Below are 72,089 nucleotides of genomic sequence, written 5' to 3'. Positions count from 1 at the left end.
ACTAGATATAATCCCCAGGGCTATACAGCAGGATCTCATTGCTTATCCACTGAGCCACATTCTCAACCTAAGCCACAGCTTCGGCAGCACTGGACCCTTAACCCACTGTGCCTCTGGGAGGAGGATCCAACCTCTATCCCATTGCTCCCAAGACGCCGCTGATCCCGTAGCGCCACAGCGGGAATTCCTGTGGCTTACAGCTTTATGAGTTGGCACCAAGTGAAATTTTAGGACCTGATTCCTGTGGGTCCCTCGAAGGGAAAGAGGAGGCAGTTAAAGCGGCTAGTGGTTGAAGTTCTCCCATTTGTACCCTGAGGGGATGCTGACAGCGACAACAGCAGCTTCGCCCTCCTTGGCCCAAGACCGTGACTTGGTGCCCAGGGAACCCCAGCCAGCCTGCCTCAGGCCTGCTTCTCCCCACCCTCCACTCAAGACGGCCCAGGGGCCCCTCAGTTCTCACCCTCTCCTTCCATCCCTCGCTGGAGGCTGGTGCCTGCTCTTCTTTCTCAGCTGGGCCTGTTCCCCAGATGACCCTACAGCTGCATCTTTCTAAAATTAGCGGGATCCTGCATTTGACTCTGATAATTAATTACCCAAATGGAGAAAATTGAATAGTTAACTGGTTCACAGGAAGATAATTAGCTTTGCTGAGCCCCTGTTACAGGCAAATAAAGAGGAGGATTGTTTCTCAATTGCCTTCATTAAAGGGAGTCCCTCTCACCCAGGGACCCGGCCCCCAGGGCCTCAGGGCCCCGGGTTCCTTGTGCTCCTGGTGCTCCATCCTAAAATAGAGAGGCAGATGGCACAGTGTAGCCCTTTGCAGGCTTCTGACTCTAACAGGCTGGGGTTGAAGTCCCAGCTCCACCACTTACTTGTGTGACCTTGGACAAGCGATATAACCTTTCTGAGCCTCACTTTCCTTATCTGAAAGTGGGAATAGTGGTGTGTACCTCACAGGGCTATTGTAAGCATTGAATGATATAACGTAAGTAAAAGGCTGGGTTCTTCACTCATTGATGGATTTTTCATTGATAACGTCCTTCGTGAAGTTCGTTATTCATTGATGGAGTGTTCATTAACTGGGAGATATTCTACCCTGTCATCATCATTATTGCTACCACCACAGGACCATGCCCCCTGTCACGGAAACAGAACAGATTCTGTCAGTCAGTGAAACCCATGTGGAGACCAGGGAACGTTAAATCAAGCATTACCTGCGGATGGATGCTGAGCTTACACAGGATGAGAAGACATGAGGGTTCCTCCAGCCTATTCGGCTTGTCCCTGTCCTCCTGATTTCAGCTCTGCCTTTTGGTCCCAGGCTCCCTGGGTCAACATGCGACCACTCATCTCTCAGCCTCCTCCTAAGCACAGCATCTTAGCCACACCCACCAGCCCCTTGACCTTTTAAAATTTCATCTGTTCCTCCCAAGCCCAGTCCTCTCTAGTGTTTGTTGCTCTCTGACCCCTCTAGTATGTATGCATCTACTCGTAGAAGTCAAGAGCAAGGGTCCGGGAGCCAGATCGCCTGAATTGGAATTCAGTTTGGGCATCCACTGTATGACTTACTTTGTGCCCTTATGAAATGGGGCGGATAATAGTAATAGCAACTTCATAGAGTTAGTTACGACTAAATATATGGGAAGTAATTAGATCAGTGCTTGGAACTTGTAAATACTCAAGAGCTGTCTATGATTATCATCTGGTTCTGACGCTGTATTGGAGCATGGCAAGGTCTGCAGAGTGGAGAAAGGCAGGCCAGGACTTTCACCTGGATGTGGACTCAGAATGGAATATCTCAGAGACAACTGACTGGACCATCTCCAATGGGAAGATTAACTTCTGGGTATCTTTTCTCTTATCCTAGGTGACTATGTTGTACCACCTCGTTTTTGCTCAAACCCCAGACAGTCCATCCTCCAGGCTCAGTCTCAGCTGATAATTGTGCTCCTTGATTCACTGAGAATAGACAAGTGATTGGAAAAGAACCTCAAAAAGCGCATTCGCTCTCCACCTGGACTGTGGACTCCACCTGCTTTCCTCACTGTTTCTAGAGATGAACTGCCTGTGTTCTCTTCCAAGGCCATAACCTCTGACTTATCCCTAGATCCCATCTTTCTTGCTTACTCAGAGACATTACTCCAGCAATTCTCCCTCTGTTTCCTGCATCATCATTTTCTTCTCTACTGGAACATTCCTATCAGCATAAAAAATTGCTTTTATTTCTCACTGTAAAAAACAAAGCAAGACCCTCTTAATGTTACAACACTTCTGGCTATTACCTTATGGCTTTGCCTCCCTTTACAGCAAAACTTGTTGACAGAAGCCATCATTGTTAGTAATCACTGCCTCCAATTCTTCTCCTCCCATTCTCTCTCTTTTGTTTGTTTTTTTCTTTTTAGGGCCACATCCGCAGCACACGGAAGTTCCCAGGATAGTGGTCGAATCAGAGCTAAGCGGCAGGCCTATCCCACATGGACCCACATTGCCAGATCTGATTTGCATCTGTGACTACACCACAGCTCATGGCAACAGGGATCAATCACCCACATCCTCATGGATACTAGTCAAATTCTTAAACTGCTGAGCCATGGTGGGAACTCCCTTTCCATTCTCTCTCTCTCTCTCTTTTTTTTTTTTTTTTTTGGTCTTTTGGCTATTTCTTGGGCCACTCCCGCAGCATATGGAGGTTCCCAGGCTGGGGGTCCAGTTGGAGCTGTAGCCGCCGGTCTATGCCAGAGCCACAGCAATGCGGGATCCAAGCCAAGTCTGCAACCTACACCACAGCTCACGGCAACGCCGAGTCCTCAACCCACTGAGCAAGGCCAGAGATCGAACCCACAACCTCATGGTTCCTAGTTGGATTCGTTAACCACTGCTCCACGACGGGAACTCCTCCATTCTCTCTTGAATCCGCTCCACTTAGGTTTTCACACCCACATCTCTACCAAGACTGGATTATCACAATCACCAGTTTCCTCCATATTGCTAAATCCAATGGCCAATGGATAAGTCATCTTGCTTGACTTTGGAGAGAGGTTATCTGTTCACCAAATCTCTCTCTTCCTCTTGGGCACTAGCGGGACCATATTTCCCAAACTTATTTGTAGTTACATGTGACCATATGACTGGGTTCTGGCAATGGAATGTGGGTGGAAGGGAGTTATGCAACTTCCAAGCTGACTCATAGAAACATTTTGTACTGGATATTTGCTCCCCCAGATCCACTCCTTACCTTTCTCCAAGCTGTTATGTGCCTTGGGAGCCTAACCACTAGGGACTTTATCAGTGAGTCTTCGGGTTTCTGGTTGGGTTGGGTCAATGGGCGGGGGGGGTGGTAACCTGCAGGAGACTGGAGGGAGGGAGGAGAGCCAGGTCAGGATATGTGTTCCCCTGGCTCCCTCCTGTGGGCTTGAGTTGGCTGGTTTTCTTTACCAAAGCTTCAGTCTGGCATCTCTCCCCATACAGTTCTTTCTCTTTCACATTTCCATGAACCATTACTTTCTCTTGTCTCTTCAGACCTGGGCTGGTAATAGCTCTTACCATCAACCGTATCAGTATTATAGGAATCCTTTGATAGTTTTCCTGCCCCTGCATACACCTTTATAGGTAGGCTCCTTGTTAAACCTTTCTCAAGTTACCCAGCTTAAATGTGCCCTCTGCTTTCTTGCCAGGCTCTTACCAACAGACAGCCTGTGCACCACTCTCATCTTTTACCCTCAATTACTGGCTGACATTGACACTCTTCATGACCTCGAAAACCACCAGTTGATGACTCAGACTCTGGTCGGCATGGGACCTTCATTATCATCATAGAGCAGATAACTGCTTCTCCTTTCCTTTTATCCTTCCCCTCTGCTGCTGAAAATATTTCACACAAGCAAGGAATAAACATATTGCCATTGCCACTGAGCTGTGGGGATGTCTCTATTATGGCAGCTATTCCCCTGAGATGAAAACAGCCTACCTGCACTTTTGGCACAGTTGATGAGGTCTGCTCTGGAATCATTTCCTGTGCTTGCCTTCCATGACATTGCATTCTTCTAGTTTTCCTTCTACTTCAGTAACTGCTCTTCCTTAGTCTTCTCTGTTGCTTCTTCTGCATCTCTCCATCCAAATGCCGGGTTTCCCCAGACTCAGTCCTTGATCCTCTTCTTTATCTCCACTTGCTTCCTGGTGCCCTCATCCAGTCTCAGGGCTCTAAACAGTCCCAAATTTATATTGCCAACCCAGGTTTCTCCCAAGAACTTCAGGCTTGTGTATCCAATGACCTGCTTCATATCCTTCTTTGGACGTCTAATAGCATCTCAAATATAATACATCCAAAATTAAACTTCAGACCTCTTCAGTATGTCCTCATCCTATAGCTTTTGCCATGTCAGGAAACAGCAACTCCTTGCTTCAAATTGCTCAGGCTAAAAACCTTGGAGTCATCCTTGATCCATCTCTTTTTCTTTCATTCCATGTTCAATTTGTCAGCAAGTCCTATCAGCTGACATATATATCTTCAACATAGATTCAGAATCTAACTAAATTTCACCACCGGTTGTATCTTGGTCTCAGGAGATGCCACGCTTTGAGGAGCAGGGAAACAATCCTGCCACATCATTGTCACCATCATGTATTACCTTGAACTAGTCTGATTGTGAATTCTTCCAGGAACTCTTTCCCAAGCCCCATCCAAATCTTCCCGGTTCTCTCCTCAGACACAGAGCTACAGACCAGATTGTTTCCAGAGAATTCATTCTCCCAGCCCAGCAGATGTAAGGGCACCAAGATCTCCTGTAAGGAACATTCAACAGAGGAAGCGAATAAGCACCATTAACAGCTTTTAGCACAATTTCAGCTGGCTCCAGGATGGAAGAATAAAGAGTTTTGAGGAGATCTTAACCCCTAAAACCTTCTAGAATGCTCACTGGTTCCTCACTGATCTCTGCTTCTCAGAGTAGAAATGGACTTTCCCCCTAGAATTCACAAGAATATGTCATCCCCAGATAAATATAGGTAGGTATAAAAGATAAGTCATTCCTATCAACCAAAAGATGGATGGTGACATGGTCAGGAGCTCACTTGGGATGCTTGGATCCCATAGAAGCCAGAGTGATGCTTTGCTGACTCCTATTAGTGTTTTGTTTTTTTCTCATTTTTGGCCACCTGGTGGGGCATATGGAGCTCCCAGTCTAGGGATCAGATCTGAGCTGCAGTCTTGACCCAAGCCACAGCTGTGGAAACACAGGATCCTTAAACCACTGTGCCAGGCGGGGATCAAACCTGTGTCCTAGTGCTCCCAAGACTCCACAATGGGAGCTCCCCAACAGTGTATTTTAAGCATTCTTTAGAAGAATGGCATGATTAGATTTGTAATCTAGGCAAGATTACTTTGAAAAACAAAAAAAAACAAAAACAAAATAAAAGGATCATCTTGGAAGTTGATGTGAAGAATGAATTGAGGAGGGACAAAAATGGATGGAAAGAGGAGTTCCTGCTGTGGTGCAACAGATTGGCAGCATCTCTGCAGCACTAGGATGCAGGTTTGACCCTCAGCCTGGCACAGTGGGTTAAGGATCTGGCGTTGCCATAGTTGTGACATAGGTTGCAATTGTGGCTCAGATCTGATCCCTGGCCCAGGTATTCCATATGAAGCCAGGCGGCTGAAGAAAAAAAAAAAGAATGGTTGGAAAGAGATCAGGAATTTGTTGCAACAATGCACATGTGGAGGTGGGTAAGTAGGGGTGATCTGAGGAAAGAAGATGCAAAGAAGGATGGGAGAAATGGGTGAATTCAAGAGACAGTACTCTCTTTTCTTTAGAAGGAGTGATCTTTCTAAAAAGCACCTTGAATGGCATGACTCTGAAAGTTTTTCCATTAGCTGCCCATGGCCTCCAAGCTGGAGCACATCCTCAGCCAGGCTCTTGCTCATCTCAGCTCCTGTACACCACAAGCTCTGCCATCCTGGGATGTTGTCAGTGTCCCATTAGCACTAGGGGAGCTCAGGCACCCAAAGGTTTGCACAAAAAGTTCCTTCATGTCTGGTGTGCCTTGTTCCCCAAATGTCTGTCCTGTGGCTCCTGCCTCCACCACTAAAATACTATCACTAAGTTCATCAATGACCTTCCTCTTGTTAAATCTAAAATACATTCTGAACTCTTATCTTATTTGATCTCAGTGAACACCACATTCAGCTGCTTCCTTCTTCTTAAAAAAAATACACCCCCCATTTTTATAGTTTGTGATCATCCCTATCACGCGTTCAAGGGAAAGAATGTTAAAAAAAAATCAGATGTTAGTCTTGGCCTCAAATAAGATGTGAAGTGGTCCAACTGGGGATAAAAATGGAGGAACACTAGCAATTGAAGGAAAGGAATAAAAAACCAAGCAACTTGGCTTGTTATTATTGATCATGGTCTTGGAGGTTCTAGAAAATGCCAAAAAGGAAATGAAATGACTAACATAAGCCCTGGAACATGCTAAAGAGCTAAGATAATCTTATTTCCTAATGTTATTGTTTAACAACAAAATGCAAGAAGGTCCAGTAAAATTAAATATATGAATAAGATAATTTGATAAGATGTCTTGTTACAAGGTAGGTTGATAGGCGTGACCTATCCTTTATACCTACTTGTATTTATCTGGGGAATGATCTATTCTTGGAAATCCTAGGGAGAAAATCAGTTTCTACTCTAGGGAAACAGAGCTCAATGAAGTTCCAGTGACTAAAAAATCTACAACATTTCTCTATTTTTACCAATAATTGCCTAGAAATGGGGAAATATTCAAAACTTCAAAATATTTAAGAATAAATTTAATAAGAAATGCTATATATAGGAAAGCTATATAAGAACTATACAGTTTATGGAGTTCCCGTCATGGCACAGTGGTTAACGAATCCGACTAGGAACCATGGGGTTGCGGGTTCCATCCCTGGCCTCCCTCAGTGGGTTAAGGATCTGGCGTTGCCGTGAGCTGTGGATCCCACATTGCTGTGGCTCTGGCGTAGGCTGGCAGCTACAGCTCCGATTCGACCTGTAGCCTTGGAATCTCCATATGCCGTGGGAGCGACCCTAGAAATGGCAAAAAGACAAAAACCAAAAAAAATCCAAAAAACAAAAAAACAAAACTATACAGTTTATTGGAAGACATAAAAGAATTCATCAATAAAAAGTCATGGGGGAGTTCCTGTCATGGCTCAGTGGTTAACGAATCCGACAAGGAACCATGAGGTTGCGGGTTCGATCCCTGGCCTCGCTCAGTGGGTTAAGGATCCGGTGTTGCTGTGGCTGTGGTGTAGGCCAGTGACTATAGCTTCGATTTGACCCCTTGCCTGGGAACCTCCATACGCCGCAAGTGTGGCCTTAAAAAGACCAAAAAAAAAAAAAAAATTAAAATACAGTAGTTTCTGTTGTGGCTCAGCAGTAACGAACCTGACTAGTATCCACGAGGATTCAGGTTTTGATCCCTGGTCTTGCTCAGCGGGTTAAGTATCTGGCATTGCCATGAGCTATGGTGTAGGTTGCAGACGTGGCTTGGATCCAGAGTTACTGAGGCTGTGGCTTAGGCCAGCAGCCGCAGCTCCGAATCAACACCTAGCCTGGGAACTTCCATATGCCTTGGGTGCAGCCCTAAAAAGAGAAAAAGAAAATTTTAATACATAACACTCCTGTGCGTTTAGGAGAAAGACAAATGCCTTATGACTTACATGTAGAATCTAAAATATGGCACAAATAAGGAACCTATCTACAAAACAGAAACAGACTCACAGACATAGAGAAAAGACTGGTGGTTGCCAAGGGGGAAGGGGGAGGGAGTGAGATGGACTGGGAGTTTGGGGTTAGCAGATGTAAACCATTACATTTTGAAGGGATAAACAATAAGGTCCTACTGTATAGCACAGGGAACTATATCCAGTCTCTTGGATAGAACATAATGGAAGATAATATAAGAAAGGGAATGTATGTACTACTGGGTCACTTTGCTGTACAGTAGAAATTGACACAACATTGTAAATCAATGATAATTTAAAAAATGTAAAACATTTGTAAATAAAAAATAAATAAACAAACAAACAAAAAATTCATACACCAGGAGTTCCCATTGTGGCTCATCTGGTTAAGAACCTGACATAATCTCCATGAGGATGCAAGTTCGATCCCTGGCCTCATTCAATGGGTCAAGGATCCGGTATTGCTGCAAGCTGTGGCACAGGTTGCAGATGTGGCTTGGATCTGGTGTTGCTGTGGCTGTGGTGTAGGCTGGCAGCTGCAGCTCCTATTTGACCCCTAGCCTAGGGAACTTCCATATGCCTTAAATGCAGCCATGGAAAACAAAACAAAACCAAACCACATACACCCTTCATCCAGTTAGCTTACTTCTAGGATTCTATCCCTTAGAAAGAGAAGCACCAGTGCGCAAGAACATGTTTCCTACTTCATTGTGTTAATAGTGAGAGAAAAATTGGAAATAAAGCAAATGTTCAATAACGGGAGGATTGAGGAATAAGTTTCGGTACTTCTTTGAAGCCATCAAAAAATATGAATTAGAGCTTTACTAGTTGACATGGATAAAACTTCACAAAGTTGGAGTTCCCACTGTGGCGCAGAGGAAACGAATCTGACTAGTAGCCGTGAGGTTGCGGGGTTCGATCCTTGGCCTCGCTCAGTGGGTTATGGATCCTGCGTTTCCGTGAGCTGTGGTGTAGGTCGCACATGTGGCTCGGATTCTGAGTTGCTGTGGCGGTGGCGTAGACCACAGGCTAGCTAGCTACAGCTCCAATTTGACCCCTAGCCTGGGAACCTCCATATGGTGTGGGTGTGGCCCTAAAAAAAGCAAAACCAAACCAAAACAAACAAATGAAATAACTTCACAAGGTTGTATTGCCTGAGGAAAATAAGATGATGAAAGTATTTTCTCCTTCTCTAAAGTTAATGGCAAAAACCTATACAATACTTGTGTACGTGTGGTAAATAAGTCTGAATATAACTGTATAAGCATGGGGGGAAATATGAAAAGTTATCATAATAGGATGAGATTCACTTGTGAACGAAGAAAACCAGACTAACAATGGCTTAAATAAGACGATCTCATTCTCCCTCATGTTAAGATCCAGATTTAGGCAATCTGGAGCTGATGCGGTTTTTCTCTTTCCTAAAACCCTCTGGAACCCGGGCTCCTTCCAGCCTCTGCTCTGCCTTTACTAGAATGTGACCTTCATTCTCAAAGTCCAGGCTAACCTGCTTCATCCTGACTTCATGTTCCAAGCAGCACGATAGGCAAAGAAGGGATGCAGGTAAGCCTTCTCTCCAGAAAGGGTCAAAACTTAGTCTCGTGATCGCATCTAGCTGCAAGGGAGTCTTAATTCTGTGTGGCCATGAGCGCCTCCAGAATTTCTTGGCTTTATGCCTACCTTCTTCCAGACAACTTTAGGATTGATCTTTCAAGTTCCACATATAATGCCATAGCTGTTTTCATTGAAACTGTATTACAGTCATAAAATAATTCAGTGAAAAACTAATATCTTTATACCATGAAGTGTGGTAACTCCAACTTTTTTTTTTCCTTTCAGGGCCACATCTGCAGCATATGGAAGTTCCCGGGCTGGGGGATGAATCCGAGCAGCAGTTGCCAGCCTATGCCAAAATCACAGCAACACCTGATCTGAGCCACATCTGTAACTATGCCACAGCTTTTGGCAATGCCAGATCCTTAACCTGCTGAACGAAGCCGGGATCGAACCTGCATCCTGATGGAGATTGTGTCGGGTCATTAACCTTCTGAGCCAAAATGGGAACTTCCTCCAGCTTTTTAATTTATTTTTTTCTCCAGCAGTATTTTATCATTTTCCTCACGTAAGTCATATCTTTTTGACCCTAGTCATATATATAGGTATTCTGCAGTTGTTGTTTTAATTATGAATGGAACTGTTTTCATTACCTTTACTCACTGGTTATTGGTAGCATAGAAGAAAGTGATAGATTTGTCTATTTCTTATATTGCACAACTTTATTGACTTCTCTTATTAGTTTCAATAATACTTTCAGTTAGTTTTCATGGATTTTCCAGAACGAAAACAAATATAGTCTGAACATAAAGATAATTTGCTGTTTATTTTAATATCAATCCCTTTTAGCTTCTTAATAGTGTTGTTCTGAGACTTCAGAAACATTTTGACTAGTAGCAATAATAGCATCTCATTTAATGGCAACAAAATTAAATATTTTATCATTAAGTTTTCTGGTTATGGTTTCCGATTTAAAAAAAAAGTATTCTGGAGTTCCCCAGTGGCACAGCAGGTTAAGGACCCAGCATGGTCACTGCTGTGGCTCGGTTTGATCCCTGGCCCCAGAACGCATGCCTCAGGAGCAGCCAAAAGAAAAAAAGTATTCTTGGCCCTCCTGTTCTTGCTTACTAAGGTATTTATCATCATTGCTATCATTACTGTCATTATCGTCACTATCTGAGATAGATGACACATTTCAATTAATGCATTTTGGCATATATCGAGATGATCATACGCTTTTTTCCTTCCATCATCTGATGTATTACAGAATGCTTGATTCAACACAAATTGTTTAATGTTGAACCAGTTATTCTTCCTGGAATAAGTACCACATGATCATTGTGCACAATTCTTTTAATATACTGCTGGGTATAACTTAGTAATATCTTAAGACTTTCATGTCTGTAAATGCCTAGTTAGACTTATGCATTATAAAATGCACTGCATTTTTTATTATAAATCGAAGCTTTTCCTATGCTAGTCTAAATACCTAGTTAACATAGAAATGGTATTTTATTTTATTTAAAAATTAAAAAAAAAATTGGGGGGGCTAGACCTGAAGCATACGGAAGTTCCCAGGCCAGAGACTGAATCGGAGTGGCACCTGTGACCCATGACACTCTTGTGGCAATGCCAGATTCTTAACCCACTGTGCCACAGTGGGAAATCCAAAAATGGTATTTTAAAATAAGATTTCCTAGAACTCATTCATAAAACTTTCTGGGGGCTCTGCTGCTTATAGGCTTAGATTATTTGCTACCTTTTACATTTTATCTATGAGTTTTGGTACATTCTGGTATATAGTTTCTTTAAAGTTTAGGAATTTGTATTTTCAAGGAAAATAATTTCAGATAAATTTTTAGGTATAAACATAAATTTTAATATAGATTTTTCTAATAATTTTAGTTTTTTACATGTGGGCATAAAGACCCTATTTCTTATATTTGGCATTGTGTTTTTTGTGTTTTATCTTTTATTTATTTGCACATGCTGGATAGTTTTTAAATTTTATTCTTCTGTTTTACTTCCTCCTTTTTAAAAGAACCAGCTCTCAGAGTTCCCGTTGTGGCTCAGTGGTTAACGAATCTGACTAGGAACCATGAGGTTGCGGATTCGATCCCTGTCCTCGCTCAGTGGGTTAAGGATCTGGCATTGCCGTGAGCTGTGGTGTAGGTCGCAGACGCGGCTTGGATCTGGTGTTGCTGTGGCTCTGGCTTAGGTCAGCAGCAAGAGCTCCAATTAGACCCCTAGCCTGGGAACCTCCATATGCCGTGGGAGCAGCCCTAGAAAAGACAAAAATAAAAATAAAAGAACCAGCTCTCAGTTTTATTTATTGTCTACTTTGCTTTCTAATTTATTCATTTCTATTTCTATCTTTAATAATTCCTCTTTCCTAAAATATTTGTGATTTACCCTCACATTTGTTGATAGCTCTCTCTGCTGGAAGAATTCTAGCTCAAAAAAAATTTTTTGTGGGCGGTTCCTACTGTGGTGCAGTGGGTTAAGGATCTGGCCTTGTCTCCGCAGCAGCATGGGTTTGATCCCTGGCCCAGCATAGTGGGTTAAGGATCTGGTATTTCCACAGCTGTGGCATAGGTTGCAGCTGTGGCTCAGGTTCGATCCCTAGCCAGGGAACTTCCACATGCCCTGGGGTGGCCAAAAAAAAACCAAAAAAACAAAAAAACAAAAAAAACCTGTTTATGTTAGAAATGTGTATAATACCCAGTGACATCAAGTGGGTAAGGAAAAGCCACTTCCTGACATCAAGAATAGGAATGCATATTGATGCAACAATTCTGGCAGGCATTTTGGTAATACATATGAGAAGTTTAAGTGGGTATGCATTGAACAAACTATTCTACTTCTAGTAGTTTATGCTTAGACAAATAAGAAGACCAGTAGATATTTATTTACTTATTTATTTGGCTGCCCCTGCAGCATGCAGAAGCCCCTGAGCCAGGGGTCAAACCTGTACCACAGCAGCAACTTGAGCCACAGCAGTGACAATGCTGGGTCCTTAACCCCCTGTGCCAATATTTAAAAGTATATTCTTCAGAGCATTATTTCTAGTGATGAAAGTTAAGAGATTGAATAAATGATGGTATAGCCATAAAATAAAATACAATGCAGCCATTAAAAAGGATGTGATAGGTTTATGTTTTGCATTGATATAAAAACGCTGGTTAGGGAGTTTCTATCATGGCTCAGGGGAAACGAATCTGACTAGTATCCATGACAACGAAGGTTCCATCCCTGGTCTCGCTCAGTGGGTTAAGGATCCTGTGTTGCCATGAGCTGTAGTGCAGGTCGCAGACTCAGCTCTGATCCTGAACTGCTGTGGCTGTGGTGTAGGCCAGCAGCTACAGCTCTGATTCGACCTCTAGCCTGGGAACTTCCATATGCTGTGGGTGCGGCCCTTAAAAGTGGCTCAGCAGGCTAAGGATCCCTTGTTGTCACTGCTGTGGCGCAAGTTTGATCCCTGGCCTGAGAACTTCCATATGCACGAACATGGTCAAAAATAAATAAATAAGTAAGTAAGTAAAAATACTTTGTTCAAAAGAAGATGGTTAAAGATAGTAGTATATGGGAGTTCCTCTCTGGCTCAATGGGTTAAGGACCTGGCGTTGTCACTGTGGCAGCTTGGGTCACTGCTGTGGCATAAGTTTGATCCCTGGTCAGGGAATGACCACATGCTATGGTGAAGTAAAAAAAAAAATAAAATAAAAGATAACAACATATGATTTTAGTTATGTCATTACACTGCATATAATCTGCAAGGCTATTGATCAAGGTGTGAAGGGTGGTCATTTCTGTTGACAGGCTGTGGATCTTTCCTACTCACCATTTTGTGTCATTCTCTCAGTAAGTATGCCTTGTCAGAAAAAAAAATGTTTTAGGAAAAAGAATTTACAGTTGTTCACACATTCTGAGGTATACAATAAACATTTACTAGATGCTATGCTGGGAATGCCAAGATACCACTTGGGTGGTAAAGAGAAGGTGGTATTAGTTGTCTAGAGAGCACAGAGAGGGGATGGAAGGTTTTTCCCCCATAGGAAGTAGAGATGTCAAGAGATGGGTTAGGAGTCCTCTGAAAGTCCCAAAGGGAGGGCAGGCCTCTTACCTTGTCCTCAATCTAGACAGATCGTTCAGGTTTCCTCCAGCCCTGAAATACTGGCTGCTGAACTGAGAACTTTCTTGACTCAGCTTCCTGCACATATTCAACATCTCTCACGAGTGTCCTGGGCTTCTGTCCTTCAAAACACCCACAATTCCCCAAATGTGTCACACATCCTTGTGTCGTCCTGCCTTTCCTGATACAGTTCCTCTCTATGGACCACTCATTCCTGCCTCTGTTCCCTAGAACAACATTGCTTGGTTCTCTAAGATCCTGCTTGTCATAGATTAAATGATAATTCAGTCAATATTTTTTGCTTTTCACTATACCTGCATAGGAGGAATGTGTTTTATTGCACCTTGATTGTTACCTTCCTCGTAGGACCTACTTTGGCCAATGAGATAGTATTAGTACACATGATATGAGCAGAGGCTTGAAATGTGCTTGCATGTTGGGCTTGGTCTCTTGAATGCTTCTATTTTGCCATAATAACCAGATAGCCACTGGTGCAAGGAGGTCAAAAGTGAACCACCAGAGTCTAGCCCAGGATCGTGCACTTGACACATGCCTCATATGGGTGTGTGATGAACAAATCAACAAGTGAACCTTTAAGTCTGAAAAAGGAGATTAGGCATGTCCTCTACGGACCAACCAAGTCAAAGAGATATTCCAAAACCTGAGTGTCTTCAGGCACCCTGGAAAAACATGTGTGACCTCCATCTTAAATCTGAGGTTGGCATTAGCTTAAAGAAGTCCACTTACATGTGTGATATTGCTGAAAAAAGAAAAATTTTAATTATCTCACAAGCTTTAAAAATTCCAGAGTTCTTGTCGTGGCTCAGCAATTAATGGACCCGACTAGTATCCATGAGGACTCTGGTTTGATCCCTGGCCTTGCTCAGTGGGTTAAGGATCTGGCATTGTGGTGTAGGTTGTTGTGGTGTAAGGATCCAAGCTGTGGTGTAGGTCACAGATGCAACTTAGATCCTGCGTTGCTGTGGCTGTGGTGTAGGCCAGCAGCTACAGCTCCAATTTGACCCCTAGCCTGGAAACGTCCATGCCACGGGTGTGGCCCTAAAAGACAAAAAAAAAAAAAAAAATTCCTGTACCCTTTGACCTAAAAGTACCCTACCTAGGGAGTGCTCTTGAAGGAATTAATCAGAGATATAGATAAAGATCTAAAATCACATTCATTACACGGTTATTCCTAAAGGGGGGAAAAAAAAAAAGAAAAAGAAAAAGAAAGGAAAGAAAGAAACAAAGAAAAAAAGGACTTGCTGGCACATACTGCTTTGTGACTTGCCAGTGACTGCGGGCACTGTTAAATTTGCTGCGTCATCTGTCTTCAGAGATACAGGCTAATGTAATTCAAAGAGACCTGGACTGGGAGGAGGGATAGAGAGAGGGAGGGCGAGAAAGGTGGAGAGAGAAAGAGGGCCAAGGAGGGGAAAAAAGAGGCAGGAATGGAGTCAGGGAGAGAGAGAAAAAAACAGGGGCCGGGATGGAGGCAGAACAAAGACAGCGGTTCCTGGTGCGTTGCATGTGGTGATAAATGTTTGTGGAATAGACTTGAAAGGGGAAAGAGTCAGAGACAGGAGTGGATTGAGAGGCGGGTCCTCAGCTTCCTGCCCACATTAGACCTCATTCACTCCGGAGCGCCCTCTGCTAAGACCCTGGTACCCAGGAGAGGGAGCTGGCAGCAGGGCAGACAAGGGGAGGCAGGGCTGGCGGCACATGCTGCTGGGCCCCTGGACAAGCAGGACCCAGGGAGCAGGGCTGCCTGGTGTCCAGGGCCCAGCAAGGAGGGAAAGCCCTCAGATCGGAAGGGGCAGGGGGTGCCACGTTGTAAGACCCTTGGAGTGGGTTTGGATGATACCACTTCCCGCACCTTCCGTGACTCCTGGCTGTCGTGGGAGTCAACGATTTTAACTGGGAAATGCTGATCCAATGTCGTAGAGGCTTTTGGATATTCCTGGAATGATTTTAGAATTTATCCTTCAATTACTTCAAGCTTGTCCTTTCATGCAGAATTTAGATCTCAGAGGAGGAGGTATTTATCCCTTTCCACCTCTTGGTGGACTGTGTGTGTATGTGGACTGGGTGTGTTTGTGTGTATGTGGACTGGGTGTGTGTGTGTGTGTGGACTGTGTGTGTGTATGTGGACTGGGTGTGTGTGTGTGGACTGTGTGTGTGTATGTGGACTGGGTGTGTGGACTGTGTGTGTGTGTATGTGGACTGTGTGTATGTGTATGTGGAGTGTGTGTGTGTTTGGACTGGGTGTGTGTGTGTGTATGTGGAGTGTGTGTGTGTGTGTGTGGACTGTGTGTATGTGTGTGTGTGTGGACTGGGTGTGTGTGTGTGGAGTGTGTGTGTGTGTGTGGACTGGGTGTGTGTGTGTGTGGACTGTGTGTGTGTGGAGTGTGTGTGTGTGTGTGTGTGTGGAGTGTGTGTGTGTGTGTGGACTGGGTGTGTGTATGTGGACTGGGTGTGTGTGTGTGGACTGGGTGTGTGTATGTGGACTGGGTGTGTGGACTGTGTGTGTGTGTATGTGGAGTGTGTGTGTTTGTGGGCTGGGTGTGTGTGTGTATGTGGAGTGTGTGTGAACTGTGTGTGTGTGTGTGGACTGTGTGTGTGTGTGTATGTGGAGTGTGTGTGTGTGTGTGTGGACTGGGTGTGTGTGTGTGGACTGTGTGTGTGTGTATGTGGAGTGTGTGTGTGTGTGGACTGTGTGTGTGTGTATGTGGACTGTGTGTGTGTGTATGTGGACTGGGTGTGGGTGTGGACTGGGTGTGGGTGTGTGTGGACTGGGTGTGTGTGGAGTGTGTGTGTGTGGACTGGGTGTGTGTGTGGACTGTGTGTGTGTGGAGTGTGGTGTGTGTGTGTGTGGACTGGGTGTGTGTGTGTATGTGGAGTGTGTGTGTGTGGACTGTGTGTGTGTGTGTGTGGACTGGGTGTGTGTGGACTCTGTGTGTGTGTGTGCTGCATGTATGGTGGGTTATGTTTTCCCTGGTCTTCTCTGGCTCAGAATTCCTGTTTCCACTGAATGAGCTCTTGCTTTGTCATCCTGTCTTTCTGGTCCACGTGGCGGCATCATCACATCCCAAGCAGCCTTCCCGTTTGATTCCCCTTACCCCAAACATCACACCCACACAGTGTCTGCATGAGCAGCAGTCCCTACTGAAGGTTTGGAGCAATAGAGACGTTTCACACTGCCCAGAGGCTCGGCCCCTTCCCACCTCAAACTCCCAGCTTCTGCCTCCTCTTACCCTTCCAGATTCCCCTGTAGAAGCCCAAATCTCTTCCCTTTTTCTTTTTTTTTTCTGGCCATGCCTGCGGCATGCAGAATTTCTCAGGCCAGGGATCGAACCCATGCCATACAGGTGACAATGTCGATAGGCCACCAAGGAACTCCTCTTCTTTTGATTTGAAGAGACCATATTTTTTTCCGGCCCTGCTCACGGCACGTGGAAGTTCCTGGACCAGGGATCAAACCCGCACCACAGCAGGGACCCAAAGCACCGCCATGACAACACCAGGTCCTTAACCTGATGAGCCACCAGGGAACTCCTGAAGAGAAGATTTAAGTTCCCAAGGTTTACTCATTTCAGGGTCTCCTTTCACACCTGCAGAATCCTTATTGGGTTTTATAAACAAAGGAAACCCATTTTTTCCTTTTCTTTTTTGTCTTTTTAGGGCCACAGCCATGGCACGTGGAGGTTCCTGGGCTAGGGGTTGAATTGGAGCTGTAGCTGCTGGCCTACACCACAGCCAGAGCAATGCAGAAGCCAAGCCACATCTGTGATCTACACCACAGCTCACAGCAATGCCGGATCCTTAACCCCCTGAGTGAGGCCAGGGATCAAACTTGCAACCTCATCGTTACTAGTTGGGTTCGTTAACCACTGAGCCATGATGGGAAGTCCCACTTTTTTCATTTTTTTAGTAGCAAAGAACCAGTAAGGTCTCTGAAAGATGAGACTGTCTTAGGTTGAGTTTCCAGAAGCAGACCTGAAAAGGAGGATTCATGTATAAATTATTCGGAAGCATTCCCAGAAAGAAACTGGTTGGGGGTGGAGGTGAGTAGGGACGTGAGACCTGGAAGGAAAGGAGGCTGAGGAAACATGACAGCAAGCAGAGTCTCAAGGAGGACAGCTCTGGCTCAGTCCCTCACAGGAACTCTGGAAACACCTTAAACTCTGGAAACACCTGTCATGGCGCAGTGGACACAAATCTGACTAGCATCCATGAAGATGTAGGTTCCATCCCTGGCCCCACTCAGTGGGTTAAGTATCCGGCGTTGCTGTGAACTGTGGTGTGGGTTGCAGAAGTGGCTGGGATCCCCCGTTGCTGTGGCTGTGGTGTAGGCCAGTGGCTACAGCTCCGATTAGACCCCTAGCCTGGAAACCTCCATATGCTGTGGATACGGCCCTAAAAAGACAAAAAAAATAAATAAATAAAAATAAAATTGCTCCCCCCGCCCCCGAAAGGGGGAGAGAGCTGGAAGACTCTACCCCCTTGTTCTCAGTCATCTGTTAAGGGTTGGTCTCGGGGGCCGTGCATTTCCAGACTCTCTATCAAGAGCTGTGGGTGCAGGAGTGGGATCACGGGGAGGGCTCGTGTGTACACACGCAGTCCAGGGACCCTGGGGCTCTGGGCACAGCACCAACACTTCAGAGCCTCTCCCTTCCCCTCTCCTGCCCATCTCTGCGAGGGCAAGGGAGCTGCGTGGAGATTAATCTCCTCCCTGATGTGAGTAACGCCACCCCTTCGAAAGCAGAAACAGCTGTCACTGAGGACATGGTGTCAGCCTGTGCAGTATAAAGAGAAATATATTTGGCTCCTATCCCTGGTTCCTGGCACCGAGCTCCTAAAACCCTTGTTTCCTAAGTGACAGGAGTATCCTTTGTTACTCACAACAAGCCCATCCTCTCACATCTGAGTTAATGAGGGGACAGAGTGGGACCCCAACACAATCTCAGGAGGGGGGCTGCTTGCTAGAAAGACCAACTGATTTATAGGATTGGAACTTTCAGCTCCACTTGCCCATCTCAGGGAAGGGGTTAGGGGCTGCAGATTAAGTTCCATAAAACCCTTTTTCTTTTTCTTTTTGTCTTTTTGCCTTTTCTAGGGCTGCTCCCACGGCATATGGAGGTTCCTAGGCTAGGAGTCTAATCGGAGCTGTAGCTGCCGGCCTACACCAGAGCCACAGCAACGTGGGATCCAAGCCAAGTCTGCGACCTACACCACAGCTCACAGCCACACCGGATCCTTAACCCACTGAGCAAGGCCAGGGATCGAACCCACAACCTCATGGTTCCTACTCGGATTCGTTAACCACTGAGCCATAATGGGAACTCCCCCCCCCCATTTTTTTTTTTTTTTTGATTTTTAAGGCTGTATGTGTGGCACATGGAAGTTCCCCGGGCCAAGGGTCGAATCGGAGTTGCAGCTGCCAGCCTACGCCACAGCCACAGCCACACCAGATCTGAGCTACATCTGTGACCTACACTGCAGCTCACGGCAACAATGATCCCTTAACCCCCTGAGAGAGGCCGGGGATCGAATCACATCCTCATGGATACTCGTCGGGTTTTTAACCCTCTGAGCCACAACAGGAACTCCCCCATAAAAACTCTTGAACAAGGAGACCTGATGAGCTTCCGGGTTGGTGAACACACCCACTTGCTGGGAGGGCAGTGCACCCTAGGTCCACAGGGGCAGAAGCTCCCTAGCTCGAGAGCCTTCCTGACTTCCCCCCGCGGATTTCTTCCTCTGCATCCTTTGTGACATCCGTTTTAATAAACTGGTAAATGTAAGCAAATGTTTCTCTGAGCTTTGCAAGCTGTTCTAACCAATTTATAGCCAGTCCGGTCAGAAACAGAGGCGACAACCCCGACTTACATCTGAAGCTGAGGCAGTTTTGTGGGACTGAGCCCTTAACCTGTGGGATCTGGTGCTGTTAGGGAGACAGTGTCAGGACTGAGCTCAACTGTAGGACACCCAGTCAGGATCTCCTGAGAGCTGGAGAGTTGCCTGGTGGTGCTGAAAATACTCCAGTGCATACTTCTTCCTTCTCCCATTTTCCCGGCCCCTCCTCAGGCATGGCTTAGCTTCTCAGATGGCTGCAGGGTGCCCACAGTCAGAAGGCAAGGGCGGGCACTCACACCACCCCTCAGAAACTGCATGTGGAACTACTCAGCCCCCCTTCTAGATGGGGCGTGTCAGGCCATCTCTGAGACATTAACGCTCTTGGAGCCCTGGCAGCACAGGTGGCTACCGCTCTGTTCTCTTTTCAGAACCTGCCCGTACATACCCTGACTGGTTATGCCACAGGGAAGTCGGCATCCTGCTGGAGACGCAGATCTCCTGTTTGTGGCTCTCTAGCCCAAGCCAGGTAGCTGGTGCTGCCGTTAACCCAGTCCGGCCTTCGGGGACAGCCTTCTCCACTTCCTGACGTCAGCCTCAGGGGCTGGAGTCCCCATGGACTCCTGGGGTGTGAGCAGGGGCTGCGGGTGAGCTCTTCGACCCTGGGCTGTTCCCCAAGAGCACCCATTATGGCCTCCCAGGGTGGGGGGTGGGGGGAACACTTCTAACAGAGAGAATGGGTGGGTGAGACGCATCGGGATCCTGGCCCTCAGTGCTTTTCCTGTAGATCGTTGCTTGCACCAGCCCAGCCTCATTCTCTTTCCTCACTTCAGCAGTGCCTTCCTCTGCTGCTCTGTGCACAAGCATCACTGGTCTCAACACACACGCAGAGAATTCCTGTCCACTCGCCACATGACAGAAAACCGTGCCAGGGATCCGGCTCTGAAACCAGAGGCTGCTGCAGACTTCTGAGCAAGGCCCTGCAGACTTCCTGCAGTTTCCTAGGCTCCTCCCCTCCGCTATTTTCCACATTCCAACAGCTCTGCGTTGGGGGTGGGGGGTGGGGCAGAGTGACATTGAAAACACGTGCACTTCTTTCCACTCATCCCCAGAGCCTCAGAATGATAGTGGAGACATTACAACAGAAAAAGCACATATCCACAAGCACAAAGAGAAATGGAGAGGATGCGGGAACAGACGACAGATGCTAAGAAAATTTTGGAAGCTGGAAAAAGTCAGTGGTAACTGATTTAGAAGAGTCGAGAAGGCTGAAATTTAAAACTGAGAAGGGAGGTGGTGCAGAAGAAGAAGCATTAGGTGGATTTCTTGCCATTGGAATAGCCCTGAAGATGGGGATGAGAAGTGGGGCTGAAAATTGGAGATGCTTCTTGGCTGTGTTGGAGGAGCAGCGAGCCCCCCCCACGCCCACCCCGACCCCACTCCCCCCCACACAACCAGGAGACCGCCCTCCCCCACAGCGGAAGTGCCCTGCCCCATGCACCCAGGACTCAAAATCGGCGTTATGTCCGAGACAACAGCTAAGCATCCCTGGACTTGAGAGGGCAGTTTCTTTTCTTTTCTTCTTAAAATTTTTGGCTGCCCTGCGGCCTATGGAGCTCCCGGGCCAGGGATCAGATCTGAGCCGCAGTCTCGACCTAAGCTGCAGTGGCAGCAACGCCAGATTTTTGACCCACTGTGCCCACTTTAATCCACTGTGCTGGGCCGAGGCTCAAACCGGTGTCCCAGCGCTCCTAAGACACTGCCTATCCTGTTGTGTCACAGTGGGAGCTCTGAGAGCACAGTTTCTACGGTGAAAGATAGAGACATAAATCTATTAAACACCCAACTGACCATCCTAGCGGGAGACAGGGAATACAGAAAGCCAACGAAAATCTCAAGAAAATTCTAAACCATTTTTGTGTTGGAACCCAGGGCAGGTTGTCCCGAAATATGCTTCCACGGCATATTGGTTATTTTGAATTAAGGTTACTTGAGAAACGGCTGGTGGAAAGAATGATATTAAAACACAACACTCGGAGTTCCCTTCATGGCTCAGCAGTTAACGAACCTGACTAGGATCCATGAGGATTCGGGTTCCTTGCTCAGTGGGTTAAGGATCCGGTGTTGCTGTGAACTGTGGGGTAGGTCGCGGATGCGGCTCGGATCCCCCATTGCTGTGGCTGTGGTGTAGGCTGGCAGCTGCAGCTAGCCTGGGAATGTCCATATGCCCGTGAGTGCAGTCCTAGAGTAGCAAATAAATAAATAAAATAAAAAATAAAACAACACTTGACTCCCCTCTTTCTCCCTAAAAGCAGGAAATAGTCTCTCACATGATGGTATCCTATACCCTGTACCCAGAGGAGAGGAAGCATCCTTATCACCAGAGTCAGGGAATGTGAGGCTAAGAAAGCTGTATAAACAAACTGTTACTTCTTCCTTAGTCTGTTACCTCAAGCACAAGCTCCTTTGATTTGTTCGTTGGTTTTTCTGGGGCCCTGCCCATGGTGTGCAGAAGTTCCCAAGCAGGGGACTGAACACACCGCAGAGCAGGGACCCGAGCCGCAGCAGTGACAACACTGAGTCCTCAACCCCCTGAGCCACTAGGGAACTCCCCCTGATTTGTTAAATCTTCAAAATAATTCCTTATCTAAAAATGATATATAAATAGCCTGCTTTGGTCACTTTGTGGGGGGGGGGGTCCCCCATTTCTATAAGACCTTTGTACTCAAAATTAAATTTTTTTTTCCTCCTGTTAATCTGTCTTGTGTTGGCATTTCTGTTGTAGGGCGTTGGGATTGGAGGCCTCTTGGTAGTGCTGGGATGCAGGTTCGATCCCCGGCCTGGCACAGGAGGTTAAGGATCCAGCACTGCTGCAACTGTGGCTCGGATCTGATCCCTGGCCTGGAACTCTGTGTGTTTCAGGGCGGCCAAAAAAAAAAAAAAAAAAAAAAAAAAGAAAAAAAAAGAAAAAGAAAAATCTGTCTTGTGTCAATTTAACTATTAGAGCAGCCAAAAGAACTCAAGAGGGGAAAGGGGGACGTCTCCTTCCCCAACATTTGTATCTATGAAAACTACGAAAACAGCAGTAAGCGATAAAAAGGAACATCCAGAGAAATGAGAGCTTTGAAAAATTCAAAACATGATAGCAGAAATAAAAAAAAAAAAGTCAATAGATGGTTTAGAGCATAGTTTGAGAAATTCTCAAAGTAGAAGAAAACTAACTACAAAGAAACAGCAAGCAGGGAAGAAGAGGTAAGCAAATTCAAAGGTTAGCCCACAAGATTCAACAACTGGCTGATGGAAGTTTCAGAGAAGAGAGAAAATGAGGGACATAAATGAACGCACTAGTGTCATGATGGGGGAAAAAGGAAATGACTTCATGCCTGTCTTTGGGAGAATAGTTAAATAAACTGTAGTATCTCCACAAAGTGGAATGCCACACTGCAATGAAATATTAACAAGCTATAGCCATGTGCACAGATGACTCCTAGGAACAATGTGGAATGAGATGCAAGCCACAGAAGAATGCCATTTCTCTGTGGGATGCCATTCCAATGGTGTTCAGAAGCAAGCAAACAAGGTGTGGTTTAGCAACAGACACGTGTGCAGTAGAACAAGAAAGCAAAGCAAGCGCATTAGAAGAAAAGTCATGAGCGTGGGTGTATGGCTGGTGGAGGGTGAGGGCATGAAGCGTGGCCTGGGCACGCAGGGCATGGGATTAGAAAAGATCATTCAGAGAAGTTCCAGGTGTTGATAATACCCTTTTACCTAAGTTGGGCGAAGGGTTCACAGGTGTTTATTTTACTATGATGCTTCTATAACTTATATCACTCATATTCTTGTATATATCTCGTGTTTCCCTTTCTCTTTCTCTATTCTGTCCATCTGTCTCTCCTACACACACACACACCCACACACCCACCCCCTAATATAAGAAAATTTCTGTGAACTGTGGATATTAATTTCTGCACTAATAGAGCCTTAGAATCCAATGTAATAAGGGGAAAAAACCCTACACGAAAGTGGATCTTAATGAAATTTCAGAACATCAGACATAAAGAAAATACCATAAAACCAACAAGAGGGGGAAAATAGCTCATATACAAAAACTGAGACTCAGAGTGGCATTGGTCTTCTCATCAGCAAGACTGGAAATAGAAGACAACAGACCTTCTCGATTTGGAAGAAGATTCCCATCTGGAATTCTGGCCCATTTGATGAGAGAGCAGAATTAAGATAAACTCTGACAAGTGAGGCCTCAGAGAATTTATCTTCCATGTGTCCCTTCTCAGAAGGAGAGGATTGTGCTCCACCAAAAATGAGCCAGTTAATCAAGAAAGCAGAACCCATGGAAACCAGGACCCAGGGATTCCAAGACAGAAAAGAGACAAAAGGAATAAAAAGGATGCTAGTTGAGAGAAATTCCCCCCAAACAGCAGGAAATAGGCATAGCCCAAGCCAGTTTGGAGCAAGAGAACAAGAAAACTCCAGGAAAGGTTTGTCCATGGAAAACAGACAACTGACCATTGCCTAATATTGAAATGAGTTGAGAGATTTACAATTCTGTGCAAGTTTCAGGAAGAATTACTCATTTGCACCTAGAAAATGAAGCCAAAACAAACAAATAACAAAGATTCTATTTATTTACTCCAGGGAAAACCAAAAGTTGGACAGGAAAGGCTAGGTAAATATATACAAAGTACAATTTGGCTCATGAGTATGTAATATTTACATAATCCTGAGAGTGCTGAATATTGAAGGAACCAAAAATTACACCCTAACTACACACAGGGAGAATGAAGGCAGTGGAAGTGTGTTTGTGGGTAAGAGTGTGTGGAATGTAAGAGAATCAAATTCTTCTTCTGTAGTTGTAAGGAAATGCTTAATTTCTAAAATTAAAAGAATCAACCAAAACAGCAGGATAGGAAACACTCCTCAATTCAATTTTTTTTTGTCTTTTTTTTTAGGGCCGCACCCTGGGCATATGAAGTTCCCAGGCTAGGGGTCGAATTAGAGTTGTAGCTGTGGGCCTACACCACAGGCACAGCAGTGGAGGATCTGAGCCTCATCTGCGACCTACACCACAGCTCATGGCAACGCAAGATCCTTAACCCACCGAGCAAAGCCAGGGATTGGACCTGCAACCTCATGGATGCTAGTTGGGTTTGTTACTGCTGAGCCACGACGGGAACACCCCCAATTCAATTTGTGAGGCTATCAAACCTTGAACCAAAACTAGACCTGGACAGAAGTTAGCCATGTATAGCCAGTTCGACTCAGAAGCATAGATGCGAAAGTTTTAATTAATATTTAGCAAGGTGAATCTTGCAGAAACAAGCTGGTCTTACTTCATTAACTCAAAGTTGATCCAACTTAAAAAAAGCATTACTAGAAAATCATCACAATAGCTTAATGGAGAAAATCTACATGATTATCTTGATAGGTACAATAAAGGTATTTGATAAAATTCAGCCCTCACTTATGCTAAAAATACTCTTAGTCAAAGAGAAGAAAGAAATTTCTTTAACTCGATGAAAACTTTCTACCAATAATTTATAGCAAATAAAATACTTAAATCAAGTATTACACTTATTTCCTTGAAAATCAGGAAGATGATATATCAAATCAACAGGCTGTACACCTTAAACTTACACAATGTTTTATGTCAAATATATTTCGATTAAAAAAAATCAGGATATGGCAGTTCCTTTGTGGTTTAGCAGGTTAAGGATCCAGTGTGGTCACTGCAGTGGCTTAGGTTGCTGTTGTGGCACAGATTTGATCACTGGCCTGGGAACTTCCACATGCTGCAGGAAGGGCAAAAAAAAAAAAAAAAATTAGGATATAATCTTTTTGTTTGTTTGTTTTTTAGGGCCAAACCTGAGGCATATGGAAGGTCCCAGGCTCGGGGTCAAATCAGAGCTACAGCTGCTGGTCCACGCCATAGCCACAGCAACATGGGATCTGAACCTCTTCTGTGACCTACACCACACAGCTCACAGCAACTCCAGATCCCAGACCCACTGAGTGAGTCCAGGGACTGAACCCACATCCTCACGGGTGCTAGTCGGATTTGTTTCTGCTGCGCCACAACAGGAACTCCCAAATCTTAAAAAAAAAAATCAGGAAGATGACACGGGTCACGGGTGTTCTCCAACATCTTTCTATTCCACATTGTATTTGGACAGTCTGGCTAGCACAGTAAGACAAGAAAAAGAAACGATATAAAGATTATAAAGGGAAAAAAACCTCTATCTTGTTTTGAGGGAACAAGACTCCAGCCTAGAATTCTAGAGCCAAACTTGCAAATGAGAATTAAGATAAGTTCAGGTGCAAAAAGTGCATCTTCCATGCATCCTGTGTTAGCTTCTTACTGGTGTTATAACAAATTATCACAAGCTTAGTGGTTTAAAACAACACAGATTTATTCTCTTACATTTCTGGAGGTCTTAAATTAGTCTTATGGGACTAAAATCAAGGTGTCAGCTGGGCTGTGTTCCTTCTAGAGGCTCTAGGGAAGGATCTGTTTTTTTTTGCCTTTTCTAGCTTCCAAAGATGGTACACATTCTGCCCTCATCCAAGGACATGGCCCCAACCTTTGCTAGCATCATCATATCATCTCCCTCTGCTTCTGCTGTCACATAGCCTTCACTGCCTATGACGCATCTGTCTTCCCTAAAAGGACCCTTGTGATGACATGGGGCCCACATGGATAGTCCAGAAAAACCTCCCCATCTCAAGACCCTGAATTTAGTTACATCTACAAAAGTGACTTTGACATGTAAGGTAACATACACAACAGGTTCAGGAGGCTGAGATGTGGACATTCAGTCTACTGCCCATCATTTCCATGCAGTCATTCACAGGTTATGTGAATGTTTACATAGAAAAAGCCAGGGCAATTTACAAACAGATTATTAGAAATAATATGAGAGTTTAGCAACATGATTCAATTGCTTTGCTATAGATCAGACACAAAGACTTGGAAAATATAATTTTAAAAAAACATGCTATTTACAGCATTAAAAAATTATAAAGTACTTTTGCAATAAATCTAACAAAGATGTTTAAGACCTTTACGAAGAATTATTTAGGAGTTCCCGTCGTGGCACAGTGGTTAACGAGTCCAACTAGGAACCATGAGGTTGCAGGTTCGATCCCTGGCCTTGCTCAGTGGGTTAACGATCCGGCGTTACTGTGAGCTGTGGTGTAGGTTGCAGACGCAGCTCAGATCCCGCGTTGCTGTGGCTCTGGCATAGGCTGGCAGCTGTAGCTCCAACTGGACCCCTAGCCTGGGAACCTCCACATGCTGCGGGAGTGGCCCAAGAAATGGCAAAAGACAAAAAGACCAAAAAAAAAAAATTATTTAAAAAATAGAAAAATCTTGGAGTTCCTGTCATGGCTCAGCAGAAATGAATCTGACTAGGAACCATGAGGTGGCAAGTTCGATCCCTGGCCTTGCTCAGTGAGTTAAGGATCCAGCATTGCCGTGTGCTGTGGTATAGGTCGCAGATGAGGCTCATATCTGGTGTTGCTGGCTCTGGTGTAGGCCGGCGGCTACAGCTCCGATTAGACCCCTAGCCCGGGAACCTCCATAAGCCTCAGGTGCAGCCCTAGAAAAAGACAAAAAAAAAAATCTTTAAAATAAAGAGAAAAACATACTATGAACATGGAGAGAAAAACTTAGTATTATAGGTTGTCAATTCCCCAAGGGAATACATAGATTTTATTGCAATTACAATAAAAATCCTGTTTTTTTTTTTTTTTGCATCTCAACAAGCTGAATCTAAAATGGAAAATGAAATATACAAGAACTGGTAAGAAACACATGAAAAAAAAGCAGAGGATGCTGGATTCACCCTAGCATACAATAAGACTTATTATAAAGTATGGTAATTAAGACATTGTGACACTGGAACAGGGGTAGATATTAATACCACTGGAACAGAATACAGAGCCCAGAAACACAGCCAGAGATGGACATCTGATACCTTTGACAAAGTGGTAATGTAGAATGGTAAAGGAGGGACATATTTTCTCCAAAATGGTGATGAGTAATTGGTTATTCACGTAGGAAACAATAAAATAAAATCAAAACTCTTTTTTTTTGGATCAGGTACAAAAATCCAAGTGGAATTCAAGAAACCAGGAAGAAAAAACCTGGAAGGAAATATGAGAGCATGTCTTATGATCCTTGTTTAGAACAAAGGTTTAATAAATTACAAAAAGCACAACCCACAAAGAAAAAAGCTGATAAAACCAATATCATCAAAATTAAAAATGCCCAAGTATCAAAAACACATCATTACAAAGATGAAAGGACAAACTGCAGGCTGGGAAAAAATATTTGCAACACACATTGTTGACCAAAGACTTGAATCCAGAATACATAAATAACCCATAAATCAAAAATTAAAAACATGCAATAGAAAGATGAGTAAAAGACAGATAAATCATAGACTAAGAAGCCACAATGGCTAATCAATGTATAAAAAGATACTCAACTTCACTAACTAGGGAAATGCCAACTAAACCATAATGAGGTACCATTTCTTATCCAGCAGATTGGGGAAATTAAAAAGTCTGACAATTTCAAATGTTTGTGATCAAGTGGAGAACTGGGAACTCTTCCACACTGTTGGGGTGTCAATTGGTATAAGCACTTTGGAGACCATGCAACACCTAAAAGCAAAGATGCCTACATCCTCCAACCCAGCATTTTCACTTATGTGAATCACAAAGGTCTTGCACTTGTGCATGAAGAGGCAGTTACAAGAATGTTCGTTGCAATATTGTTTGTAATAATAAAAAGGGGGGAAAAAATCCAAATGTCTATTATCAGGACAATGGGTAAATGAATTGTAGCATATTCATATGTTGACAATACAAGCCCATATTACAAAAATAACGAAAGTTTGAGCCAGGGAGTAATATGTGATTTGCTTCTGAAAGATCTCCATTTTAAGATTAAACATAGAATTGAGTCTGAGTGCTTGGAAACTTTTATAGCAATTTTAAGGTGATTTTAATGCATGTTCAACCTAATCATTAAAAAATGGGGCTAGGAGTTCCCATCGTGGCGCAGCAGTTAACGAATCCGATTAGGAACCATGAGGTTGCGGGTTCGGTCCCTGCCCTTGCTCAGTGGGTTAACGATCCGGCGTTGCCGTGAGCTGTGGTGTAGGTTGCAGACGCGGCTCGGATCCCGAGTTGCTGTGGCTCTGGCGTAGGCCGGTGGCTACAGCTCCGATTCAACCCCTAGCCTGGGAACCTCCATATGCCGTGGGAGCGGCCCAAGAAATAGCAACAACAACAACAACAAAAGACAAAAGACAAAAGACAAAAAAAAAGGGGGGGGGGCTAGAACTTGGTATTTTATAGTTCATTATAATTCCATTTTTTTCTAGAAATAAACTCTTACTTACAAAAGTACTGGTGTACAATGAATTGAAACCAACCAACCACACTAGGCCTGAATAAATAGTCTGAGATGCATTGCTCTACCTTAATGACAATTGATATGTGAACTGGAGATCATCACTTGCCACCTGCCTCTACAGGGATTGAATCATGAACCACTGCAGCTGTTGACAACTCAATACGCCCTGAAAGTTCAGGGTGGAGATCAGAAGTGAGGCTTTGGAAAACTGGCAAAACAGGTCTTCAGATAGTTAGATATTTTCAGGTGGAGATTTTATGAGCCCAATTCTTGCACCTCCTCATATCTAGAAAAGCACAAAAATCTCTCACAATGACGTCTGCCCCTTGTGACTAGCAGTAAACTTTACAAGACCAGCAGAAATCTTCTGCAAAATGTATGTGCTTGAGTGCACGTACCTCCCCCTTCACCAAAATCACATCTATACTGACCTTCCCCCCTACCTCTTTGGAGTGGTTTTTCAGAGCTATCTGAAATACTGCCTCCCAAGCTATAGTCTTCATTTTGCCCCAAATACAACTTAATTCTTGACTTTTATATTGTGCATATTTTTTTAAGTCAACAGATATCTATGTGATTTTTTTTCTACAATGTATAAGTTTTCTTGTTCATTGGAGATCTTGTACTTCACTCCTAAAATATTAATGTCCAGCTTGGGTTCTCCAGAATTGTTTTATTTGGTTCGGATATTTACCTTGCATATAAAGATGTGGCTATTCTCTGCAGGCATTTCTCCTAGAGACACATGCAAATGTAGCTGAAATTTCCTGTTGGTAAACAGCAAGTCTTTAAATCTAGAATCAGGTAATTGACATACAGACGCCTAATAAGTTGGATTGCTTTCAGAGCAATATCCTTTCCAGTTAACTGTTAATTGACCAGTTTGGTGCTTTTCTTTATCAAAAATATCATATGGTATGTAAACAGACTAGATAGGGCTTAAGGTATTTCATAGACCTTTTATAGGACAAATGAACCTTATGCTGTAGGAGATGAGAAAGATGTAAATTAAAAAAACATCATGACGGTAAGAGAACACAATCAAACCAAATCTCCCCTTCAGTGTCTGGCAGCACACTCCCCGAGAAGTTTCAGGCTGTGTGTGGTCTCCACCTAGGGCTCCAAAGTCTTCTTAATGGACTTTGTGACAGCGGGTTCCCAGTTTACCTGGGATTGTCTCTAAGCTACAGCACTACTATTAGAGGCCCACATATGTGTTTTGGGATTTCCTTTCCCCCTCATGAAAAATACTCCTTTTTAAAAATGCCATTTTTGAAACCAAATTACTTACTGATTTCCAGGATCCTCTTACACCTGCCACTTCTTAAGGGACTTTTGGTGGTATAATCTTTTAATTTTTCTGGAAGCCTAGCAAAACACAGCCAATGGCTGCTTTTCTATCAGAAACACGTACTCTTTCCAACAGCATGCTTTTTAAAAAACTTTAACTTGCTGAGTTCCTTTAAAACTTTTATCTTACACCAATTTAGCGTCTTTGCCACGCTTTTTTCTATTTCCTATTTCATTCCTTATGTGTTACTTAACATTCATTTGAGTCTTTGAGGTATATGAAATTAGAGGGGGCCGATATCGAAAAAGAGATGGGTTCCGGGACTTAAGTTTTTGAGGCGGCAAGGTGGTGGATGAAGACAAAGTAGCCAAATGAGAACGGAGCGTGAAAAAGGTCCCTAAAGATGAGGCGCACCAACAACTGATGAAAGATTTATCCAGCAAAACTTTGAAGCAAGTCGAGCTCCTCAATTTGGCTGCTGCAGAGGCCAAGGTAGGAGAAAAGGATGGCGAGGTCCTGCAAAGCCAAGTTCAAATATATGCAAATATAGGTCGGTGCTGTGATTGGCCAGCAAGGGCTGCTCAGGGAAAGAGAAGACCAGTTGAGGAGTTGAGGCGGCGGCAGCAGCTCTGACCACAGCAGGGCACACCACCTTCCCGCAGCGCAGGCGAAGCCAAAGCCGGAGCTGAAGCCCCAGGGCAGCGGACTGCACAGGTCACGTGACAACCCCCGAGTCCGGCCCTAATTGGCTAGCAAACCTTGCAGCTTCCCTTCCACTATTTCCCAGAAATATTTTTGGAAACTACTTTTCCCATAGGGTCTTGCGGACCTGATTACTTCGCCCTGATTTCTTCCCGGTGATTTCTGGAGGCAGTGTTGGGCTTGTCCAGTATTCACGTGGACCTCAGCAGGCGCCAGGAGGACAGATACCTCCAGGATTAAAACATCCCGCTCTGTGGAGGCGGGGAAAGCAAGACGCCGCGGCCCCTCCTTTTGCGCAGAGGTCTCTGGGAAATGCAGTAACTCGAGGGCCTCCGCGTCCGGCCGCGTCTCTCCCAGTCCTGCGGGTTGGAGTGCGGCGGGAACTAGTGGGAAGAGGAGGGGCGCGGCAGATCACTGGCTCCTCCCCGCCAGCAGGTGGCGCTGCGTCAGAGCATCCACTCATCTACTTCCGAGTTGTCCCAAACGGGAATTTCCCTTCAATCCCGTAGTCCTGGAGTTCTCCAAGTATAGACTTTGATTAAGCAATTTTAGAGAGATTTGTTGAGAAATGGGGCACCCTATTGCAAAAGAAACGAACGATAACGGCCCTAAATTACCCCCCAGCTCTTGCTGCTCATCGGACGCATTGTGAGGGTGCAAAGAATCATGGCGCTGCGTATACGGGGGATCCATTTTATGCCAGGACTTGCATCGGGCAGTGACTTCCGCCCCTAGGGAGCGACAGCTGTTCTTCCAGCTCTTTTCAGTGGGTGGCTGGTCTTCGGGGCTGTCACGGCTGTCCCCTAACCCTATTGTTTCTGCCTTGGCGGGACATTTGTTCTGCTTAGCTGCAGGGGTATTGCCCTCATTTTACGGATTGGAAAACTGAGGGTGGATTAAGGTTGTTGACCTGTCCGGACTATATAGCTAGTAGTGTAGTCGGAACTCAGTACAATCGAAACTAAATCTGATTTTTGTCTCAAACGTGATATCCACGTCGTGTGATGGTAGTCTCCTTTTCTTAGTTTCTCTTCTACTCCCTTAACCACCGTCATTCTGGCTATTTGGACAGTCTCATCTATCCTGCATTTATTGAGAGTGTGCTGAGTGCCAGACATTGTGCTGGGTGCTGCGTGCTGGGGATGCAGTGTTGAATGGGCCAGACATAACTCCACCCTCGTGGAGTTTACAGTCCAATAGGGGAGGGGTCAGGAGACAGACATTGATTATATAACATAAATAAGAATAAAATTTCAAATTGTAGTGAATAGAAAAGAGAAACAGATTGTTAAAGATAGAATAATGGGGGGAGCCATAAGTGAAATGGAGAGATTAGGGAAAGGAAGAAATGTTTGGTCTAAGACCTGAAAGCTGATAAAAAAGCTCCAGGAGAAGAATAATCCAGGCAGAGGCAACAGCAAGTGCAAAGGCCCTGAGTGGGAAACAAGTTAGTATTTTATTAGTCAAGGAACTGAGAATTTCCTGTGACTGGAGGATAGTGAGGTAGGGAGAGACTGGAGCAAATTGAGGCTGGCCTTCCTTTCTCCAGTTATCTTTCTTCTAGGCCATCCCATACTGGTTATCTTTTCGTAGCTCAAATATTATTTTACTCCCTTTAGAGGCTTGGCGTCCCCCACAAGTCAGACTCCTTAGGCCTAGTGCTCAAGGACCTTCAGAACTAGACTTTGCTTCCTAGTCTCCCTTTTTGGCAAATGCTGTTTCCTCTGCTTCTCATGCCTTCTTCAGTATGCTTGCTGAACAGACAAAATTCTATTCATCTTCCCTGGCTTGGCCAGAATATCACCTCCTCTGTGCTGTCCCCTCTGTACACTCTCAACTCACTTCTGGTCCCCTGGCTTTTTAATTATGGATTTGCCTACCAAGCTCTACCATGAGACAGGGAATGCATCCTCTCGGGAACTTGTTTTCTCTCTCTCTGTGATGCAGAACATGAGGCCAGGCAGTATTTTCAGATTAAATATCTATTGAGAGAATGAGTGAAAGAGCTAGCCATCGCTAGCCTCCACCTGGTACCTGATGAGAAGATGACCCGTGGCTCCTATTCATGGCAGAGGAGATTAGCATCTCAAAGGGCCAGAAGGCATGGGTAAGAAATCTGCCCTTTTCTTGGCCAGGCGTTGTCTCATCCACTGTCTCATCTAGTCCTCATAACAATTGTGGGTCTTGGCTTCTCTTTTGCCGGCAGGAAAACTGGTACCCAAAGACTTGTTTAAGGATCACCCCACTAGTCATGGGGAATCTGGAATAGGAACCTAGATCTTTCTGACCTCGAAAGCTGAGCCCTCTGATACTTCCTCTACTTCCCTGGGCCCTATTCTGACACCATTTACTGGCATAGACATCTGAAAAGATTAAGCAACTGATCTTCAAATGTCCTCTGTCTCAGATGGGCCATTTGTACCTCTGAGGATATCAGATCTGGAAGAGCCAGGGAGCTCTGCCCCTTCCAGAAACCAGTGACTCATACCTCTCCTTGCTTATGTCCGTTTTCAAAGGGCCTAGAAGAACTGGTAAGATGCAGAAAATCCAGGCAAGGATGCTCTTGGCCAATGCTGTCCAATAGAACTCTCTGAGATGCTGAAGCTCTTCTGTCTCTGCACTGTCTGATATGGTAATATCTCAAGGCCTGCTTAGATGGTAGCTTCCTGACTCTAGGCTGTTCCCAAGACAGCTCAACCTGAAACTTCAGACCCTGGGGCCACATCTTCAGGGACCCTCCAGATCCAAGCTATACCTTAGCTGCAGCTCAGGCTGTGCCCAAGAACACACATCTGGGTACAGACAAGTGCAATGTACATGGCTCCTGGATATGGCCAGTGCCTTGCTGATCCTGCCCCCTCAGTGTTCTGCCCAGAGCCTGGCCTAGAGCAGATGCTAGGTTAGCGCTGTGAATAAATGAACTTCTCTTCTCTTTCCCAGGCTGGAGCTCTCTCAGCTTCTGCGATTGGCTTCTAAAATCTCTTCCTATCATTGTGGACTAATGGCATTTGTCGTCCAGTGAAGGTTAGTGAAACCAATGTTTGATAACCACCTCCTCCACCCTGACCCTTTGTGGATGTGCCAAGGGGCAGCTGCAAAACCAGTGAGTAATAATTCCTTGGAAACATGCTGGATCCGGCATTTTGTGTGTGTGTGTGTGTGTGTGTGTGTGTGTGTGTGTGTGTGTGTGACAAACTGAATTTTTATTTTGAAACCTTGAGTGCAAAATGAAAGCTCAAATGAGCACCTGCTATATATGGTTAAAGGCAGTGTAGTTCTGGGGAACAAGGACTGGTCTCAGAGTCATCCTGGACCTGTAAGTAACAGGCTCTATGACCTTAGACCAGGTGTTCAGTGCCTCTGGGCCTCAGCTTTCTCATAGTAAAACGAAAACATTAGACTCTAAGCTTCTTCCTTTGGTTAATGTGAAGTCTTAAAAAATGGCTGGTGGAGTTCCCGTCGTGGCGCAGTGGTTAACAAATCCAACTAGGAACCACAAGGTGGCGGGTTCGATCCCTGGCCTTGCTCAGTGGGTTAAGGATCCTGCATTGCCGTGAGCTGTGGTGTAGGTTGCAGATGTGGCTTGGATCCCACGTTGCTGTGGCTCTGGCGTAGGCCGGTGGCTACAGCTCTGATTGGACCCCTAGCCTGGGAACCTCCATATGCCGAGGGAGCGGCCGAAGAAATGGCGAAAGAAAAAAAAAAAGGCTGGTTACATCTGCAGTCAACCCACATTAAGTACCTTTCAGATGATTCAAGGGATCTTCTCCCTGCATTAGGTCTATTTTCCTTGTTTAGTTTTTCTAACAACCTTCACTTAACTCTTCCACTGCCAATACCTTCTTCATTTGCCAGGTCTTTGCTGTTTTTTGGCTTCTTCGGATTCTAATAAATCATGTCAAATTCCAGCCATTGAATCACCTGCTCCTTAGCCCTGCCTGGAGTTTCTTTAATCCCCAGCAGTCTCAATTCCCTGACAAAGTACAGAGAGCTGTTTTGGTCTCCCTCTTCCATTCACCACCCCTCCCCTTCCCACTTCCCTGAAAAATCAGGGAGGTTTCTATTCTGGCAGTTATGATTCTCACCACTAGATGGCACATGTGTGCAAGTCATCATATCTTTGGACACAAATTTATTTTAGTGTGTATATATACTCCATTCCAATCCACAGAAGCTTTGAGAGGAATTATAAAAGTACAAAATATACAAAAGGATAAAGTGGAAAGTTGGAGGGATTGGAGGGGATAGAGAACAAGTAGAAGAGATAACTCCAGAGTGACATTAGCTCAGGGAGATAGGTGCCAGCAGAGGCTTAAGTGGTTGGCTCTGAGCTCCCGAATAGCCAAAGTAAAGAGGGAAACATGAGTGGTAACAACATTCCAGACTTTATGTGCAAAAACCAAAGTGGTTATCCAGGAGAAGCACAGGTTTTTCTGACCTGGACACCAGAGAGATATTTTTCCTGTGAGTTGTCAGAGAGAGGACACTTAATATGAAACAAATACTGATGACTTAATTGGAGCTGCTCCTACAGTGTCCTTCTGTGCAGGCCTAAGTTGGGATGCTGAAGGAGGATTGAGGAGAGGTAGTTCTCTGGGGTTCAAACACTGGGTTTCCAGGATAGTGAATTTACTGCTGTGTGCCTTTGTATTTTCAAACGGTGAAATTGGCATGCACCCCCGTCTTCCCCACTGGGGTTTGAGTGGAGTTTGGGGGGAAGAAGCTCTCCTTGGAAGCTGTGGTAACTAGTCTCCAAGAGGGGTCCCCAGTGACCCCTGCTCCTGGTTTCCTACTCTCTGGTACCATATGGGTGGAGTCCCCACTCACATGGTACCAGAGACTGGACTGTATGACTGACAGAATACAGGAAAAGTGATGGTATGTCACTTCTGAGATTAGGTTGCAAAAGACATTGCAGCATCTCTCTTGGTCTCTGTCTCTATCAGAGTATTTGCTCTGGGGCAAGCTAGCTGCCATGTCACAAGGAGCCCTATGCAGAGACCCATGTAGCAAAGAGCTGAGGCCCCCCTGGCAACAGCCAGTATCAGCTTGCCAGCCACCTTAGAAGCAAATCCTCCAGCACCAGTGAAGCCTTCAGATGACTGTAGCATCTACTGATGCTTAGAAACCTTGCAAGAGACCCCGAGCCAGACCATTGAGCTAAGTCAGTCATTAGTTTTGTGAGATAATGGATGCTTGTTATTTTAAGCTGCTAATTTGGAGGTTAATTTGTTACAGAGCAATAGATAGCTAACACAGAGTTATTTAATGGAACCCCAGCGTGGCATTATGGATAATTTTACCTGGGTGGGTCAACTTGGTTTCAGAGATGAAGAAAATATTTCAGAAGCAGTGTATAGGCTTTAAATCTGGTGGACATGGGCACCAATTCAGGCTGTGTCTGTGGAAAGACAGGTAGAGGGACCCACATAAAATGTCTGCAAAGAGATTTCTCTGCAGCAGGATGGTAAGGACAAGGACCTCAACTGTCTTGGTCACCCTGGTATCCAGGCTCTGGCACATAGTAGGCTCTCTGCAGATCTTTCTTCAATGGATGGATGGATGGTTAGCTATAACTTTGAGTAAGCCATTCAGTTATCTGGGCCATCATCATTCATTGGGCTTTTGTCATGTGCTGAGTACATAACGTTGATTAAGTTCCATGGAACTGGAGTTCCCACTGTGGCTCAGCAGGTTAAGGACCCGAGATGCTGTCTCCATGGGCATGTGGGTTCAATCCCTGGTCTCGCTCAGTGGGGTTAAGGATCCGACACTTGCCGTAAGCTGCAGCACAGGTCACAGATGTGGCTTGGATCCAGTGTAGGCTTGTAGCTGCAATTCTGATTCATCCTCTAGCCCAGGCACTTCCATATGCTGCTGGTGCGGCCAAGAAAAAAGTTCATTGAACTTTTGTGTCCTATACAGATTATATGTGCCTCCCCTGCCACCCGCCCCATTGCCTTCCTTCCCTCACTGTCTCTTCTCCTTGGACTTCTTTTTTATTTTTTTATTTTTTATTTATTTTTTGTCTTTTGTCTTTTGTTGTTGTTGCTATTTCTTGGGCCGCTCCCGAGGCATATGGAGGTTCCCAGGCTAGGGGTCGAATCGGAGCTGTAGCCACCGGCCTACGCCAGAGCCACAGCAACTCGGGATCCGAGCCGCGTCTGCAACCTACACCACAGCTCACGGCAACGCCGGATCGTTAACCCACTGAGCAAGGGCAGGGACCGAACCCGAAACCTCATGGTTCCCAGTCGGATTCGTTAACCACTGCGCCACAATAGGAACTCCCTTTTTTATTTTTATAGACACCTTCATGAGCTTTAATTTCTATGCTGAAAACTTTCTCAAGGGAGCAGTATTCTTAGGTCATTACCACAAGTAATTTCTGGTCACCATTTTTCCAGTGGGAGAACCAGAGTTACTCAGGACATTGGGGTTTCAGGTGTGTGCGTGCAAATTTTGTCTTGGGGCCAGCCCTATTCTCCCCCCCTTCTTTATCTTTTATGTCTTTTTAGGCCCACACCTGTGGCATATGGAGGTTCCCAGGCTAGGGGTCTAATCAGAGCTACAGCTGCCGACCTACACCACAGCCACAGCAACACTGGATCCGAGCCGTGTCTGTGACCTACACCACAGCTCACGGCAACGCCAGATCCTTAACCCACTGAGTGAGGCCAGGGATAGAACCCCCACCCTCATGGTTCCTAGTTGGATTCGTTTCTGCTGCGCCACGATGGGAACTCCTTTTTCCCCTTTCTTTTGGTTGAAAAATGACTTGAAATGGCTGCTGCTAAGTAAGAGCAGTTCAGTTTCCCACCATGACAGCTATCTAGAGTCCATTTTACCCCTTTCTTACTGACTTTATGGTGCTGATTTTAACCAGGTTTTATTGTAACAGAAATGCTCTGGCGGTGGAGGAGAATCAAACAGAGTGATTTGCCTCAGACTCTTGTCCCATCCGTCTACAAACACCCCCTTCTCCGTAGCTGGCTCTGTACCTCTCCCTCCTCCACCATCACCACCACCATCAGCGCCATTATCACCACGCAGCCATTGTTTATTGAGTGCCCACTGCGTGCTAATCCCTGAGTTATGCAGACGCTTCATGCATTATTACATCTGTGCTAGAAGCTCTGAGTTTTGGCTTTGCCAGTTTTGTTAGTCCCGGCCCTTCAAAAAGCAGACTCCAAGCTGGGACTAACCGTGCAAGGATTTTATTAGGGGAAAATAAATGCCGGTGAGGTGGGAGCTAGAAAAGGCCAGGAGGACTGTCAGAGCCCAAGTGAAGGAAGGAGGCAGAGAACGTTAGGCACAAGTGTCCTGAACTCTGCCATTGATGAAGTGCAGCCCCCGGGAAGGATGGCCTATGGATTTCAAAGCACAGCAGCTGGTGTCCTCAACTCCCTGCAGTAGGAAGTGTGCGGAAGAACGTTTTTGTGGCTGCCACACAAATACTTAATTCTTCTTTCTTTTTATGCATCAGAAACCTGATTTATTTGGGGGGCGCAAAGACCTGATTATGAATGAAAAGATTTTAGTTCCCAGCCTTCCTTGCATCTAGGTGTGGCTTGATGACTATATTGCAACATAAACAGGAGTGTTAGAAAGCCCTGCCAGAAATGCTCCTTACGGGCATCTGACTTGACTGGGAAGTGCATCCTTTCTTCCCTTCTCTCTATCAGGACTACAGGCAAAATGGCTGCAGCCTCAGCAGCCATTTTGTGCCAAGAGGCAATATGTTAATAATGAAAAGGCAGATTAGAAACCTCATGCCAGTTCTGGATTGCGTAGCTCCAGCTTTAACCTGAGAGAAGAATAAACCCTTTTGTTTAAGCCCTTATTACTTTGTTTGCATTATAAGCAGGTAAATCTAATTCTAATTGGTACAATATCTCATCTTCACCATAGCTCTACAAGGCAAGCATATTTATGCCCATTTTACAGATGAGGAAAATGAATCTTAGAATGATTATTAGAACCTAAATTACAAAAAGACAAAAATAAATAAATAAAATAAAAAAAGGAGTTCCCATGATGGCTCAGCAGTTAGTGAACCCGACTAGCATCCATGAGGATGCAGGTTCGATCCCTGGACTTGCTCAGTGGGTTAAGGATCCGGCATTGCTGTGAATTGTGGTGTAGGTCGCATATGCGGCTCGGATCCCGTGTTGGTGTGGCTGTGGTGTAGGCTGGTGGCTTCAGCTCCGATTGAACCCCTAGCCTGGGAACCTCCATGTGGGGTGTGGCTCTAAAAAGACAAAAATAAATAAATAAAAAATAGAACCTAAATTAGAGCCTAGGGTAGTGCTTACGATACTTTCAGCTGCAAATAACAGAACAGTATTTCTCTTTTTTTAAATTAAAGTGCAGTTGATTTACAATGTGCCAATTTCTGCTGTACAGCAAAGTGACCCAGTTATACATATATATACATTCCCTTTCTTATATTATTTTCCATCATCATCTATCCCAAGAGACTGGCTGTAGTTCCCTGTGCTGTACAGTAGGACCTCATTGCTTATCCATTCGAAATGTAATAGTTCACCTCTACTAACCCCAAACTTCCAGTCCATCCCACTCCTCCCGCCCACCCCCTGGAAGCACAAGTCTGTCCTCTAGGTCTGTGAGTCTGTTTCTGTTTTGTAGATGGGTTCATTTGTGGCGTATATTAGATTCCAGATCTAAGTGTTATCATAGGGTATTTGTGTTTCTCTTTCTGACTTACTTCACTTAGTATGAGAATCTCTCATTGCATTGGTGTTGCTGCAGATGGCATTATTTCACAGAACAGTATTTCTCAATCTTCTCTGAAGTTAAGAATTACCCGGGAAACTTGCTACATATACAGAGAGCCAGCCCTCTCCTCTGGAAATCCTCATTCCACAGGTCTAAGTTAGGGCCTGGGAAGTTATTTTATCTCAGATAAGCAGTCCAGGCGACCTTTACCCTGAGTGGAGAGTGTAAATCCTAACGCGGGTGATGACAAGTGATGGGTAAATCAAACAGCAAAGAGGTAAAGTTCTTCAGATAAGAAGACTTCTGTGAGCAGAAGAACGGTGGGGGAGTTTGATAGAAGCATAGACCCTGGGCTCCGCTTTCATAGGTTTGGAGTCAGTAGATCTTCAGTGGAACCTGGGGATTTTTTTGTACGTTTCACATGCTCCCCAGGTGACCCCCATACCTGTGGTTCTCTAGGGTCCAGTGTGAGGGACCCTGGCTTAATGGTTAGGAGCAGAGGATGAACCTGAGTTTGAATCCCCACAGGGTGGTTGATTGGCTAGATGACCTGAGCCGGCGAATTAAGCTCTCAGTCTCAGGGTTCCTCACTTTCAAGTGGAAGAGAATAATAAGGCCTACCTCACAGCGTTGTTGGGAGGATTAGAGGAGGTAATTTATGTAAAGCTCTTAGCTTTGCATAAATAAGCTCTCAATAAATGGTGACTATTGTTATTATCACACCCCATGCATACCGTCTTGCAGACTGGGGCCCAGAGTTCTGTTATGGTGCATAATTTATACGAATCCCCAGGGGACCCCGCTTTCTCTGCAGCTACTGCTCTTCTTGGCAGTGAGTAAACTGCCTGTGCAGATGCAGAAGTGGAGTCAAGGTCTTCTAGGACAGGCTCCCAGTTTCCCCCAGCTGCTGCCTCCCCATCTCCCTCTCCCTCCCTCCGCGTCAGTCAGCCTGTCCCCCAAACATCCACACGCAAGGGCCCCATCGTCTCTCTTCCCATCCCTCCCTAAGCCACTGCAGTCTAGAACCTGCTGTCCCTGATTTACTGAAGTGACTCTCAGCAAGGTCGCCAGTGGGCAAACCCAACAGTGATTTTAAAGTCTTCATCTCACTTGACGCCCTCCGGCATTTGGCCCAGCCGTCTCCGTGTTCTCTCTGGGAACTCTGCTCTTTCGGCTTCCAAGACACATCGGCTCTTTTCCGCTTTCTGAACCTGTGGTCATTTCCTCCGAGGGTCTCACACAGCTGTTCTCTGCCCCCATTAACCCTTCGTTTGCCTCTAATTCCGTTTCGGTGTTCCTTTTCTTCCTCTGACCAGGACCCACTGTCACTGAACTCCAGGCAAATTATCCGCCCTCGCAGGATGTCCTGGTCCAGTGCAACCTCTCCCTTCCTCCCTCCACGGGATGGCTTCGCACAGGCCAAGGCGTGTGCTTCAAAGTCGCCCTCACCAGTCTTCCTAAGAGGCCTAGCAACACCCACGAAAACGAGACCTGGATTTCCTGCTGATCAGACCGCAGCGTGACCCTGTGACACCCTTAATTGTCACACATTATACTGAAATCAGAGCGTCACTCTGCAGGGTGTGTTCACCACCCATCCCCTTAGCTCAGCTTCTAAGGCCTCATGTCTGGTGATAGCCACTGCCTTTTAGAGGAGTCGGGGCGTTTCCTACTTCTGCCGCTTGGGAGCGTGCTTTTCCTTTCTGGTTTCGTTTTTCTCCTCCGTGAAAAGCAAGAGAGGGACTAGTTTTCTCTGGGGTTCACTTCTAACCACTAGCACCATCCTAGTCAGCTTTCTCATTGATTGCACAGCCCTTGATTCCACTCCTAGGAATCTCTGCTATAGAAACACTCTCTCAGATACGTAAGACGTACGATTGCTTATATGATCCCAAGTGCCAGTCACAAGGGGACTGGTCAGAAAACTCATGGTGTTCTTACACTACAGCTGCTCTATGGTAGCGCTTAAAGTAGACCTTCTCCTGTGTGTTGCTGGTCTGTTGGGAGATGAGGAACTGGAGTCAGAATGCAAATCATTGACTTAGGAGAAAATCCCACTGACAGAAATATACAAATATATCACCTGAAGAAAAGTGTGTATTTAGAGACATAGTTGATTTGCATTCTGCTGCAAGCTCTCCGTCATGTTTTCTCAGACCAGGAACACACTTTGAGTAGCATCGCTAAAGCTTAAGAAAAAAGAGGTAGCTGTGTGTACAGATGTAGAATGATGTCTTAGATACATTGTTAAAAGAAAAAAGTGTGTCTCAGACCAGAATAGTGTCTTCAGAAACAGAGCTCTCTCCAAAAAAGGATGCCAAGGCACAGAGATGTGCCAGTAAAAATTCCTGTTATACCTTTTGCTGATTGAGGTTTTTTTATGCTGGTAGAGGCGTAAAACATTTCTGGAGCAAGTCCTAAGAAATTGACAGCCAATATCTGTGCGGAGTGCAGGTGGGAGTCCACGGCATTGGACATTCAAACTCTTTTGTCCTGTATCCAGACTGCTGTTCAGTGGGTCCTACTCAGTACAGTGGCTGGAATCTGTTCTGATGGGTCTGTGCCCTTTTGCACAGTTGTAAAATATTTTGAATATAATTCCTCTTAGGAGTTCTCACTGTGGTGCAGTGGGATTGGCAGCATCTCTGCTGCGCCAGGATGCAGGTTTGATCCCTGGCCCAGCACAGTGGGTTAAAGGATTTGGTGTTGCTGCAGCTTCGGTGGAGGTCACGACTGTGTCTCAGATCTGATCCCTAGCCCGGGAACTCCATATGTCATGGGTAGCCAAAAAATTTTAAAAATTAAAAAAAATTCCTACGACACCCTTTTGCTGATTTAACTCCCCCCCCCCCCAAACTATGGGCATGTATCCCTTTCATATTTAAAGAAAAAAACTAGTTACAGAGAGAACACTGATGCTTCTAGAGCCTCTATTTGCCGGATAACAGCCCTCCTCTTTTCACTTTTCATGAACATTTCTGCCCTCTGTTCTCTGTGCAAATGCAGCTGCCTCTGTCCCATGCCTGTAGTCCTCCTCCTGCCTAGGTCATTTTGCCTTGTAGCCTAGTGATGAAGACAGCCCCTAACAAAACCATACCTGGTTGAGATCTAGACATTCCAGCAAGGCTTATATATGACACACTTCCTAACTTTCTTTAAAAAGTTTCTAGAAGGTACAGCCCCGGGGCCACAGGGCTGATTGCCGTTCTTTTTTTTTTTTTTTTTTTTTTCCTTTTCTAGGGCCACTCCCGCGGCATATGGAGGTTCCCAGGCTAGGAGTCCAATCGGAGCTGTAGCCGCCAGTCTACACCAGAGCCATGGCAACTTGGGATCCGAGCCGTGTCTGTGACCTACACCACAGCTCATGGCAACACTGGATCCTTAACCCACTGAGCGAGGCCAGGGATCGAACCCCCACCCTCATGGTTCCTATTTGGATTCGTTAACCACTGAGCCACAATGGGAACTCCCGATTGCAGTTCTAAGTTACAATTACACAGTGATTTTTCACAGTGCGCATGGAGTCCTGACTCCCTCACTGTTTGAGTTGGAGGGTTAGAAGATTCTGATTTGCCTGTGCTTATCATAAGAACTGGGCATAGTAACTTGAATTGGGAAGTGTTGGACAAAGAATGTGCACTCTGGTCTTTCATTTCTTTGCTCCTACACAACTGGGTATTAACTGTTTGTAGCTGACCGACCTGTGCAGAAAAGTGAGATGGCTTACTTATCCTGATGCCTTTGAAATGGAAACTGTTGCGACATCTCAGTGGCCTCTTTAAACTCAAGATGCAAACAGATTGTGCTGTTGGAGGCCATATAAACCTGAGACAGTGTTCCTGGAGTCTGGTAGTTTTCGATTCAAATACTCTAGTTTAGGCATACCTGTGTTTTATATATGTATATTTGTCTTTTTAGGACCACAGCTGCAGCATGTGGAGGTTCCCAGGCTAGGGGTCCAATCGGAGGTGTAGCTGCCGACCTACGCCACAGCCACAGCAACACCAGATCCAAGCCACGTCTGCGACCTACACTGCAGCTCATGGCAACACCAGGTCCTTAATTCACTGAGTGAGGCCAGGGATCCAACCTGCATCCTCATGGGTGCTAAGTCAGATTCGTTTCCCCTGAGCCACGGCAGGAACTGGCACACCTGTGTTTTGATGTAGGGTTGTTTTGTTTTTTTTTTTTTTTAATTTTTGTTATGAAATATATTTTGTCTTATTTCTGTATGATGAAGAAGTTGGCTGTCCCTTGTCCTTGGTTATTGGGGATAAGCTCAAAATCCATGAATTCCGTAAGTGTTAGGAATGTCTGTGTTCCCTATAATGGGCCATGAAGACTTTATATAATGACCAGAATGGGGACAGGCTGTGCCAGGAAGACCAGTGGTTGCGGCTTAGAGGATTGGGGCTTTGAGCCATGTGATATCAGCTGGTGCTCTGGGGAGAAGATTCAATCAATCCCGGTTATGTAATGAAACCATAATAAGCTTCTGGATACCAAAGCTTGGGGGAGCGTCCATGGCTGGCCATACTGTGCGTACTGTCACACATTGAGAGGGTAACAGAGGCAGAAAACAATGGAAAACTTGCATTTGGGACACTCTCAGACTTTGCCCTTGGTGTTTCTACCTTTGCCTAGTTCTGTTTTTTTTGTTTTTATATATATATAAAAGAATGTCAGAGTTCCCACTGTGGCTCAGCAGGTTAAGAACCCGACATAGTGTCCATGTGTCCATGAGGATGTGGGTTCAATTCCTGACCTCACTCAGTGGGTTAAGGATCTGGAGTCACAGCAAGCTGCAGTGTAGGTCACAGATGTGGCTCAGATCTGGTGCTGCCATGGCTGTGGGGTAGGCCGGCAGCTCCAGCTCCGATTCTACTGCCAACCTAGGAACTTCCATATCCTGCAGATGTGGCCCTAAAAAGAAAAAAGAAAAAAAAAATAAAGAATGTAGTTCTTTTGTTGTTCTGGTGAATTATCAAATCTCAGGAGGTAGTGGGAACTCCTGAATTCATAGCCAGCTGATCAGAAGTGAAGGAAGCCTGGAGTTGCATCTTGGCTCAGCAGAAATGAATCTGACTAGCATCCGTGAGGATGCAGGTTCCATCCCTGGCCTCACTCAGTGGGTTAAGGATCTGGCATTCCCGTAAGCTGTGGTGTAGCTTGCAGACGCAGCTTGGATCCCGCATTGGGGAGGCTGTGGGGTAGGTCAGCAGCTACATCTCTGGTTCAACCAGTAGCTGCAAGTACGGCCCTAAAAAAAGACCAAAAATAAATAAATAAATAAATAAATAAATATAAACAAAATAAGTGAAGGAGGCCTGAGGACCCCCAAACATTTGACCGGTATGGCCTGAAGGCCATCTTCTGAGGAGTGCACCTTTCACTTGTGAAATGTGGCTTAACTCTGGGTAGTTGGACTCAGAAGTCATTTCAATCTCCCTATTTATTTTGAGAAATTTGACACTTACAAAAGGAGTAGTAAAATACTCACGTACCCTTCACTTAGAGTCTCCAGTTTGTTAACATGTTCTGATATTTGCCTTATCTCTCTTTCTTTCTATGTATATTAACATTTTTTTTCTTGAACCAGTTGAAAGTTGCAAACATATCATCCCTAAACACTTCAGCATATCCTTCTTGAGAACCAGGACCTTCTCCTACATAACCCCCATATCATGATCACACCCAGGACATTTAATATTGATACAATAAATATTCTCTAATAGACCACATTTAGGTCTCCCCTATTGCCCCATAGAGGAGGAAAATTTGCCACCCCAAAACATGTCTCTTTGGTATTAGGATCAATTTAGGCTAATCAATTATTATTATTACTGTTATTGTCTTTCTAGGACTGCACCTGTGGCACATGGCAGTTCCCAAGCTAGGGGTCAAATAGGCATTACAGCTGCTGGCCACTGCCACAGCCACAGAAACACCTGATCTGAGCTGCATCTGGACCCTATGCCACAGCTTATAGCAACTGGATCCTTAACCCACTGAGCGAGGCCAGGGATTAACCTGCATCCTCCTGGATACTAGTCAGGTTCTTAACCCGCTGAGCCACAATGGGAATTCCTAGGTTAATTATTTTTAGGAAACAGAAGACTCAGGAGATTTTTCCTTTTCACCTTCCCTTTAAGCTGCCCAAATCATTTAGATAAAGGTCCTGTTCCCCAAATAGAGCTATCATGAGATAGCTGCAAAGAATATCCATATCCTGGGACGATGTACAAGACCAATAGCCTGGCCCCTTCAGAAGTGTCAGTGTCATGAAAGATTAAAAAAAAAAAATCAGGTAAAATAAATCAAGGGGACGGTTCTAGAATCTAGATTAAAGATGATGAGAAAAACATGACAGTCAAATGCAATGTGTGTTCCTCGATTAGAGCATAAGTCAAAAGGAAAAAAGTATAGAGGATATTTTGGGGATGTGGGTGAGAAAGAAATTTCCTCTACCCTTATAGATTCTTCTGGTTGATCTAAGAATTACATTGACATGAGACAGATTAATGGGAGAAAATCAAACAAAGCTTAATAACATGTATACGTGGGAGAGACCCAGGAAAACAGAGTACTCACCAAAATGGCCAGAGCCCTCACCTGAAATACCATCTTTAGCTAAAGACAAAAGATGATGTTAGGGGGAGTGGTTTGGGACTTCACAGGGGAGGAAGGCAATTCACAAGGAGATAGAAACACAGATATTTGGTTGATAGATGTTTGCTGGGCCCTGCAGAGAGAGTGGGACTCAGAGGGGACTCTGCTCTCTAGGCCTTGCCAAGTCCCCCCCCAACACCCAGCTCACATTTCTTGCAGAGATCTCTGGTGACAGCTCTATTCTAGGGAGAGGCTTTCTATCGAAATTCTTTCAGGGAGTTAGGGGGAAGGTCAAAGTTTCTTTCTAAGTCTTTTGGGCTTGAATGTTTTTCTGCTGGAAATAATCTGCATGCCAAAGACATTTTGCAGTGATTAATTTTATTCCCCTACAGTCCCTCTTTTGACATTTCTCCAAGAAGTTTCACAGTCCAGAAGTTGAGTTGACGGATTGTTTTACATCTCACTGAACCAGTCTCTGAATCCTGACAATAGGTCAGTTCAGTTATTCATTGCAGGGGGGCGGTGATGCAGGCTCTCAGAGTTAGCCCTGTAAGGTGCAAGCAATCAGGTAAGATTGATAAGAGGTACTTCTATCAAGACAAAAGAAGAACAAACATTAATAGTCTGAGCAAATTATAAACCCAGTGTCTGAGTCCTGAGAGCTGCCAGTTGAGAAGATCTCTAGGTGTTAAGGTCAAAGCATCTTCTGCAGTTCTGCTGATGTCATCAGGTAATCAGGTAAACTTTTTGAGTGACTTACACAGTATCCAGCACGAAGATGGTCTAAACAGGGCTGTTGTGGCAATCTCTCTCAAGTTTGTATCAAGTTGTTCCGCTTCAGTTTGCAGGACTTTAGGCAAGGGGCAGCTTTAGTTCTCAATGATTTCAAGTCAAAAGTGGGAGAAAAAAATCGGAAATGTTAGTTTGGAGAGCTGTAGCTAAATGTTTGAGGAAACTAAAAGAATTTGGGATCCAATCCAGTTTATAGCTGGAAAAAAATGAAAGTAAGTAAGCAAGCTACCAGGCAGTATTTCCAAGGGGCTTAATGCTCTATGAAGTCAGTCTTAATTCCTTAAAGCTGTCTGCTCATATCTGATTCTATGTGCATTCTCAGATACGGCATTCCAGTCAAAGTGTTGGTAATATAATCATTGTTTCCCGTTGCATCCCATTATAAGGAGAGCAGATTCTTAGTGAATTTATGTAAATAACTATAGTGCCATGAAAATAAGAAGACTTACTAAGAGCTTTCAAATTCTGGAGGGACTAGGTAGGTAGAAAAAAGATAGTATTTCAGTTCTGCTTACAAAGGCATAATTTACCAAATTGCTATAAGAAATAGCATAAGAGGAAAGATTTCCTTATGCCTAGAAAACAAAGATTAAATAACCAGTAATATTTCAGACAAGAAGTTATGAAAATTATAATCATATTCATCACGTCATTCAGTCTCTGTAGTTAGTTCTTATTGATCTTGACTTTTGTTAGCAGTTTTATGAAACCATAAGGTTTTCCACCCAAGTCCTGTAATTTCTGACCCAGTTCAGTAGTGTGGTCTGAAAATTATCAGGGATGTGCATTTAACAAAAACCCTTTTCTATGCATCTTCTTGAATATGAAGCATTTTAGTAAAAGCATCAGATAAAACAATAACTGTATAAAAATGACAAGACTTAAAATGATATGGTTGGAATTCCCTGGTGGCACAGGAGGTTAAAGATCTGGTATTGTCACTGCTATGGCTGAGATCACTGCTGCAGCTCAGGTTCAGTCCCTGGCCTGGGAATTTCCACGTGCTGTGGACATGGCTAATGAAGTGAAATAAAATAAAATAAATGTCTCTCCTTGAAAAAAAAAGAAAGGCATGGTTAAGGATCTGATTCATTATAATTCAATTTGACAGAGGAATTTGTTTTTTTCTATGATGCATAGTATTTTAAGATAATTAGAATTATGACTGATAACACTATATAAAGACATAAGATTTATAGGAATTTCATTATCATTTTTAGAACAAATATTAATAACAATCTTCCATGCAAAAACCTAGGCAGATTTATCAACACTTATTTGGCAATGTGTCCCATGTAATTTAACATGCCATATGAGCCTAATTAGTTCAATGTCTCTCTTTGAGTTTTCTCAGGGGCCCTCTGAAACATCCCTAGGTTAGCTAGATGTCAAAAGGCCTTCACTTAGAATTTGACTTAAGGAAGTTTGTAAAAAATATCAAAAAGTTTTAAAACACTTAGAGTTTTCTCATGGCTCATCAGGCTAAAGGTCATGGCATTGTCACTGCTATGGCTTTGCTTACAGCTGTGGTGCAGGTTCAATCCCTGGCCCAGGAACTTCTGCATGGCCTTGGGTAGAGCCAAAAAAATCACAAAAAACCCCACAAACAAACAGAAAACAACAACAACAACAACAACAAAACACTCAGTCAAGTAGGATCATAGGTCACTGTGAACTAATACTTATCTGTCCACTTAACCAAAGTGACAATAAAAGATTTCAAAGGCAAATAAAGAATGTTATAGCAGATTACTTAAAAGATGAAGAAACTTTCATAAAATATTCTCAAAAACAGATAAATAGTGCATGAACACTTTGTCTTCTTAACAGAGAGAGATGACCAGATTCTGGTTTTATATCATCTTTGGATTTTAAAATTCATTCACTCAATTAAATTCATTCCAATTTTAACTGGTCTTGACCGTGCACAATACTCTCCTCAGGGTTCCTTTCCACAAACCTTCTATAACTCCCTCTTTTACATTCAGATTTTGCCCTATGCTTTCACTTTTTTAAAAAGCTGTGTTTGGGAGTTCTACTGTGATGCAGTAGGTTAAAAATGAGCTTGTCTCTGTGGCATTACTGGTTTGACCCCTGGCCTGGCACAGCAGGTTAGGTATCTCGTGTTGCCGTAGTTGTGAGGTGGGACAAAGATGCAGCCCAAATTCAATCCCTGGCCCAGGAACTTCCATATGCCATGGGTATGGCCAAAAAGGGGGGAAAAAAAGCCCCGTTTTAGGGCAAAATTACTTTCTTTTTTCTTAAAATGCTTTTCCTTTTTTAATGTATATTTAAAAAATTTCCTTGCATGCAAAGATGTTTTCCTAACTCTAATAGTTTTAATTATATACATTAATTAGAATGTTTAACCCTCAGAAACTTTAATTTATAGTGAAAAGTAAGAATTTGTGAACTGGAGTTTCCATTGTGGCTCAGCAAAAACAAATCTGACTAGCATCCATGAGGATGCAGGTTTGATCCCTGGCCTTGCTCACTGGCATTGCCATGAGCTGTGGTGTAGGTCAGGGGTGCAGCTCGGATCTGGCGTTGCTGCGGCTATGGTGTAGGCCAGCAGGCTACAGCTCTGATTCGACCCTTAGCCTGAGAATCTCCATACACCACAGGTGTGGCCCTAAAAAAGTAAAAAATAAAAAAATTAAAAAAATTGTGAACTGTTTGTTCCACCAGTACTTTTTGATTGGCAAGCTTATGAATACATTTCATAATTTCTAGATACATACATTTCCTTATGGCATAATTTTTCAGTGTGGTACAAGTAACATTTACTAATAAGTTTAAACATCCTTAGATTTTCTGTAATAAAACGGAAGGAGATAGACTTGTTTAGCAGTTAACATTTCAGTATTTTATCTCATTTGAAAATTATCTACACATCCAGTAAATTCCCCACTGAAATTAGCAAAACTCTAAAGTTTCACATTGCCAAAAAAATTGGGGGGGAAGCTATTTTTACAGTCACATACCAAAATTATTGCTAAGAGTTCATCCATAAACCCTTATCCCGTTTACATCATTTATATCATTTGTTCTCAACAGTTGTTTAGATTGCTTGCAAAAACTTCATGAGACTAAAGTCAGCCATCTGAGCTATTTTTCTTGCTGACAAACTTTGTAACAAAGATAATATAAACTTATTTGAACTTTGGTAAAGTAGAATAAAAAGTTTATTTTTAACGTTGATAATCTAAAGGCATGACTATTTTAAGTAAACTGATAGCTTAAACTTTGCTTTTATTTACTAAAGATTAACCTAAGGCCGTGTGAACTTGAAAAACATTTATTTTAGTTTCTACTATACTCCTGAGAATTTTTCATAAGAACTTGTTTATTTTTAAGCCAGTTAAATAGAACTCTTTTTTTTTTTTTCTTTTTTCTTTTGTCTTTTTAGGGCCACCCATCAGGATATGGAGGTTCCCAGGCTAGGGGTTGAATCAGAGCTGTAGACACTGGCCTACACTACAGCCACAGCAACATCAGATCCGATCCAAGTCTGTGACCTACACTACAGCTCATGGCAACACGGATCCTTAATCCACTGATCGAGGCCAGGGATCGAACCTGTGTCCTGGATGCTAGTCAGATTCGTTTCTGCTGAGTCACGACAGGAACTCCAGATAGAGCTCTTTTTATAATTTAATTTTGACAATAACATCGAGGTAGGAAAATATCATATATCTATAATTTGTATACATTAACATCCATACATCAGTGATCTCATGATTTTCATTTAAAAACTTTAGTCATGGACTAGGTACAATATAAAATGTACTAGTTTACAGACAGCTTAGGAACAGTTTATAGTTTGTAAACAGTTGGAATAATGAAGTTTATGTGCTGAGATAGCTAAGGCTTCATTATTTTTGAAAAGACTTTTAAGATTTGTGTTGTTGTCCCTTGAACCTTGTGGGTCCACTTATATATGGATATTTTTTTCAATAAATACTTTGGAAAATATTTTAGAGATTTGAGACAATTTGAGAAAACTTTCAGATGAACTGCGTAACCTAGAAATATTAAAAAACACTAAGACAAAGGTATGTCATCAATGTATGGAGCCATTCAGTTGTGAGAAGTGTAAACGAACATAAAGACAGTATTAATTGTAACTGCATAAAATTAACTGTAGTACATACAGTACTATCGTAATAATTTTCTGGTGACCTGTTGTTCTTACAGTGAGTGTAAGTGTTGTGATGGCATTATCACAGTAAAAGTAATCTCTTGCGGTTCTCACATATTTTTCATTGTTTTTAGTGTAATACCATAAACCTTGAATAACACCCTGGAACCCATAGGAATGCTACTAGTGGTTCTGGGAGTGCTTCCAAGATACAGAAAAAAGTCATGACATTACAAGGAAAAAGTTGAATGCTTGATATGTACCATAGACTGAGGTCTGCAGCCATAGTTGCTTGCCATTTCAAGATAAATGAATCCAGAGTGAGGACCATTGTAGAAAAAAAAAAAAAAAGGAAAGTTGTGAATCTGTCACTGCAGCTACTGCATCAGGCATGAAAACCATGCACTTTTTGCAAAATACCTGTTAATCTTGTGTCATGAATGCAGCTTTTTATGTGGGTGCAGGATTGCTATAAGAAAGGCATACCTAATAGACTAATGAGTCAAGAAAAAGCAAAGTCATTGTATGACAACTGAAAGCAAGAGGAAGGTGAAGGAGCCAGCAAGATAGAGGACTTGATGCCAGCAAAAGATGGCTTGGCTTAAGTAATGTCAAGATAATAGGAGAAGCAGCTTCTGCCAACCAAGAGGCAGCAGAGTTCCCAGAAGCCATTAAGGAAAATCATTGAGGAGAAAGGATGTCTGCCTACAGGTTTTTAATTCAGATGAAAGTGCCCGATTCTGGGGGGAGAAAACCTGAAAAAAGAACCTTTATTGGTAAGGAAGAGAAGTGGGCACCACGATTTACCGTAGGAATGGGTAGGCTAACTCTAATGGTCTGTACAAATGCAGTCGGGTTTATGATCAAGACTGCCCTAACCTATAAAGCTGCTAACTCCTGATCCTTGAAGGGAAAAGATAAACACCAGCTGCCAGTATTTTGGTTGTACAACAAGGAGGCCTGGGTAAGGAGAATGATTTTTCTGGATTTCTTTGTCCTGAAGTCAGGAAGTACTTTACCAGTAAGAAACTACCTTTTAAAATTCTTTTTTAAAAAATGCCTCCACCATGGAGTTCCCGTCGTGGCTCAGTGGTTAACGAATCCGACTAAGAACTGTGAGGTTTGGGGTTCGATCCCTGGCCTTGCTCAGTGGGTTGACGATCCGGCGTTGCCGTGAGCTGTGGTGCAGGTTGCAGATGCGGCTCGGATCCCGCTTTGCTGTGGCTCTGGTGTAGGCCGGTGGCTACAGCTCCGATTCGACCCCTAGCCTGGAAACCTTCATATGCTGCAGGAGCGGTCCAAGAAATGGCAAAAAGACAAAAAAAAAAAAAAAAAAAGCCTCCACCTGTGGCATATGGAAATTCCCAGGCCAGGGATTGAATCTGAGCTGTAGCTTCGACCTATGTGGCAATGCCTCCAATCTTTTAATCCATTTCGCTGGGAGGGGAATCAGACCTGTGCCTCTGAAGCTACTCGAGATGCTGCAGCTGGATTCTTAACCCACAGCACCACAGTGGGAACTCTACTCTTAAAGTTCTTTGATGCTGGATGATGCCCCCTGGTCACCCAGAACCCCATGAATTCAACGCCAAAGACATTGAAGTGGTTTACTTGCCACCAAACACAATGCCTATAATTCAGGGGGTCATAAGGACTGCTAGGCTTTTTACTCACAGTGCTCTATGGAAAGGATTGTCAATGCCCTGAAAGCGAGCCTTGATAGAATATCATGAAAGCCTGGAAAGGCTACACCATTGAAGATGCCCTCATTGTTAGAGACAAAGCCATGAAAGCCATCCAATCTGAAAAAATAAAATCTTGCCAAAGAGAACTGTGCTCAGATGTTGTGTCTGCCTTCACAGGATTCACAACAGAGGCTATCAAGGAAAACACGAAAGAGATTGTGGATATAGCATAAAAGATGGGGCCTGAATGGTTGCAAGATGTGGATCTTGAATTCAAGCGCTAATGGACACCAGCCCCACCAGAGGAATGAACAGAAGATGGCTTGATGGAGATGAGTGCCCTGCCAGTGCCAGTGATGAGGAAGAAGATGAAGAAGCAGAGGCGGAAAACAAATTGACAGTAGACAGTCCGGCAGAAGGATGCTGACTCTTCAGGCCTGCTTTTGATTTCTTTTACGATAACAGGTTTTGGAACTAAAGCGGATAGTGGAAGATGGACTGGTACCCTATGGAAAACATTAGTTACACCAAGCATGCCTGCCTCCCCTTCCACCTCCTTCTCCTCTTCCTCCTCTGTCACCCCCGAGTCAGCAAGACCATCCCCTCCCCTTCCTCCTGAGCCTCCTCAGCATGAAGACGAGGAGGATGAAGACCTTCATGACGAACCACTTCCACTTAATGAACAGTAAATAATCATCAGGCCTTGCAGTTAAGAAACTTATCTGTTGTGTATATTACATCACTGGGTGACAATCTAAGACATTCTTGTCTCATCATCATCACCACTAAGTATTCATTGTGTAGGACATCATGTGCAAAAGTCGTAGTGAGGAGTTGTTGTGGCCCAGCAGGTTGAGAACCCAACATTAGTGTCCGTGAGGATGTGGATTTGATCCTTGGCCTCACTTAATGGGTTAAGGATCTGCAAGCTGCAGCACAGGTATCAGGTGTAGCTTGGATCCAGTGTGGCTGTGGCTGTGGCAGAGGCCAGCAGCTGCAGCTCTGATTCGACCCCTAGCCCAGGAACTTCCATATGTTGTAGGTGCAGCCTTAAAAAAAATAAAGTGGGAGTTCCTGTCCTGGCGCAGTGGTTAATGAATCCGACTAGGAACCATGAGGTTGCGGGTTCGATCCCTGCCCTTGCTCAGTGGGTTAATGATCCGGCATTGCCGTGAGCTGTGGTGTAGGTCACAGACGCGGCTCGGATCCCGTGTTGCTGTGGCTCTGGTGTAGGCTGGCAGCTACAGCTCCGATTAGACCCCTAGCCTGGGAACCTCCCATATGCCGCGGAAGTGGCCCAAGAACTGGCAAAAAGACAAAAAAATAAATAAATAAATAAAAATAAAAAAAAATAAAGGCAAAGACGTGTATTTAAGTGGATGGCCTATCTTATCCTTACATAGGCATAAGGCAAGAGCTATTTAATATAAAGTTAATAATGTTAGTTTTCTTAGGTTTTATTGTTTTTTTATTTTTTTGTCTTTTTAGGGCCACACCCGTGGCATATGGAGGGTCCCAGGCTAGGGGTCTGATCTGAGCCGCGTCTGCGACCTACACCACAGCTCACGGCAACGTGGGATCCTTAACCTCCTGAGCGAGGCCAGGGATCCAACCCAAAACCTCGTGGTTCCTAGTTGGATTCATTTCTCCTGCGCCACGACAGGAACTCCTTCTTACTGTTTTATAACTTGGCTTTCAAAGAATTATATTACCGTACGGAATCTCTCTCTCTCATAATTGGGGAAACTGTATCAGCCTATCATTACAGGTAAGTGGTTTTTAAAAAATGTAACAATGTTTCCAATGCTGTATTATGACTGACTGTAATACTGTATGCCATAAAAATTTTATAACAATTCATTTATTAATGTATTGGCTAGGCTACTGTGAAGCTATTGTACACTAGGCCACCATAAAGCAATCACATTGCTGCTTCTTCATTAACAATGCATGAATCGTTATACCTGTAAATAACTGAATTTCCTTTTCATATTATCTTTTATTTTTATCTTTTATTTTTAAAGTCTACTGTTAGTAATACATATAACATATAGAGTTTTGTATTATATATGACAATTTGATGTAAGTACTGACAGACAATTCATCTTGTGAACAGACAACATAAACTTACAGTATTGATAAATGTATTTTCCTTATGACTTTCTTTTTATAGCCACATCTGCCACACATAGAAGATTCCCAGCCAGGAGTTCATTTGGAGCTGCAGCTGTGGCTTATGCCACAGCCACATGGCAACATGGATCTGAGCCTGGTTTGAGCTTTTGGCATTGACGGAACATTAACCCACTGAGTGAGGCCAGGGATTGAACCCACATCCTCACAGAGACAATGTTGGGTCCTTAACCCACTGAGCCACAGTGGGAGCTCCCCTTATGATTTTCTTTTCTTTTCTTTTCTTTCCTTCCTTCCTTCCTTCTCTCTCTCGCTCTCTCTCTCTTTCTTTTCCTTCCTTCCTTCCTTCCTTCCTTCCTTCCCTTTCTTGTTTGCATGTACCTGAGGCGTATGGAGGTTTCCAGTTAGGGGTCGAACCCGAGCTGTAGCTGCTGGCCTACACCACAGCCACAGCAATGCCAGATCCAAGCCATGTCTGTGACCTACACCATAGCTCACAGCAATGCTGGATCCTTAACCCACTGAGTGAGGCCAGGGATCAAACATGCATCCTCATGGATCCTAGTCAGATTCGTTTCCACTGTGCCACGACGGGAACTACCCCCCTTATGATTTTCTTAATAACATTTTATTTTCTCTAGCTTACTTTATTGTAAGAATACAGTATATAGTATATATAACATATCGAATGTGTATTAATTGACTGTTTATGTTATCAGTAAGGCTTCTGGTCAACAGTAGGCTGTTAATAAGTTTTGGGGGGGGGGGAGTCAGAAGTGACTTGTGAATTTTTGACCTCATAAGGGGTCAGGGCCTCTAAGCCCTGTGTTGCTCGTGGATAAGCTGTATGTGTCCTTGACAGTTGTAATTAAAGAGGCAAAAAAAAAAGCAAAGCAGTGTTTCCTCTTTTGTAGCCATTTATAAGACAAAGACAGTTGTTTTCAATTCCCCAAAGAACTGTGCTGCTGCCCAAATGATAACAAAAAGCTGATCTGCCCTTCTAACTACAGTTTCTTTAATTTCTTTCTTTATAGCGGGGAGAAGATTTCCAGCTGAAGTGGAAATCCAAAGATTCCTATGTTCTAGAACTTCAGGGTTCAATGCATCATGCCTTCAAAAAGCCTGCACAAGAAGTCCAACACAAAGGCATTTTTTAAAAATTACTCAGTGAATTTTATTACATTTATAGATGTACAGCAATCATCACAACCAAATTTTACAGCACGTCCATCCCAAACCCTTAGTACATCCCCTCACCCCCCAACCTGTCTCATTTGGAAACCATAAGTTTTTCAAAGTCTGTGAGTCAGTATCTGTTCTGCAAAGAAGTTCAGATTTTCAGATCTGAAATCTTTTTTCAGATTCCACATGTCAGTGATAGCATTTGATGTTGATGTCTCGTTGTCTGACTGGCTTCACTTAGCATTATAATTTCTAGGTCCATCCACATTGCTAAAAATGTTGGTATTTCATTCTTTTTAATGGCTGAGTAATATTCCATTGTGTATATGTACCACATCTTCTTGATCCACTCCTCTGTTGGTGGACATTTAGGTTGTTTTGATGTCTTGGCTATTGCAAATAGTGCTGCAATGAACATTGGAACACATGTGTCTTTTCAAGTCATGGTTTTCTCTGGATAGATGCCTAGGAGTGGGATCCAACACAAAGGCATTTAACAGGGGTTCTCTTTCAGAGCAGATCATTCACTCCCAACCAACTCACCCTAGGGGCAAAAAGCTTCCACTATCGTTCCTACCAGCCCATGCTTCCACCACACACTGTGCTCAGACTACCCTCATGGCTTCCTTAGCTGTTTGATTAACATTGCCAGAGGGTGGATCTATATGCCCCGTTTTCCACACCAGGTAGGGGAACACACTTATCAGTGCAACACAAGTTTAATCTCCACAGTTGCTAGGCAAAAGAGACATAACCACCATTCAAATACCCCAACTTTCCTACAGATTTTTAGCTCAATTCCATCAAATCTTAATGTCTAACCATAATGTCCAGTAGGACCCCATCAGCAAGTCTTGGTCTTACAGTGCTGGGTAGGGGGAGTGCTACTGGTCAGTTGTAACATCCATTCCCCTAAAACATGCAGGCAATGTTGCAGAACCTCTTCATGTCACACCTGCTCAAACCTTCCAACCTTTATAACCCTATCAACACTTGCACTTTTTTTGTTTCTCAATCTAGTTGTAGCCCAAGTCAGGGTTCCACCTGGGTTGGTACCACATCTCATGGGATTCCCGCATCGGCACATCCCAGAAACTTCTTTCCATCCCCTGGCCATGTTACCTATTCTTATAGGAGGTCCTTCAGTCAGTCTTTTGAAACTGACAACACTTATGACTTGAACCTAGCCAGAACCCAAGTTGGGACTTGAACCCACAGTTTTTAAGTTAGAATCACTCACCAGGTGTCTGGACTTTGTGTCTCAGTGCAAAAGGAATTCAGTGAGAGAAAAAGTGATGGGCAATAGCTTTAGTAAGATAAGATGTGTGAGATGCAGGTGGGCAGGCAAGGAGGCTCTGCCCTAAGGATTAGGTGGGCTAGTTTTTTTTTTTTTTTTTGTCTTTTTGCTATTTCTTGGGCCGCTCCCTCGGCATATGGAGGTTCCCAGGCTAGGGGTCCAATCGGAGCTGTAGCCACCGGCCTACGCCACAGCCACAGCAACGTAGGATCCGAGCCGCGTCTGCAACCTACACCACAGCTCACGGCAACGCCGGATCATTAACCCACTGAGCAAGCGCAGGGACGGAACCCGCAACCTCATGGTTCCTAGTCGGATTCATTAACCACTGCGCCACGACGGGAACTCCTGGGCTAGTTTTGTAATCCAAGGGAAGTGGGGAGGAAGAAAAGCCTACCTCTTCTTCTTTCTTTGAGTAGTAGCTCCTCTTTAGTATCTGGTAAGAATGTACTTGACCCTATAAGGTCAAACTAGGACTGTCAAGGTGCTTATTCAAATCAGCAGGAGGGCAGTCTTTAAAGTCCTGACCTTGGTCCTAAGGATAATGATCTGAGGCATATCTTGCTTTTATTTGTGGTAAGCCTGCTTTGTTCAGATGACTTTCTTAAGAGGTTATTAATTTACAATGATCTCTCAAAAGTTCCCTGGGTTTCCCTCTATCTATGGTTCTCCACTGAGACTTCCACAACTACCCATGTAACTATCCTACTCCATCCCTATCACTTTGGCTTGATTAATCAGCCTAACTTTTGCCACCAAGCAGTCGCTGGTAAAGTTTCTCACTGTAGTTTTTACCTTCCCACTCTTTAAATTTCTCCAAACTGGGACAAATTGAGTAGGCTTGTTTGAGGCCCTTTAATATTGGGAGACCAACTGGGAGTTTCTTTGGTCCACCCAGCCTTAGGTAGTGCTGTATTAAAACCTTTGTTAAATGCTGTTAATGTCTTGTTTTGTTTTATTTTATTTTATTTTATCTTTTTAGGGCTGCCCCTGAGGCATGTGGAAGTTCCCAGGCTAGGGGTCAAATTGGAGCTGTAGCTGCCAGCCTACACCACAGCCATAGCAATGAAAAACCTACACTACAGCTCAAGGTGAGGCAGAATATTCAGGTAGTCAGTGTAGGACATGGGCTGTGATACATTCGTTTGATATCGATATTGATTAACATTTGTGGCTTAAGGGCCCCAGGGAGTAGTACCTCCACAGGCCTTGTTTTATTGTAGGAAATGTGCATTCCCCACAGACTTTGTTTATCATAGAAAAGGCGAATCTCTAGCCCACTCCTCAACTGATAGAAAAGGAATGAGAGGAATGGTGACCTAATCTAAGGAAAGAAAAGGACAAAGAAACCCTAAAATTTACGGGACATTTCCAACCTTAAAACCCCTATTGGACAAGGACTGATAATGGGTAATTGAGCAAGGCCAATGGGAGAAAACCACATCTTTCTGGGCCCCACGTTGGTGCCCCTCCCCACCTTTAAGAGATAAAAATCCCTATAGGACAATAAAGAAGGGGGCTTTTTTTCCCCCTCCCAGCGGCCCTGGGAGCTATTTGCTTCCCTTTAATAAAGACGTTGCTTGCTTGCTGCCTGTGTCTTCACGGAGTTCATTCTTTGACTGCCATAAACAAGAACCCGGACTCTGGTATCATCTTTCTGGTATCAGCGGCAATGCAGATTCTTAACCCACTGAGTGAGGCCAGTGATTGAACCTTTGTCCTCATGGATACTAGTCAGATTCGTTTCTGCTGAGCCACAACAGGAGCTCCCTATTAATGTCCATTTTATTCATTCTCCTTCTTAATAACCACATAAAGATTTCCACCCTGCTGGGATGGGTCCTATAGTCCTTTTCTTTCTGATTCTTATTTGTTCTGACTTTTTCAATATTTACTTTATTTCTTAATAACCCTTTAAAAAATTTCCACCTTGTGGGGAAGAGTCCCTTGACTTTCCCCTTGGCTTTTCCCCATTCTGCTGTTAATTAACATAATAATTTTATTAGCATTTGTAAGACCCACTAGGGGAAGCTGAGACCAAAATTTCAATAAGCCTTCCCAATTTTTTTTTTTAATTAAAGGAGTTTTTAAGGTTAGCCATTGTATTTTTTTGTATCCACCTTTTAATCTAGTCTAACTGAAACTGACAGCACTAATGGCCTGAACCTAGGCAGAACACAGACTGGGACTTGAACCCAGCCTAAGCCCAGATTGGGACTTGAACCCAAGGGTTTTAAGTTAGAATCACTCACCGTGTGTCTGGACTCACTGAAGTTCAGTTTCTTCATGTCTCCGTGCAGAAGGAATTCAGCGAGAGACAGTGATAGGCAAGAAATAGATTTATTAAGATAGGATGCTTGTGAGAGATGCAAGTGGGCAGGCACAGAAGCTCTGCCCTGGGGGTCTGGTGGGCTACAGTTTTATCATCCAAGGGGAGTGGGGGTCGGAAAAGACCACCTCTTCCTCTTTCTTCGAGCAGTAGCTCCTCCTTGGTATCTAATAAGAGAGTATTTGACCCTGTAAGGTTCGACTAGGACTGTCAAGGTGCTTATTCAAATCAGCAGAAGGGTCATCCTCAACTCCTGCCCTTGGTCTGAGCCTGAATGTACTCCTCACTCCATCCCCCACCCAATGCCCTGAGGCACATCTCATGCCTCCTCTAGTTTAGCAAGCCTGCCTTGTTCTGATGGCTTTCTGGAGCAGTTATTAACTTAGAGTTATCTCCCAAAGTCCCCTAGGTTTTCCTCTCTGTCTTTGGTCCCTTATTAGGACTTCTACAGCTACCTGTGCCTACTCCATTCCTATCATAATTACCATCCTCAGCTAAAGACAAAAGAGGAGATTGAGAAAAGGGAACCCTCCTGCACTGTTGGTGGGAATATAAGTTGGTACAACTGCTATGGAAAACAGTATGGAGGTACCTTAGAAAACTATGCGTAGAACTACCACATGACCCAGCAATCCCACTCTTGGGCATATATGCAGACAAAACTTTCCTTGAAAAAGACACATGCACTGGCATGTTCATTGAAGCATTATTCACAATAGCCAAGACATGGAAACAACCTAAATGTCCAGGACAGATAATTGGATTAGGAAGATGTGGTATATATTCAAAATGGAATACTACTCAGCCATAAAAAGAACAAAATAATGCCATTTGCAGCAACATGGATGGACCTAGAGACTCTCATACTGAGTGAAGTAAGTCAGAAAGAGATAAATACCATGTGATATCACTTATATCTGGAATCTAATATATGGCACAAATGAACATTTCCACAGAAAAGAAAATCATAGACTTGGAGAATAGAATTGTGGTTGCCAAGGGGGAGAGGGAGGGAGTGGGATGGATTAGGAACTTGGGGTTAATAGATGCAGACTATTGCACTTGGAATGGATAAGCAATGAGATCCTGTTGTGTAGCACTGGGAACTATATCTAGTCACTTATGATAGAGCATGATAATGTGAGAAAAAAGAATCTATACATGTAAGTGTAACTGAGCCACCATGCTGTACAGTAGAAAATTGACAGATCACTGTCAACCAGCTATAATGAAAAAAATGAAAATCATTATATATATATTAAAAAAAAAACCCGAGACCCACCCCCCAAAAAAGAGATGAGGTTGAGAGAATCAGTTATGCGATGTTACCAAGAAAAGCACAATAAACAAACATAAGGTTGTTGTGTAGATATAAGTCATGGTCTGTTTTTTTGGGGGGGGGGCCACATTTGTATAGAAGTTCTTAGGCCAGGGATTGAACCCACACCACAGCAGTGACTTGAGCTGCTGCAATGACAATGTGGGGTCCTTAACCCACTGTGCCACATGAGAAATCCCAATTGCCTTTTTCATTGATAGGAGTTTCTAGAGATTGGCCAACTTCCTCATGGGACAGCAAGGAGACACCCTTGCACAGGGAGATTTCTGTTATAAATGTGAATGTTAATGTTTTTACAAAATGTTCGCTTGTACTTAGTTTTCAGGATTTCTTCTATGTCTGCTTTTTTTGTTTGTTTGTTTTAGAAAATAACCAGCTTAAAATATGTTAAAGGGATATGTTCTGAGGAGACAAATTCTGCTCCAAATTCAATGCCAAACTCTGCACTGGCACTAAGTAAGCCCTCAATAAATATCTGGTGATGCAGGACTGGCCTCTAGGTGGCCTACTGCTTATTCCAAAGGGCACGTGTGCCCATGCAAATGTAAAAGAATCCGTTCCACACTCTCTTACAGTCTTGGTAGTTTTGATAAAATATTATTTATCTGCTCAGTCTGACTTCAAAAGACCATGGGGAAATTTTTTATTTCAAAGCAGTTCCTATATTTAAACTTTTTGAAAAGGAAGTGCAACCAGCATTCCTCCCATCTTTCCATTAGTCTTGAGCCATCTAAGCTCAGAGGGTGGCCGAGGCAGCAAATGAAGTGAGAGGCCATTGATATGCAAATGTGGTCATTAAGATGGGAGGTCCCACCCCAGAACTCTGTCACAGTTCTTTTCTGAAGTCAATTTGCATTAAAAAATGAATCTCCCAAACTTGAATTTATTCTCCAAAATTAAAATGCATAGAAATTAAACTATTTAAAAATTGGAGCTTTCATAAAACACATTGCTATTTCTTAGGCAGGCAGCAGGCTGACCTTCAACAACTAGGTACTGTTTGGCTTGTGAAAGGGCTGCTGGTTGTTAAGGATGGACACTCTTGAACTTGGACTGACCACTGCTGTTTCAGTCCCATGGACACACCAAGCAGTTAAGGCAGGTGCTGTTGGAGATACGGCTACCTTTTCCAGTTATGGGAAGTAAGACCTAAAGGGATCATGTGATCTATTCAAGACAGAAAACTGAGTCTTCAGATTCAGGTAGACTTCCTTTCTCAATGCTGTTTGTTTGTTTACATCTTCTTGTTCTTTTTTTTTTTTTTTTTCCCCTTGGCTATACCGGTGGGTCAGCCAGAAGTTCCCTGGCCACAGACTGAACCTGAGCCACATCAGCGAAAGCCACAGCAGTGACAACATTGAATCCTTAACTGGTAGGCCACCAGGGAACTCCCTCGACATGATGTTTAAACAGTCTAATCATCCAAGGAGCTGTGATTCCATTTAGAGCAGAGACCAGACTCACCCATGTTGTTCATGTCCACTCTTGACCCAGGATTTCATAGGAGTTTGGGAATGTATTTCTAATCTCACCGAAAAGAGGAAAAGCAAATTCCTTCCAGGTAATAGTAAGAGGATGGGAAGCCCTTCATCCTGCTGCCTCAACCTGGCTTCCCACAAAAGCCCTAAGGTGCCTTAAAATCACTTCGGTGGCTGGATGCCAGGGTCAGAATCGATGATTGAGAGGCAGAGGCGCAGCACTTCTGCAATGATCTCAGGAAAATGGGATGTGACTGCTGAAGCCCAGAGCCCGTCTCCCTGAAAACAGACCTGTCAGCCAGCGCTGTCTCCTACTGCTGATGGATGATGGGCCAACAGCTCACACACCTGTGGGCAGCTCCAATCTCTGCTCGGAAGCTAGCTGCAGCCATGTAACTTTCGGGATGCGAATGTTATTAATTTTTTTTTTGTCTTTTTAGGGCCACACCCATGGCATATGGAGGTTCCCAGGCTAGCAGTTGAATCAGAACTGCAGCTGTGGGCCCACGCCACAGCAACAGCAACACTGGATCCGAGCTGCACCTTTGACCTGCGCTGCAGCTTGCAGTAATGCTGGATCCTTAACCCACTGAACGAGGCCAGATATGAAACCTGCATCCTCACTGACACTATGTCGGGTTCTTAACCCACTGAGCAACCTTGGGAACTCCCACTTTCCCTCCTTGAGAAGCAAACTTCTTTTTTCTTGGGTATTATTTTAGAATTTTGAAAATCCAGAAACTGCCATATGTGGGCATGTCCTTTAGATAAAAACAAATGGATGCATTTCATATATTTTGTACTGCTCCTTGGTTTTCATGTGTAATAATGTATCTTAGTAATTTTTTTTCATTTTAGCCCAAAGAGATCTATTTTATTTATTTATTTTTAAAGCTTCATGGTATTCCATCTATCTTGTGGATGTGTCATAACTTATTACCCATTTTCCTTTTGAGGGATATTTAGGTTGTTCGCAGTCTTTGCTCTTACAGAAAACAGGGCAGTGAAAAATCCCATGCATATTTCTTTGCATGCAGGCGTGAGTTTATCTGTAGAGTTATTTCCTAAAAGTAAAATTGCTAGGTCTTATCTCTTTAGTCCATTACTTCATGCATCTCTTTAGTCCTCACAGCAGTCCTATGAGGCAGGCACTATTATTCTTTCCAGTAAATATATGGGGATAACAGAAATACAGGGAAGCTAAGTAACTTGTACGATAAATTACTGGTGGAGATTGGATTAAAATGAATTCTGCTGAGCCCTGTAGAGACTGCAAACAATATTGAAATCTGAGCCTTCAAGGGACTCTAGACTTCTTGATATTAGAAAGGGTTTAGTCGTTTGCTCAGGATCCTGCGAGAGTCTGTATTTACAGCTGTATTAATCATTCTAGGATAGGCTACACTGCTGTAACAAGTCAGTCCTCTGAGTGTTTTAATAAGACAAAAGGCTTGAGAATGTAGGTGGGAAGATTCCAAAAGCTTAGGTTCTTGCGAACATTGTTGAATTGCTCCTCCCCCATCTACCTCTGCAACTTCTTGTGAAGTAGAGCAGATGTTCTTAAGCTTTAAGCCATTATTAGTTGAGGTTTCTGTTACTTGCAGCTGGAAACATTCCCAGCTGGCACAGTGCCATGCCCTGTGCTAGGTGCTGGGGTGTGGAGCCAGACTGGATCCAACTCCTGCTCTCTGTGAGCTCATAGTCCAGTGGAAAAGCACCTCTTTGGAGCCAAATCTGTACATGAACCAGGTGTGTTGATAGTACCGAACTGAGAGGGAGCAGTGGTGTGAGAGTGGCAGGTGCTTGGTGCCATGGGAACCCATGGGCCCACATGTCCTGTGTCCCATTGTATTTAGTCCCATCCCACTCTCAGGACATGAGCTGTGATTGCCAGGAACTGGGTAGCCCTCTCTCTTTGAAGGTGGACCTCACTTTTCAGAGAAGCATTCAGATTACACTGGGGCTACAAATTAACACATTATTTTAGGCCATTTCTGGGCCATAATTTTATTCTCCCCTTAGCTATTTACTGCATACAAATTTTCCACTCCATGCAAATCACTCACTTTATGCAAATCGTCTACCGTATGTTCCTAAGCCCCAGCACCTGTGCCATGCAGAATTGGATGACTCAGGCCATGGAGCATTCAAGTGCAAACATTTAACTCAAGCAGTCTCTCAGGGAGGTGGGAGGGATAGTTGAGCACTGGATGACTGGGACAGCAAACAGCCTGCTTCCCTTTCAGGGTGTGCTGAACTCTGCCGCCTCCCCTCACCCCCTCTTCTCTCGCTACCTGCAAGCCCCTTCCAGGTGGTAATGACTATTTGGAGTAAATATTTTGATGTGAGTGGAATGATTAAGTCCCAGCTGACTCTGCACAGAACCTTAAGGCAATTAGGTTTCCCAATCAGTGCAGGTGAGTGCATCATTGTGCCTGGCTGGGCTCAGCTAGGTGCTTGAAGGAGCCTGCTTCTCTAAGGTGGGCCTCCTGGGGGAGGGTGTGCAGTGGGCAGTTTGACCTTGGATGCATATTGAAGTTACCTGGGGAGCTTTAAAAAAATACTCATAGGAGTTCCCGTCGTGGCTCAGTGGAAACAAATCTGACTAGTAACCATGAGGACACAGGTTTGATCCCTCGCCTTGCTCAGGGATTAAGGATCTGGAGTTGCCATGAACTGTGGTGTAGGTTGCAGACACGGATTGCATCTGGGGTGGCTGTGGCTGTGTGTAGACCAGCAGCTACAGCTCCGATTTGACCCCTAGCCTGGGACCCTCCACATGCTGCGGGTGCGGCCCTAAAAAGACAAAAAACAAAAACAAGAAACCGCAAAAACTCAGCCTGGTCCCACCTGCAAGTATTCTGATTTAATTGTTATCATACCTTCAGTTTGGGTCTCTGTGGCTATACAGTTGAGCTATGATTCAAGAACATAGCTTCATATAGACATAGAAACATCTCACTCAGGACACTGACCACTGAGTTCCTCTTCTGCTTCCTCAGGCCAACCAGTGGTCCCAGCTTAGAGCCTCACAACCTCGCCCCTTCTGTGGACATCATGTAGGAAACTTTTCCGTATGACCTATTATTTAATCATTCCAACCCTTGTGGAAGATAGCCTTGGGCTCATTTTATTGATGAGGAAACTCTGGCTTGGAAAAGTGGCCCACCCAAGTCTCCCAGCTAGAGAGGAGGAAAGATGCATCTGGAAGCCGAGATTCCTGCCTCCAGTTGTACAGCTGGCCATTCAGTCCTAGGCACCACTTGTATTTCCTAGGATTTAAACCCTGCCACAGTCGCCCTACTCCTGGTCACACACTGCGGACCCTGCACATTCAAATCCTGCTTCTCAGGCTAATTCCCTGACAGGAGATCTGGGCCTCCCCCTCCCATCCCAGAGGCTATTCAGGAGTCCAGCACCACCTGAGGGGCCCGGCCAGGTGAACACTAAGATCTTTCCCATTAGCTCCATGGACCATGCCTGAAAACGGGGGAGCTCCTGTTATTGGATGGGGGCTCTGAGTGGAAGAAACTAACAAAGAAAGCAGTGGAGAAAGATGGGTTTGGACAACAGACCAGCGAGTTCAATCCACGCTCTGCTCTCTTGTGTGGCCCTGGTCAAGTCTCTTTTCCTCTCTGAGCTCAACGTCCTAATTTATAAAATTCCTTTTGGGGTTGTGGGGAGGACGACCCCAGACAGTGGATGTAATGGCGCTAGAACAGTGCCCGGTGCATAGTGGGTGTGCATCCTGTGAGAATTCCTTTCTCTTCCTCTTTCCCCCTTCCCAGGATTTTCTGTGGTACAGATGACATAGATTGCAATTTTCAGAAAGCCTGTTACTAAGTAGCAAACAGGACATGAAGGGCATAATCACAGAGTAGCCGAAATGGGGACATTATTGATTTAATTCTTTAATGTTAAAAAAATTAAGCTTCTAAAAGAGCCTTTCAATCAAACATATTGTGTGGTTCCCCAAACCCCAGCAGGGTGAGCTCAGTGCCTGCTGTTTCATTCCACTTTGCTAATCTGCACCTGCTAGGTTGTTCCCAGGTCAATAGTGAATGAGGAGCCACAGCTGGGCTCGCCACAACCCCACTGGGCCTTATAGTTCTTTCCTGCTTGCCTTCCTTGTAGGCTGGCGTCTGAGCTCTCTAGGACTATTCTGATGCCCCCACGTCCAACAAAAGGCCTCCGGAGGACTCTCCTAAGGAATATTGCACCCAGGAATGAATGAAGTAAGGACGGAATACTTCGCGGGTGTCAGAGCCCGAAGCCCAAGGTCATACAGGCAAGACTTCATAAGCCTGGAAACAGCCCATCCTTATCTGAAAGAGGAGGAAGGGGAGGGAGGGGAGGAGAAGAGGGACACTGGGATTTAAGATGAAAAGAAACATTCTCATTGAGAGGACTGTTGGCTTTAGGGTCAGAAGCCCGGGATTCTGGCTCTCATCACAGTATCCAGTGTGACCATGAGGGCTGGCTGTCTCCTTCTGAGACTCAGCTTCTTTCATTGAAATTCAGGAAGCCAAAGTGACATGCCTAAGTGCATGTAAATAGTACATGCTGGATTCAGGTCCTAAATCCAGATCAGCTGGCCGGAGAAGACCTGACTCCTGAATCGTGTGGCCGAGGGCAGAGGTGGAGGCACGGGGCGAGGGGTGGGGAGCCCCAGGTGGAAGTGGTGTGTGTGGTCGGCACAGAGGCAGGAAGTCACGTCCTAAGAGACGAGCTGGGTGAGGTCCAGCCAAGCTTCAAGGAAATGGCTGCAGTTAGGACAGAGAACCAGGTGTGGAGCCAAACTGAATGGAGGGGACTGAGGGCTGAGGACGGGAGAATCAGGCCAAGGATTGCGGCCAGGAGGAACCTGGAGGTGGAGCGAGTTGAGAGCAGCTGCTGCTCACACAGCCCCAGCGCAGGCTGGCCGGGAGGAGCAGCCCTTTCTACCCCACGTGGAACACGTGGGCCCTCTGCACACCCTGCCAGGCCCGTGCACAGAGGCCATGGGACCCTAGTCTTTCTGGAAGGTGAGAAAACTGGAGGCCCTGTCTCCTTCGGAGCTATGCTTGCCCTTGTAGAGCTGGCTGCCTCCTTGGCTGCTGCTCTGAGGTTCTGGCTCTGTTGAGTGACTTGAAATCATTCTCTGGATTCATGGGTAGATGTGTAGTTAGGAATTGCTGCAACCATTTGCCCCCGTGAGAGAAGCAGCAGCCCTGGGGGATTCTGGGGGTTGGGTGGGATGGAGCTGAAGCACGAAACCAAGCTGACCCTGGAGCCCATCTTACCTTCTTTTTATACAAGCCTACACCTCTCGTTATTGAATAGGCCAACTCGAGTTAACTTTTCTGTTACATGCAGCTGAAAGCATCTCAAATGATACAATGCAGAGACTTCTGGTTAAAGACGGTGGCTTCACAATATGTATTTCTCTCTTCTCCCTCCTGAGACGCCACTACAGAAGTGAAAAAGGAAGCAAGTCACAATGATTCAAAGAATGAAAGATCATTAGTGGGTGAGATTTTAAGAAAGTTCTAGAAGACGGAAAGGAGATGGCAGATGGTGTCTGAAGGAGTGTTTGCTTGAGTGTATGAGCCCTGAGGATGTCAACCATAGCAGAGGGCAAGCTGGAGGTGTGTGGCTGCAGATGGGGATTAAACAGAGTTTTGTGCATAGAAAAATCAGCTCCCTTCCCCCAACTCAGAATGGCCAAGTAACAAAACGGCGTCGTCTTTTGAGAAATTGAATGGTCTCAGAGAGGTGGCCTCTGGCCTCTGGGGTGGGTGGACCTATCCATTAGGCAGTATCTAGAGATAACAACACTTTTAGGGGTTCTTGAAAAAAATTTTTTTGCTTTTTGGGGCTGTACTTGTGGCATATGGAGGTTCCCAGGCTAGGGGTCTAATCAAAGGTATAGCTGCTGGCCTACACCTCAGCCACAGCAACACAGGATCCAAGCCACGTCTGCGACCTACACCATAGCTCATGGCAACACCAGATCCTTAACCCACTGATTGAGGCCAGGGATCGTACCCATAACCTCATGGTTCCTAGTCAGGTTCGTTTCTGTGACACCATGATGGGAATTCTGAAAATATTTTAATTTTAACTTTAAAATCAGAAAAAAATGAGCATAAGAATAATGAATACAGTTATAACGATGAATCCAGTCTGAATTACTTCATCTAAACATCAACACAGTCATAAAGTATCAGTTTTAATAATATTTGGTAGAAGGAGTTCCTGTTGTGGCTCAGCAGTTAATGAACTTGACTACCATCCATGAGGATGTGGGTTCGATCCCTAGTCTAGCTCAGTGGGTTAAGGATCCAGCGTTGCCATGAGATGTGGTGTAGGTCACAGATGTGGCTCGGATCCTGAATTGCTGTGGCTCTGGCATAGGCTGGCAGCTACATCTCCAATTGGACCCCTAGTCCGGGAACCTTCATATGTCAAGGGTGTGGCCCTAAAAAGACAAAAAAAAAAAAAATTGGTAGAAGAAGGGGCCTAGGAAGGCTAAAGGCCCATGAAAAATCATAACATGGCCCTGATTCGAAGCCCAGCCCATCACCTGAAAGTGAAGCCCACTCAGAATTTTAGTGCCTCACAATTAAAAAAAAAAAAAAATTAAGGGAGAGCAAAGCCCAATCTGAAAGGTGCAATTTATTTTTTTTATTATTTTTTTTATTTTATTTTTTATTTTTTTTTGTCTTTTGTCTTTGTTGTTGTTGTTGTTGTTGTTGCTATTTCTTGGGCCGCTCCCGCGGCATATGGAGGTTCCCAGGCTAGGGGTTGAATCGGAGCTGTAGCCACCGGCCTACGCCAGAGTGAAAGGTGCAATTTAAACAGTACTCAAGGTGGATGAGGTTGTATTCAAAACCATCAGGACCCAGCACTTCAGGATTCCACCTGGGGTATGTGGAACAGACTAGAAAGCCAAGGTCCCGTCAGTGCTAGAGTGGTTGTCAGGCTAGTGAAATGACTTGAGCCCAGAATCACTCACATGTTCACACCGCAGGCATTTACTGGGCTGGGACCCAGGGATGAGGAAGAGATGGCTCCTGCCATCGGGATGCCTGATGCTCCTAGGGGGCCAGAATCCAACCCAATAATTGTGATTCCGTGTCGCCAGTGCCCCAAGATAGGTGTGTGACAAGTGTCATGGAGGTCAGATGGCTTCACATAGAGGAACATGTTTGCCTTAAGTCTTAAAAGTAGATGAGAATTTTTGACAGGCAGACAGGAATAGGAGGGTTTTAGGCAGAGGGAGCAGTGGGAATGGTGCTCAGAGGTGTGGGGGACCCTTACATGTTTAGAGAAGGGTATACAGCCTGCTAAGGCTGGTGTGGCTAAATGATCTAGTGATTAAGTGCCTGGGTGGCAGTTCCTGACTACCCAGGTTCAGATCCTAATTTTGCTATTTCTTATCTGTGTGACCTTTGGCGCCTTTCTTCATTTATTTTCCAGTTTTCCCTTACATAAGGCTGGGAGGATAATAGTTCCTACTGCAAAGGACTACTTTCAGAACTAATGGTGTACACATCCTGGAAAAAAGTAAGTGCTGTATATAATATGATCTATTTTTACTACTCCTACCTGTGTGGATTTTGGTCATTTCTTCTACCTCCACTGAGGTCTCTCTAGGCGTCAGACCTGTGCCTCCCTCACCTCTGTCTCTTGCACAGGGCTTTATACCACGTAGGTGCTCAATAAAATCATATAGAATTAAACCTTTGAAAACGTGGTACATATCATCAATTAAGCTTTTTTTTCCCTTGGTTGTAGAGAGGAAATTGAAAGTTCCTTTCCCTCTGGTGACGACTATTTTTTTTTGGTCTCCCCGAGGCATATGGAGTTCCCGAGCCAGGGATCAGATCTGAGCTGTGGATGTGACCTAAGCGGAAGCTGTGGGAACGTCAGATCCTTAACCCACTGTGCCAAGCTGGGGATCGAACCCAAGTCCCCGTGCTCCCAAGAGGCTGCTGATCCCATTGGCGCCACAGTGGGAATTCCTGGTGACTTTTTTTCCCATTACCTAAAATGTAGATTGGAAGAAGGAAGGCAGCATTTGTGGACTTGACCTCCTTGGAATCCTTGCTAGGTGCCTCTACGTACACAGCTTCATTTACTCCCTAAAGCCTATGGGGCAGGGGTTTTCATACCCACTTAGTAGAGGAGGAAGCTGGGGCTCAGAGAAGTGACAGAATCAAATTTTAGGCTTAGCTGTTCTAACACCTGCAGGAACTTCCATGGTGAGAACAGGTATTTAGCAGTGATAAAAGGGACACTCCTTTCTCTAGTCACTCCTCATTCTTGCTCCCTCCCACTTTTTTTTTTTTTTTTTGGTCATGGCATGCAGCAGCTTGATATGAGATCTCAATTCTCAGACTAGGGATTGAACCCAAGCCGCAGCATCGAGAGTGTCAGGTCTTAACCACTGGACCATCAGGGAACTCCTTCTTGCTCTATTTTTGCTCCCAAGCCACCACCATCCTTTGGAGATGGTCTCAGGGCTCATCAGCTCTGAAGCTGGTCCATTCCCCAGCAGAGGAGTCTCCTTCATTATAATTCACATTTCTTTCTGCCACGTTCGTTGGACAGTTCCTCTTCTTTCCACAGTGCTTTGACTTTAATTACCGCAGGCCGCAGGTGGTGAAGGGGTACTGGTTGTGTTTGTTGTCATATGCACATATAGGAAGTTTCCGGGGGTAGGTGAGTCTTCACACCTACTGGAACCTCTTGGGGATGGATGGAGAGACTGTTGAGATTAATGGCCTTGGATATAGTTATTGAGAACAAGACCAAGAAAGGGACAGAGGCCACTCCACTTTCCCGGAAAAGTGTCCTGGGGGAGAAGGAGGCAAGACAAAGTCTCCAACCTAGGCTCTGGCAGCTGGGCTGAGGAATAATTTTGAGTAAGACCTAGAATGATGTCTATTTAAAACATTCTGACTCCTTCCCTTCCCTGGAAATCCACTTAAGTTCTTTGGCATGGAGGACTAAACAGAAAGAGCCTTGTCCCTCTTTCGGGAGAGGGAAAATAGTTGCTAACACTGCTGGTAACACTGCTGCTAACACTAACACACTGTGCCCTTGAAGGTGGCTGTCTTATGGGAAGGCTGCAATTTCTGACTGTAGCCACCAGATGGCAGCGTGGAGAGACACGCTAGTTAAAGTCTGTGGAACTTGACCTGTGGAAGGGAAGCAGGAGGGGCTTGGGCTTCCTAGGCTGCTCCAGGGAGGCCTCAAGCTGGCCCCGCTTGGCAGAGGGTGGACTGCTCCAGGGGTGAGGAGCAGTCAGTCAGTTGTTCCTATGTCCCTAGTTCAGTCCACTGAGCTGTAGGCTTGAGGACCAGCATCCTTGGGGTTTTCATGACTCCTGGCTTCCCTCTGCCCACCCCCGCTACCCCTGGGCTCAGTCCTTTTGCTGGGAACACCCATTGGATGAGGAAGGAGGAACAATGTGTCCACATTGCTTGGAAACTAAAGCAAGTTTCCTGTACTGGCATCTACACTAAGGCCAGGCTGTCCGTCCTCAGAACTCCACACCAGCTCATCACTGGCCAGGGGCCCCAGCAGCCACTCCCTGATCACTTAAAGAGCAGTTTGGCAGCGCTCTGAAGACCAGAGTAACTGGACTTTTTGCTTTTGTAATTTCATCAAATAAAAGGGCAGGGAATACA

The 72,089-nt window shown here is 44.5% G+C and overlaps 1 long non-coding RNA gene across 1 annotated transcript; it reads left to right on the top strand.

The window, feature by feature from the left end:
- The first annotated feature begins 31,426 nt into the window (after window positions 1-31,426).
- LOC125122577 (uncharacterized) lies at window positions 31,427-53,528 on the top strand. The gene is made up of 3 exons (XR_007133843.1): window positions 31,427-32,795; window positions 33,629-33,712; window positions 52,832-53,528. It is a non-coding gene; the product is annotated as an uncharacterized LOC125122577 (long non-coding RNA).
- Window positions 53,529-72,089: the final 18,561 nt, after the last annotated feature.

Source organism: Phacochoerus africanus, chromosome 3 (genome assembly GCF_016906955.1).
Source record: "Phacochoerus africanus isolate WHEZ1 chromosome 3, ROS_Pafr_v1, whole genome shotgun sequence".
Taxonomy (NCBI): domain Eukaryota; kingdom Metazoa; phylum Chordata; class Mammalia; order Artiodactyla; family Suidae; genus Phacochoerus; species Phacochoerus africanus.
Note: the sequence above shows the minus strand (reverse complement) of the source record. Positions and strands in the feature narration are given on the sequence as shown.